General features: G+C 44.0%; 2 protein-coding genes across 3 annotated transcripts; both read left to right on the plus strand.

Moving 5' to 3' along the window:
* The first annotated feature begins 2947 nt into the window (after positions 1-2947).
* On the plus strand, positions 2948-30550 carry RHEB (Ras homolog, mTORC1 binding). 2 transcript variants are annotated; one of them, XM_083406816.1, is made up of 8 exons: positions 2948-3648; positions 18098-18169; positions 19046-19113; positions 21767-21849; positions 25860-25916; positions 26026-26073; positions 27875-27956; positions 30057-30550. In XM_083406816.1, exons 1-8 carry the CDS (start codon positions 3597-3599, stop codon positions 30147-30149), a joined length of 555 nt encoding a protein of 184 aa, XP_083262942.1. In that variant the 5' UTR covers positions 2948-3596; the 3' UTR covers positions 30150-30550. The 2 variants fall into 2 exon arrangements, with proteins under 2 accessions (XP_083262942.1, XP_083262941.1); XM_083406815.1 differs by having other exon boundaries at positions 3035-3323.
* A 138-nt stretch (positions 30551-30688) lies between these two features.
* Positions 30689-44786, plus strand: CRYGN (crystallin gamma N). Its single transcript, XM_083406819.1, has 5 exons — positions 30689-32602; positions 32964-33583; positions 34147-34395; positions 37996-38141; positions 44107-44786. Exons 2-5 carry the CDS (start codon positions 33563-33565, stop codon positions 44240-44242), a joined length of 552 nt encoding a protein of 183 aa, XP_083262945.1. The 5' UTR covers positions 30689-32602; positions 32964-33562; the 3' UTR covers positions 44243-44786.
* The last annotated feature ends 5700 nt before the right edge of the window (positions 44787-50486 follow it).

Consider the following 50486-nt stretch of genomic DNA (forward strand, 5'->3'; position numbering starts at 1 on the left):
AGCATCTTTAAATCAAATAACACTTTATAAGCTGAGAGATACATTGTATATACTAATAATATACTCTTTCTTCAAGTGTGAATCCTTATGGAGCCAAAATGGCACAAGGCACTAGGGAAGTACAGTGGTGCCCCGCAAGACGAATGCCTCGCAAGACGGAAAACCCGCTAGACGAAAGGGTTTTCCGTTTTGGAGGTGCTTCGCAAAACGAATTTCCTATGGGCTTGCTTCGCAAGACGGAAATGTCTTGCGAGTTCCTGCGGGGTTTTTTTTCCTCCCCCCCCCTTTTTCCCAAGCCGCTTATCAGCTGATCCGCTAAGCCGCTAATAGCGCTAAGCCGCTAATGGGCTTGCTTCGCAAGACGAAAAAAACCGCAAGACGAAGAGACTCGCAGAACGGATTCTTTTCGTCTTGCGAGGCACCACTGTATCAGCAAGCTAGGGAGAACTCAAAGGTTTGCAGAAACAGAAAAACAGGAGGGGTTATGAAATACTGTATTTTTCGCTCTATAACACGCACTCGACCATAACACGCACGTAGCTTTCAGAGGAGGAAAATCCGTAGGCATGCCACTCGTAGGCATTCCCTCCATAACACGTACAGACATTTCCCCTTACTTTTTAGGACGAAAAAAGTGAGTGTTATGGTGCAAAAAATACAGTAATATTATCTGAGAGGAGTGAATGGCTAGAACACAAAATATTATTTTATTTGTAGAACTACTTTTCGTTTAAAAATGGCAAAGTTTACAAAGGAAATCAACAAACACAATTAATAGATGGGCAGGGTACAAGTAATAAATTATTTATCATCATCATCAGAGCTATTTCTCTAGAAAAAGAGGTGCCAGAACTCACCATGAAATCCACCCTAGTTCTCTTATAATGGCAATGGCAGCCATCTCAGAGGTGCTGGAACTGAATTACGGCAAGGTCCTGTCTGAAATAAAAGCCCTGATTTTTTAAATTATTATTACAGTATATAGAACAGAAAATATCAAAATTCATGAAATGGGATTCCCCTCACTCAAGATGCACATAAATTCTACTGAAACATCTGAAAACTACCAGTATACATTCACCCATATATGCAAGCATGCTCTCAACAATTACTTGTCCCAACAATCTCCAGAGTACATATACAAAGACTCTACTATAACACTGTCTGCCTTCTTGGGTAACTCTTATTCATCTTTTCTATGGGAAACCCAAACTTCGCTGCACCATCTGAGATGAGCCTAATCCTCAGTACCCAGAGGGAGAAGTTAAAAAAAAAATTCATTGCATTTATGACCCAGTGGTTCTCAAACTTTTTTCTCTAGGCTATACTTTCAAAATAAACATTTGCTCACGTTGCACTGATTTTTTTTTATTGATAAATACATCCGAAAACAAAAAAGAACTCACAGCTATATTCTACAAATAAAAAATATTTTGATGATATAGGCGGTAACCATTTTGCTTGGGGGTTTCATTCCTGGCCCTCAGGTGTGTCAGGAAAGTGTGCATAAGCCTGTTACTCCCTCATTCTGACCTCCAAAAGGACCCACTTGTCAGCAGTTGTGCATCAATTGGACATCTACAAAATGGTTGCTGCATGTATGCTATACCATACTGCACTGAAATGTTTAAATGTTTCTTTGTTTAAATGTTTCTTTGATGGTCCTTGAATCTTTCTGCCACACTGCCATCCTTTTCTGCCACACCAGTGTGGTATCACCACACCCTTACAAGAACCACTGCTGTGAACCACTACACCACACTGGCCCCATAAAAGTTACTCTATGCTAGTTACACATATACTTGGGAGAAGCAAGTGAGTTGGAGAATAGGAGATAGGAAGCACACCCAACACCATGTTGTCAACCAGCACACACACACACACACACACAAAACCCCTGGGGAGCCTGCATGCTTTGGAACCTATAATGTAGGGGCAAAAACCTATAACGCCTCTTAACCCAGTCCTTCACAAAGAGCAGAATTTTAACCATGTAAGTTGTAATACAGTGAGTAATGTGCATATAATTTATCTGTGTGAGCGCATACATTAGCATTATTAGTCACTGATAAAAGCAGCCAGTGTGGCGCAGTATAGTTGTAGCAGACTTGACCGATGGCTGAAATCGCTGCACTTGACCGTGAACCTCGACCAAATCGCAACCCTCTTAGTTTGCAGCGTGCTGTGAGGGGGAAACGGGAAAACTCAACTCTGCCGTTCCCTTCCTGGATGGGAAGATTTTATTTTGAAATCTTTTAAGATAATATTTTAGTTTTCTATTAATTATGTTGTCTGTATGCCCTATATTTGACGTTCTTCAGATTGTTTTATTTATGCTTTACTGATTTAATATGCTGTAAATCGCTTGGAGATTTTTCTTAAAAATATAAAGCGGTATAGAAATTAAATAACTAAATAAAAATACTTTAGCCCCCCCTGATCCAGACACGTGGTAAAGCCATTCAAGGAATCAAACCCAATCAGTGTAAATATCGTAGCACTCGTGATTCAGGTACTGTACACACAAATCCCTGGCGGCAGACGGGATAGTAAGATACGTCAATGCATTTTTTTAAGCTTTCCCAGTGCAAATGGAGGGAGCTCAATCTGTCCCGTGCGCTGATTTGGGGGCCAAAGCGTGCGCCACCATTTCACTAGAACCCTTCTTCGGCAGACAACACTAAAACCACCGGCGGCCTCTCGCCAGCTGCCCGCTAGTTAAGGGGACATTTTGACAATGGGCCCAGCACGCACGTACTCAAGCACGCACGCGCGGCTCTTTTCCTCACGCAGGCCGCTCCGCTATCTCCTGCCAATCACCGGAGAGACAACCCCCACGACTCCACACTCCCACACCTTGCATTCGGATTTGGCCAATAGCAGCGAGTCATCAGCGGGACCCAATCAGCAGCCCCGTTGGCGCGCAAAGCCGCCGTCACCCCGCCCTCCGCCAAACAACAAAAAATAGCCGATACTGTATATCCAACCAACGCCTGCCCCTCCTGAGGAGGTGAAAAGGAGTGGGCGGGGTCGGGAGAGCCAGAGCCAGAGCAGAGCCAGAGCCAGAGCCAAACAACCAGGCGGGGCAACCTCCTTGAGGGAAGGATGACGCAGCGAAATTTCCAGCGCGAGCTCGGCTCGGCCGTTTGCCCGCCTGCCAGTCCAACGGTGAACCTCTCCCTCGCCCGTGACGCAAGCGCGCACGACGGCGGCCGTACGTGGGCGAGCGAATGCTGAGGCGAAGATGCGCGCACGCGCGAGCGGTGGGGGGGGTGAAGGGGGAGGAAGCGGAGGAGGAGACGGCCGAGGAAGGCGGTTGTCACGTGAGTGAAGCGGGCGCCGTCGCATCGCCGTGCCTCTCAGTTAGTCAGCGAGTCCCGCGCGGTCCGTCTCTTCCCCTCACCCCTCCCTCCGCCGCCTTGCATGCCGCGCGCTGCCGCCCCCTGCCGCCTCTACCTGTCCCCAGCCGGCCCCACCTAAGGCCTCGGCCGCCCGCCTCCGCCTCCTCGTCAGGAGCAGCGCCTCCCGTTCTCCCTCTCGTCCCGCCCGCCCGTGGCCGGAGCCCTTGATGTGGTTCGGGGCCCGGCGGGGAAAAGATGCCGCCGTCCAAGTCCCGTAAGATCGCCATCCTGGGCTACAGGAGCGTCGGTGAGTCACTGCCTGAGGCGGGTGGAGGGTGCGGGGAGCGGGCCCCGAGGGGCTCCTCCAGACCGGGGCGCTTCTCTCAAGCCCCCCACGCGGGCGCGCCGGCCTCCGCCTTCCGCCCTCGGCCCAAGTTGAGGCTCCGCAGGCGGACGTGCGCGCCGCTCCCGCCTCGTGGCTTGGCGGCCGAAAGGGGGCAGCCCGCCTTCGAAGCCGGTGGCAGGTGAGGAGGACGACGACGACGACCCGCCTTGGGCCTGTCAGCCGTTTTCCGGGCGGGCTGCTGCCCTGCCTGCTTTCGGTGCTGGGAAGCGTGTGGCGGTGGCCTCGCGCGCGTGTCTGTGTGCATTTCCCCGTAACTTAGCCTCGCCGGGCTCCCCACGCAGCGCACCCGGGGCAGATGCCTCGCAACTCCCGGGGCCGTTTTCTCCGGAGAGGCTCCGAGCGGCCGTTTTGCATTTCCCGCGTCTGCAGAGGCGACTTGTTAATCTTCCGCGGTCTGGCTCGCGGGGAACACCGTTCCCGCTCCAGGCTGACGTGAAATCTTTTTACCAACCCACCCCCCTTCCTCGTGCAAAGCGTGGTTACGGGTAATGATGGTTTCCGGGGCAGCTCCCAGATGTCCACTCCCATCCACTGCGCCTGGCACCGCATACCCAAGATCGCGCTTTCGCAATAATGATTTTGTAGCTGCCGCTACAGTGAGTGACAATCTCTTCTTGCCGCTCCACACATTTGGTCTTTGAGAGCGTTCGCTTCCGGTGACCCACCGCGTTAAGAAAATTGGGCTCTTGTGGTTTTTTTCCTCCACCCCTCCCCAAAGTTGGAAACTGGTATGAGTTGGTTGAAATGAGTTGGTGGAAATAATTTGCAGATTCGGTTCTGCAAATTATCCTGGTCTGAAGATGACAGTGTGGCTAAAGCGTTAGTGCAAGTTAACCAATTTGAGTTTTGTTTCCTCAAACTACATTGCTATGTGGGTCAGTTATTGTGGATTTATTGCATGTTAACAATGTGTTGGATACTGTACAGGAAGAGAAGTGATGCATTACTAAAACCATTCACCAATTTTCTTGGTCTGATCCCGTGAGGAAGATAACTATGGCTTTGTCTCGTCTCTTGGACATACTTTATAGACCTGCTTAGCTTCTGCACCAAAGGACTTTCATAGGGAGTAAAACTCATTCAAGCAGAATTCCCCAGAAAGCTGGTAGTGGTTTGAAACTAATCACAGGTGCAATTTCTACATATAAAAGACATTAACTTCAGTTCACTCTTTGTAAATCATTTTACTTTTTTGCTTAAAGTAGTTTAGATTAGGGGGTCTCAGGATTTGCCAAATAAGTCTCCCAAAATCATTGGCCAGGTTTTTCAAATGTAATATTAGAAAGTAATTATTGTGGAGTAATTGAAAATGAAGTTATAATTTACTTAGGACATGTAGTGGAGGTGCAGGGGAATGTCTCTGAAAGAAGCTTCCTCCCTTTCCTAGCAGTTGCCTCCTTAAGGAGGCCCAAATCAACTTCAGGGATTAGGCAAACTTCTTTTATTTTGCTTGCTCAAACATTTAGCAGCTTGTCTGGTTTCTGACTGTTTCCTCCAGGTGTGATGATGGGACAGGTAAACACATAGTAAAGGGTGTGACTGTATGTGTGTGTTTTTTATTGGCTACTGTACAGCAAGTGCTAGAGTATATTAAATAGTATGTATTTGATTCTGTTAGAAAGCTCAGTGGACACCTGGTCTTTGTCAGGTAAATGGGGTCACTTTCAAAATACATTTGAGGGCAAAGAGCATGTGACCACTTCTACAGCTGACAAAGCTGCATTGGGGACTCATCACATCTTTTATGGTGCACACCTACAAAACAAAGTGTTAATTACATGGGCACTTGAACACAGGTGTTTTCACGTGTGTATCATTGTACAAATAACATTTGTCTGGAAGCTGAGATTGGCAACAGCTTCCCATTGAGTGCACATTTGGCAGCAAACCTGGGTTTGCCACCTTGTCATACACAAAAAAACCCTTGAGTGTTTAGTAAAGGTCTTCTGTTACATGAGTAAGTCAGCAGTGCAGTTTGCTACCCAGCTGCTTGCTTGAAACATGTAGCAAGTGCTTTGGGATGCTCCTCTTTCCATCCACTTACTGCTCACCAATCTAAACAGCACTACCATAGGTCATTTAAAGCTGGAATCTAACCCTTTTTTAACACTGTGCTCTCTGCTTTTGCCCCTAAAGGTCCACGGACTTTTAAATGCTGAAATGATGGCATTCTTTAGATATTTTGTTCTGTTGTAAACAAAAGTAATGTTAGAGAGCAAGGTGGGTGGAAAAAGGGCTTCAAAGTCCAAGTATATAAACAAACTGGGTAGCAGCATCCACAGTGTAAACCAGCTGAGTGTTAAGTCATAGTGTGTAAAATAAGTTATTTCCACCACAAGATGGGAGGAGTCCAAAGTTGAGGAGCTGTTCATGTTCACTTTCACAGTACACTTTCTGGGTGTTTAATCTTTATTTAAGTTTTATTGTATAATGTAGATAAGAGAAATGTTTAAATAGGCAGGTTCTTATATTCCAGCTTTATTTCTCGTAATGACTGCCATAATGCTTGGAAATGTGATGCTGAAACATACTTTGGTTTATAGGGCCTTTTTTGTTGTAGGAGAGCTTGAATGATGCAGTGGTTAGAGCAGGGGCAGTCAACCTTTTTATACCTACTGCCCACTAATGCATCTTTCTTGATGGTAAAATTTCCTTACTGCCCACCAGTGCTCAATGGAAGGAGGATTCAGCTTGTGCTGTAGAACCCCCTACTGCCCACCTAGAATCCTGAAACACCTATTAGTGGGTGGTAGGGACCAGGTTGACAATCCCTGGGTTGACGTAGAACCAAGGTTCAAATCCCCATTCCATCATGAAGCTCACTGGGTAACCTTGGCCCAGTCACTACCTCTCTTCCTAACCTACCTGAGTGGTGTTGTGGGGATTAAATGAGGAGGAGGAGAACCATGTACCTTTGAGCTCCTTGGGAGAAAAGGGTGGAGTATAAATTAAATAAGTGAAATTTATTTAAGGAAAAATATACTGAGGTCAGGTTTTCATATCTACTCAGTGAAGCAGGCATTTTTACTAGGTTCAGTGAAGCAAACACACTTTCAGCTCTGGCAGAAAGTACAGGTGGTTTAGCTAATATCAGACCCTTGTTTTGAAGAGGGATCTTTAAAATGAGATGTTCAATCCAGAACCTTAACTCCATGTTAAAATAGTTTCCAAGTACAGTACAACCTTACAGTTGTACAGTTCTCATCTGCTGTATCTTTCTTCATATACTTTGGGGAAGAATGGTTGTCAAGTTAGTGTCATAGAATTGTTACCATAGCAATTCCTTTTCCCTCCCCTCTCCTCCTTTATTGGGAACGAAGAGGAAATCAAGGCAATGCAACAGAACAAAGCAGATGTAACATTGACATGCTTTTCCGGTTCTGTAAAATTTACAGTGACTTTGGTTTCAGAACCCTTCAGATGCTTTCTCAGTGTGAAAAAGGCATACCTCAAGGCTTTCTTCATGCCTGGATCAAGTTCCAGTTGTTGTAATTCCATTTCTTTCCCTGGCACAAAGATTATAGAGAGGCCTGAATAGAAGAACAAAAATGTAGCTTGTTCATACAATGTGACCAAGGAAACAATCAGCATCAGTCTGTAATTGAATGCAAGAATTTGCCCTACATGTGTGGACTTTACAAGCTGGTATGGCAAAGATAATTCAGGTGTAAGGTAGCCTCTTTGTATAAGGCTCAAGCTAGCAAGGGTATAAGGCAAAGAAAGTACCTGGTGAACAAAGTAATTAGATTAGGAAAGTAAAGGTAGACTTTCTAATCCATTAAATCATTTGGATTGCCTGAAAATAGCTATCCTACAATATTTGTTTGCTTACTGATCTGAAAATGGCCCACAGAACTCTCTGAAGGAGGCCTACTCCTTTTGAAACCTTTGTACACATACAGTGAAGTACACAGGACAGAGTCTGACCATTGGCCATCCAGCTCAGTACACTGACTGACAGTGGCTTTACAGTGTTTCAGACAGGAAGTTCCTTCTATAAAAGCGGGAAAGATGAGCTGGGGCTCTTCTAGCGTTCAAAATTTTATCTGGGGAGAGGCAGGTGCAGAAGGGCTCTATGGAGGATCCATATCTTAGCCCAGGGGTCAGCAACCTTTTCCAGCCGTGGACCTTCCTTCAGACCATGTGGTGGGCTGGACTATATTGGGGCGAGAATGAACCAATTCCTATGCCCCACAAATAACCCAGAGATGCATTTTACATAAAAGGACACATTCTACTCATGTAAAAACACGCTGATTCCCAGACCATCTGCGGGCCGGATCTGGCCCACGGGCCTTAGGTTGCCTACCCCTGTCTTAGTCTTATAAACACTGATATGCAAGCGGCAACCATTTTAGATTCATTCAGTTGACGTGTGATTGCCATCGCGTGGGTCCTTTTGGACCTGGAAGAGGGCAGAACGTGCTTATACATGCTCCACCAACACACACGGGGGCCAAGAACACAACCCCCATGTGAAATGGTCACCACCTGTACCTTAAGGTATTAGTGCTAGGTTTTTTAAAAAGAAAGAAAGAAAAGACTGGTTTGTGCTAGTGTAGTGTTGCATTCTATGCCTTTAGTGTGTGTTTCTTTTCTTAGTTATGGGTGCTTAAATATTAGGCACATTTTCAAACATGGATGGGGGAATGATCATAATGCACAAGGACAATCTGCAATTAAAAGTTGCCAAATATTTAATCACATCACTGAAACAGCTGCTGAAATGCAGTTTTACACAGTTCTTTGGTCGTTGTCTTCACTATTTGCTGAATCCAGATCTTGTTCTTAAGCAGGATAACTGCTCCTGAGTAGTAGTCTGAAATGCCAGCTTTAATTAAAAGCTTCATTTTATTCCTGCCTGTCTAGTGGCAAATCTTACTGCAATGCACTTGTTAATGGTAGCAGTAAACTCTAGAGGCAGCATGTTTGACTGTAATATCAAGCCACTGAAAGGGTTGTTTAAGGACACTGTGCTAGAATTAACTCCTGAGTTGCCTGGTTTGCATTTCTGAGCTTTTTTTCTCATCTCACTCTCAACAATACTTAAAACAGTCAAGCTGCTAACATATTTACATAGGATACCTTGTTCAGTCACCAACTCCTTTTAACACTTCCTGTATTTATATAAATATCAGTTTCCTAAATGCAATGCATAGTCTACAAATATAGACACTGATGTAATTGAATCTTAGGTCTCTGTGCTGTGGAAGCCTCAAATATTTTTGGCTCGTACTATGAAGCTATTTGACACCGTCAAATGGAACTTAGCTCTGACCTTCCAGTTTTGTGTATTTGAATAATGTGCACTTTCTAAGGCTGATTTGCAATAACTTACTTGGCATACCTTTGCAGTAAATCCCGACAAAATTGATTTCTTTTTCAGAGCTACCTTAAACATTGGAAGTCAAATAGCCTCAGCTTCTTTGCATAATAAAATTCATCTTTTTCATAATATAACTGCATGTATGTGAATGCTTGGCCTTAGCTGATGAATAAATAGTACCTTGCCTGAAATGCTGTTTGCTGCATTTCCCTTGTGAGGTAAAACACGGCTGTTATTTAGATTATAAATCAAGTGATGCAACTTCGAACTTAAAATTCTGTTAGTATTCAAAATGAGCAAAGAGGCTCCCAGTTTAGAGCCTGTTTTCAGTGCTTGCTCTTGCTTTGGGGACCACATTAAGCAGGGCTATTGATGTGTTTGCATTGATAACTCTTGCCAAAGGAAAGCATGCCTAATTTTTCAAGACACTGCTGGTCCTACAGGGATATGGTGAGAGGGTTTCCCCACCGCTCATTTACGTCAGTTTCTGTCCTCATCTGTGCTCAAATGGCTTGGATTAAGTAACCGTTTAAGGTGGTGCAGGTGGGAGGCCGCACTAAAAATAGAATGTCTGAGATAGATAGTTGAATTATATTGAAATTAGACACATACACACCTGCCCACTTAACTTTGTGTGTCAAATGCAGGATCAGCACATCTCAGTATTCAGTCTGAGACTGTTGGTCTCAAGGAAGAGGGTGTCTCATAGTTTGGGGGCAGGTACTGAACATTTATGTAACCTTTTCATTATAATATGGTGCTCAGATGATATTGTACTGTTTGACGCATTGATCTTAAAGGCTGTGGATGGGAGAGAAAGCTATCTTGGAGGTGTGCTAGGCCTACTTTGAGATACCCTCTGGGATCACAAATAATTGGCTTTCTTACTAGCCATCCATTACTTTTAATGAAGAGCTGGAGTCAGTCAGTCTGTGGAAGGCAGGTTCCCTGCCCCTGCCATAGAAGAAGTGTGTGGGCTATAAGGGGCAGTCTTCAGATTGTCTCTAATGTAACTTGGGGGTTGTGCTATGGTCTCTCACAGGCCAGTCCAACTTCCCATACCAAGGGGGTCACCAGAATACTTCAGCACAGAATCCATGGGCAACACACTTCATTAAATTTCCACATTGTACATTAACGTGTTTGAATTATTTAATAGCACAATTAAGATAAAGTCTTCTCTGCCACTAATCATCAGAGAGTAGTTCCAAATTGTTAAAATGTAATAATCAAGCCTTTCTGAAATTTGCTTATAAGTGTCAATGCTGTAGTATAATATGCAAATGAAGTTATAAGACGTATTCATCATTCCAGTTGCGGATTACAAGCAATAATTATTTAGGGTCTACACTTGCACAGGCTTCCCTGCTCTATAGGACATCAAGCACTTTTCCCAGACCAGAAGACCCCATTGAACTCTGCCTGTGAATGTTCAGTAAACCCTGCCTGCACCTTAGTAAATTGTTCTCTAAGACCATGAGGACTAGAAACTTCTTATAAAAAAGGAGGGGGACATTCTGAATTCTAACTTGTGGCCAGTATTCTAGACTTTCCTCTCTTTGCCCATTTTACTGTACTGCCACTTCCCTTTGAGTTGCATGCAAGGAACATGAAAAATATAGCTCATGTTGGCAGACTGATGATAGAAGACCAGTGTACTTCCTTCATTATCTTGTAGTGGATTTTAACTGACAGAAGGAGGTTTGCTGGAAGCAAAACTGTCTTAGGGTATAAATCTTGATGGAGATATGGATAATCTTGTTATGTTGTCCAGTGTGGTGGCTCTTCAAACTGAAGAGCAGTTATTTTGGAAACAAGAATAGAGAAGTTTGGGGGGCGGGGAATTATACTTAATAAGAAATTGTTTGGCCCGTGGGGAGGGGAGGGTTAAATTTGAAAGTAGGTTTAACATAATAGTTTTTCATGAGATTGTATGATAGCATTAAGACTAGAAGTGGCAAAAATAAAACTAAGCTTGAAGTATTCAGTGCTTATTTTCAATATTTCAATTTTATATGATGTGTAATGACTTAGCAGTGGACCCAGAGCTACCTTAAACCCCCAGTCCCTAGGCCTAATTAAGTCAGGCAGTATGAGGTCTGTGAGGCTGTTTTCTCAAAATCCACACCCATCTGCCCCATGTCACATATGACATCAGGGGTGGGGCAGGTAAAAATATGGCTGAAAAGCAGCAGTTGGGAGCTTATAAGGTATTCTCCTGATTGCTCCCTGGCAGTGAGCCCCACTGGGAGACAGGATATTTGATTTTGGGAATTCCCTAGTGCACCCAATGAGGCTTGCTCTCTATACCAGTCAGCCGAATGGCAGTTATCATGAGCCCCTTTGAAGGTACAATGTAAGTACCAGTCAGTTGATCAGCCCCTTTGAAGTTGTCACTGCCCACCATCATTATTTTATTATTTATATGCCGCCCATGTGACTGGGTTGCCCCAGCCAGTCTGGGCGGCTCCCAACAAAATCTTAAAATCACGATAAAACATCAACCATTAAAAACTTCCCTGTACAGGGTTGCCTTCAGATGTCTTCTAAAGTCATATAGTTATTTATGTAGAGAGTTATTTATGTATATAGTTATTTATGTATAGTTATTTATATAGAGAGTGTTCCACAGGGCGGGTGCCACTATTGAGAAGGCCCTCAGAGCTGGACCTCAGTGTCTGGGCTGGATGATGGGAGTGGAGACGCTCCTTCAGGTATACAAAATCAAGACTGTTTAGAGCTTTAAAGGTCAGCAGCAACACTTTGAATTGTGCCTGGAAACGTACTGGAAGCCAATGCCGATCCTTTCAGAGTGGAGTTAGGTCGTGGTGGCCACTCCCTGTCACCAGTCTAGGTGCCACATTCTGGATTAATTGTAGTTTCTGAGTCATCTTGAAACGTAGCCCCACATAGAGTGCATTGCAGTAGTCCAAGTGGGAGATAACCAGAGTATGTACCACTCTGGCAAAACAGTGCACAGGCAGGTACGGTCTCAGCTGGACACAGAATTAATAATGTGAGGTAAGTGATAGGTGGGCAGCCCTGCCTACCTGCTGGAGTTGACCTGTGGAGGAGGTATAGATTCGGCCTACTGACCAGATTGAGTCTCCTACCCTGGTCTTTGGCAAGCTGCAAAGTAGCAAACTTGCTTCTCTTGTCACAGCTTCCTCTATTACCATACCATTGGAGGTGCCTGTCCCACCACTTTAAATCTGTTGAGCGCAGTTGGGATAGCTCTGTGCTCTTTTTGGCTTCTGCAAATTTATTATTATTATTATTATTAATAATAGTTTAAGCTTCATTAACAAGAAAAGGGATGCTACAGAATGTTAGCATTTTAAAGGCGCTTAAGATTAATTTATGAAATTCAGTTCTGTGTATTTATTAATCCAAGAGTTATTTATGGAGAAGGGAGATAACGGGAAAAGGCAGTTCACTGAGAACCTAGACAATTATAGACCACTAAGCACAACATCAGAATAGTTAGCACTTTGAAGTAGATTTCAAAACAACCACTGAAGTTTAGAAATATCCCATCTGGAACTTCTATCAGTGCATGGGAGAGAGCGCAGGAGGACAGTGCCAGAATTTCCTCCCTCATGGCTACGCTGCTTGCTACAAGTGGGAAGGATGGTCTTGAGGAAAAAGCAGAGCCATGTTAAATTTGGCCCTCAGGGAAGTGTAAAGAAGAACAACACCCAAAGGGCACCTTCTCTCTCTCCCCCTCCTTGTCTGCCACAGCCACAATATACAGAAAAACACTTCAAACCGAGGCATTATTGAGTCTATCCAAAAAATTTCTTTTTAGAATTACGTTGTTTATAAATAGCGCATATGCTATCCATATCTCTGAAAATGATCTAAGCCTACTCTGTTGATGCTTTCTGTTGAATCCTACCTTGAAGCCTTAGCTTTTGTAACTTCAAAACTCTTTTCAAGTCCACCAGCAGCTGAATCAGAAGAGAGACTTGAATACATGTTTTATAGGAAGGGGTGTAAGTACTTCTGCTTACAACTCCAAAATAATAAAGACAAAAATATGGACTCAGTTGCTTCCTTCTTTCCACCAGTTTTTAACAAGAACAGTTTTTGATGTGGTTTTTTTAAAAAAAATTAAAGATTTTCATGGTTTACAAAAGTATGTGCATTGTCTCTTTTTCAGGTTGTGTTTTCTACAGATTGATTACGTTTGTTGGGAGACATTAGTGTTGTGTACAGTATAAGGTTGGGGAAGAAAAGGGGGCAGAGAGGGGGATGGGGTGGTTAAACTTACATTCTTTTACTTAGTGTATGTGCGGGGTTTTGTGTCAGCATCACTTGGAAAGGTTCTCTTTCTAGTCACTTGTTATATTTCCTTGATAGAGAGGTAGAAGGGGGATGGGGCATGTTTCGTGGTTTTAGCTGGCTGCAGTGAGATTTGTTTGCTGGGGAGGGGCGGGATTGTTGGGTGAAGCTAGCCATATTGATTCGTCCGCTGTCGGTGGATTCTTGAACAACAACGAAAAAGTGTTGAAAATAACTTGGCCAGTTACTTTAACCCTCCTGGACTCCCCTAAATGCTATAAAGGGTGAGCCACTGACAGTGTTAGAACCTGACATATGAAAGCTAGGAGCTAAATGGCACCTTAAACCTAGGTTCCGGGTGCAACAACAGAATATCTAGGCACACTTTTTTTTTAACAATGCAGAGCTGAAAATGAATGAACTGCAGCTAAAATATTATGTTCACATGGTCTAGTCCTTCCCCCGCCCACCCCTCTAATATTCTTAAGAGGGTCTCTTCTCCAGTTTTCAGAGAGTAGCTGGAAGTGGGGAGGCAGAAAAATGTCCTCCTTTCCTTCCACTCTGCAGTTTTAATCTGAAATCTTAGGCACAGTAATGCACCCAGACCTCAGAAACTGCTCACACTAAGGAAATTCCCTTTCACAAAATGCGCCTAGAACAGCGGGAGTTTCGAACGCTGGTTGCTGAATATGGATTTAAAGCGACTTTGAGAGTTGTTGCGGTTTTGATTCACAGATGGCAGCCTAACATGAAGAAGACAAGCCACGCCAACAGTCTTGGTACAGGCAGACATTTTAGACTTGCACATAACAGTGTTCTTTCCCTCTTCCCACTCAAACCTGAAAGTAGTCAGGAGCTATTGTGCTTTATCCTGTCTGACTGCAATTTTGCAATATATTCCAGTGCCATTTGGCCAGCCCTGAACTATAGCCAAGCATGCTGCTTGCCTGCCCACACTTGGTTGGCAAGGAGCCCGGAAGCTTGAACGTTGCATAACTGGCAACTTCTTAAATGATGAACATTTTTTCATCTTAATTTAGTCTGCTTGCTGCTGAATAGGTAATTGAACTTGTGTTGTCACATATTATAATTCATTATTCCCATCTCTGCTCTAGTGGGGTTATTTTGGGGTTTTTAAAAAGGGCTTCACACTTTTTACCAATGTGATTGGCAGAATGTTTTGGTCTTGGATTTTTGCTATCCCTATGTCATCCATAGAATGCCGCCCCCGGCCTTGTGCTATCTGGATTTCTGCTGGTTTGCTTTCAAATGTTCCCTCACTATGTACTACAACGCCTGTGAATGAAAAATTGGATTCGGTTCAAATGGGCGAAAGCAACATTTGAAAACATTTTATAATTAGACCAGTGGGAATTTTGCTGTGTCCATCAAATGGAATATTTCTGCCAAGCTGATACGTGAAATCAGTTTACAGCACAAGGTTTTCTGTAGACATCTTGAAGTAATAGTCAGGACATAGGAATCTCCCTTATACTGAGTCACGTCTTTATAGATCAGTGTTTTCTGTTTTGTCCACGGCTATACAGGATTTCAGGGGTCTCAGGCGTGCCAGGAGATGCCAGGGATTGAACCTGGGACCTTCTGCATGTAAGGCAAGTGTTTAACCCCACTGAGCTTATAGCCCTTCTTTTGCAACAGAAACGCATATCTAGAATTACCAGACTGGTGGGAAAGCAAGCATGTTCCCTCTTCCATGTGACAGCCCTTAAGATACTTGAAGATGGCTATCATATCTCCCCTCAGTCTCCTCTTTTCCAGGCTAAACATACCCAGCTCCTTCAAGCACTCCTTGTAAGTTTCCAGACCCTTAATCAACTTGGTTGCCCTCTCTGCACAAATTCCAGCTTGTCAGCATCCTTCTTAAATTGTGGTGCCTAGCATTGGACATAGTATTCCAGGTGTGGTCTAACCAAGGCAGAATAGAGTGGTACTATTACTTCCCTTGATCTCTGGACACTATACTTCTGTTGATACAGCCTAGAATAGTGTTCGCTTTTTTTGCTTCTGCATCACACTGTTGATTCAGGTTAAGCTTGTGATCCACCAAGACCCCTAGATCCTTTTCACATATACTGCTAGTAAGCCAGGTGTCCCCCCACCCTATATTTGTGCGTCTGGTTCTTCCTGCCATGTGAGAAGTTGTTGGTTTCATTTTTAATTCAGATGACCTGTTTACTAGCTAGAAATGCTTATGAAATGCAACTACAATGTGGTGTGTAGTTTTAAAAAAAAAACAAGCCTGGGCCCCAAAGTATCCACCATGCCTTGTGATCTTTGCTTTAGGATTATGTTGCCTGCCGTTGGCAAACACATCAGACAGGTGCTAGCAACTATTTCATGTAGACAGGGGTCACTGCAGTGCAGAAAAAGGCACAGCTATATCTCAAAAAGAAAGTTTTTCCAAGGACCTGAAGGATGGCAGGTTTCTTAACGTTTTGCTTAGCACTGGCTCCCCAGTGCTTCACGTTGCAGTATCTTAAAATCCATAATTAACAGTGTGGGGCACAGCATAAAGTAAAGCCTTTGGGATGATGTGGGGAACCTTTATGGCCAATTGGGCCCAGATCTTTAACCCATAGTGATAGAGGGAGATGGGAAGCAAGTGCATTCAATCCTGCTTTTGTCAGGTTTTTTTACTTATGGTATCGGATGTGGGACAGGCGGGCATAGTTTGGGGGAAATGGCCTCGTGAGCCAAATAGGGTGACCTGGTGGGTCAACTTTGTGCTGCGGGGCAGAGATTTCCTACCCCTACTTTCGGTGTGACGTGACCTTCATCTGAATACGTGGGAATTCAGACTTAACAGTATCTTTATCGGGAAGAAGCAGGCCTGAATTAGTTCTGTTCCAGGATCCATGTAGCATTGGGCACAGCCGTCAGCTCACGAAGGAGGCTGTGTACGGGTAAAGCTTTTTAATCAACTCCAGACTCCTAATTCAATATATTTATTAAACATTGCAATACAATAGAGTAAGATATATCAGAAACTGCATAAAAGGAAAATACTAATTTCCCAACTAATCCTTCCTCTAATGCGGTCTCTCCATCCCTCCTAATCCCTTTTCCTTTTCTTTTGCATCTTCTAGGAGGTTGTAAGCCTGAGGGCAGAGTCTGGCTCACCATTGACATTTGTAAACCACTCTGGAAGCCTTTTTTCAGCCGAAGAGTGGGATAAAAATGCATTAAATAAATAAATAGATTAGTTCAATGACTTATAAAAAATATTAGCATCCTTGTTCCATGCAGGCAGATTCACAGGATCTGTTGAAGTCAAAGTAAACAGTGAAGAGAGTTCCCTCAAGCAATGGAGACAGACATGCCCAGATCAGCCTATTAAGTATGTTGTGTGCCAGGAGGGGCACAGAGGTGGGTATCCTGGCAAACGAATTGCTATCCACCCTGCGGCCAAGAACACACACATATGGGTATACCTGCGATCCTTCTCTGTGCCCCCTCCATGGGAGGTCTGGAGAGTGACAACACTAGAACAGACCTTTTCATTGGTGGCTGGTGGAAGGATCTCCATGTGGAGGCATGTCTGGTAACCTCTTTCCTTTTATTTTTTTATTTTTTAGGTGTTAGGCAAAGCCTTTCATTTTTATCCAGGCTTTTGGTCCTTAGTTTGAAACGTTCCACATATTTGTTGCCCCCTTGTTACAATCAGTTTGTTTTGGCTCACTTTTGTGAGGAATGTGACTAATAAATATAATAATAGTACTTTCCATTCATGGGCATGTGGGGAGGGAAAGTGTCTACTGGGAAGGTTCGGGATGGGAGTAGGTTAGAAACATCCTTGTTTGCAATACCTATGTATGTCACAGGCTTTGCCCTCATGGAAGATGTCAGGGTGGTGGGTTTTGTGTGTGGGTTTTTATGCAAACATAATATTCCTAAAGAGACAAGAGGATTGGAACATTGACTTTTGTCACAGTTAAGGGGTGGGATGTATGATCACCTTATGTGCAAATCATTCTGGTTTCACGTGGAACAATGAGAGTATCTATTTTAAGTTATTCTAATGGTAATAAGTGGTACGTGGAAATAAGATGGCTGCCTGGCACAGGCATATATATGTTCATATGTTCACCATATGAAACACCTTCTTTTTTAGACAGATTGACATCTTTAGAACTCAGTGTTGAAAGTTTGAAAGAAGCTTGGAGCAATGCTTCAGTATTTAACAGGCCGTGGTTATATTTTCACCCCTATACATATTTCCCATAGCACTTGTGAAAACCTGCATTGGATATATGTGAGGCAGGGCTGTTAATTCCAATGCCTATTGATATTTTTGCTGCTTTACAGCAGAAGTGACAGCATGACCAAATGGGATGGCAGTAACCTCTCTAGGGTGTGCAAAAGATGCTAACTTCCTTGGGTTTTAGGGTAATGGAAGTGTTTGTAGCAGCTGCAAATAATGGGAGCGACTAACAAGCCAAGCCATAATGTGTAGATCCTAGCAGAGGAAAATGTAAAGAACAGTTTGTGATATGCCATGATGCGCTACAGTTCAAAGGGAGAAAAAGTCATCAATCAATTGAAACACAGATATGGCATAGGAGGAGGGAGTCAGACACTGTCTCTCACGCAGTGTAGTCAGGATACCTAAACAGCTCTTTAAAACAAAACAATTTTTTTTGCAAAACTTCTGTGTTTGGTGACAGAATGTCGTTAACTGCATGTGCAGCACTGTTAGCTTTTACCTTGTTTTCTTCACAGGGAAATCATCGTTGACGATTCAGTTTGTGGAAGGCCAGTTCGTTGATTCATATGATCCTACCATAGAGAACAGTAAGTGACTGAACTATTTCTCTGAACATGCAAGGGGAGCTGATTTGCCTCAATCCATTTCGCCCACACATGCACTTTTCCTCCAAAGAGCTTGAAGCAGTTTATGCTTCATTGATTTATTATTTAATCTGAAGTTGGATGTTTAACGGAGGCAGAACTTCATGAAGTTCTGTTTTCTATAGAGAAGCTAGGGTGTAAACCAGTCGGTCTTTTTAAATTTGTGCACATACTATGGCTTGTGTTTAGAACTCACATATGCAGAGAAGGAATAGAAGCAACACTTCTCTGCAGCCTTTTGGGAAATGAGACCTATGAGCTTGAAATTATGTTGGATCTAAAGTTAATATAGCTGCTAGCCTTTAAGGCTAGTCTTTCTAGTTCAGCTCTGCAGGAATATATGCAGTGCTTTTTTTCAGGATGTACTCAAGGGTACGCAGTACTAGCACCTTGTTGTTGTTTGTAAAAAGTTTAACACTCACTGTAACAACTTCATGGTGAGTAACAACACCTATTTTTCTAGGGGGGGGGGGAGCACTGAATATATGTGTATGAAATAAGTTTCACAGCCTTAATCTAAGACTGAAGGTCATGGTGTATTTCACTCAAACCATGATCTATAAGTCAAGGTTTGTTTTTGACTTGCAAATCATGATTTGTGTTTGGGTGAAACCAACCACAGCCTCTGGTTCAGACATAATGGTAAGCCATAGAACACATTCTTTTTAATCCATTAAGAATAGTTAACTGTGATGTGCAAATTTGGCCAATGAAACCCAGGTTATTTTTATTCTACTAAAGAGTAAAATGGCCAGTTTGAACTGAAGTGATAGACTTTTTCTGTGAAGCACTGAACTGCCCCTTTTCTCATTTGTCCAGCATTCACAAAGCTGATTACAGTAAATGGGCAGGAATATCATCTTCAAGTAGTTGACACAGCTGGCCAAGTAAGTGATGTTTGTTTCCCTGATAGTATTTCCAGTGTTGATATCCTAAAATTGGTACAGTGCCTTAAAAGACTTAGGAAAGAATGCTATGGCGCTTTTAATTATTTTCAAGTAGAAATTAGATCTGGTTATAGGATTGTATGAAATCTTCGAAGAAGCAGATCCTAAGTACATTTTCATAACCAACTCAGTTACTCTTGCTTAAAAAACAGAAAGATCATAGTTGCAGTCAATCTAAAATTGTCATATGAATTTGCCATTTATAGAGGGAATTCAAGTGAAGGAGAGAAATATGTGATCATTGATTTGGATTTAATCTCAAGTGTGCTGATAAGACAGTAGATTATATCCTTTTTGCACAAAGTATTTCTCACAATCCTTCATGACATAAGTAGGGTTGCCATACATTCTCTTTTTCCAGGACATGTCCTCCTTTTCAGGGGTAAAATTTCTGTCCTGGCAGATTTTTCAAATTTGCCAAAATGTCTTGCTTCCTCTCTTTCTCCTTCTACATAAAAAGATGCTGTTTCGCTTTATTGCTTTTCCTGGGCTTTTTAATTAATTATTTTATATGCCTACCACCACTACCACCTTGTGCACGTCCCAAAGAGGGAGAGGCATATGTATGTATGTATGTATGTATGTATGTATCACACACACACCCATTTTGCATGCACAAATTTGGCCACGTCCCTTCCCAGTGCCCTCTGATGTCGCTCCAGCACATGCCCCACCCATAGCACGCTCCAGTGCTCACCTGCTCCCGCACCCCCTCCTCCCTGCCCTAGGCGCCGGCAAATGTATCCTCTTTTTTGCTCTTCAAAACATGCCAACCCTAGACATAAGGCAAGTAGGAGGAAGGAAACTACTAAACCTCAAAAGACGCAAAGCAGGAACTTCTCTTTCCCTGTAGAGAAAACTATTTTGTAGCCTTGAGCATTGGGCTTATTCCTGTGCATAAATAGGCTGCTGTGAGTTTTCAAAATGTAGCATATGTCTTTGTGCATGGGACCTGCTGAGAGTTGAACATCTCCTTTTGCTCAAATATACTATAGCACATTTGCAAAATGCCACTGCTTAACCGAAGGTACAATAATTTCTTGGTATCTTCCAGTCTGGCAGTATTTGACCTTGAGCAGGATTAGGCTCTTCCCCAACCATCGTCCCAACTGTAACCTTGGAAACCAAGGGCATCTAAATGTTTCTCTATTTTTAAAGCCACAGAAAAACTCATGGAAGCCATATCGAGTCACATCAAGGGGTAACAGAGCCTCAAATGGCTGCATATTTGGTTTCCAGGCTACCTTCCCTATCCGAAGCAAAATACTTCCCCTGCATAGACTTAAGCCTTCCAAAGGGATAGTTCAGTTGTAGCATATTTATATTTTCAATGTGCAAGGTTCATCGCGGCAGCCCATAAAATGAAGTAAAGATGAGCAGGAACATAGAATAATAGAATTGTATAGTTGAAAAGGGTCATCTAGTCCAACCCCCCTGTAATGCAGGAATCCTGCCCACAGCCACCCCAAACCACCAACCTTCTGGTTAACAGCAAGACCCACTGACCCACTGTGCCACTGGGGGCTCATGTATTAATGGTGTTATGTGCCAAGCACTAAATGCGTGAAATGACAAATCCACAACATACTCATCAAAATAATAAAATTGCACAAGTTGTTTATTTCATCATTTTAACTTAATCAAGTTCATGGGAGAAAGATTCCCATTTCACCTCTTCCCTAGCAGCCCCTCTGGACCTCATCTCACATTGTACAGGAGAAATTCCTGACCCTTCAGGCAGACACTTGTGGGAGCATAGGTGGTTCGAGGAGGGAGAAGTGAATGGGAAACTTTCTCTCTGTGAACATCCTAAAGTCACAGAAAAGATGGGGGAAATTGTGTTTACTTTTGTGTACTTAGAATTGTATTTTAATTAGTAAAATAAAAATCTTTAAACAGAACCTTGTTTTGAATTTGTCAGCTTGCCTTGTCATTAAGAAAGTTCCTTCTTCCAGGCAAGTCAAAGTTACCTTAAATTCTGAAGGAGCAATGAGAGATCGATGTAGTGTTCACATCTGTGGAAGCTAAAATGGAATTTGATCAGTCCTTTGTTGATAACCTACTATTTGCAGTACTTCATAGTCGAAAGATCATTTGGCATCTTAAACAGTATTGAGCAACAGTATTGAGCATGTTCTAAGTTATTTACTTCCAATTTCCCAACAGATACAATACTGATAGGTTTAAATGCCAAAATTGTCTGTCTTGACACAGTGTGTCAAAGTTGATGGACAGCTTCCCATAGGACTGCTTAGTAATTGTAAGTTACCAGTTCTCACATTCAGTGCCGTTCTTGTAAATGCATAGTGAGCGCATGAGTGCATCATGCCTGTGAAATGTCAGCTTTCCTGTTTGGTGCCTTCCATTTTCAGCGGTGGCACTGCTCCTGTAGACCTTTGTAGAGGAATTGTAATCCTTCAGCTATGCAAAGAATTCACTAGAATGCAAGACAGCAGTGAAAGGAAGTCACGTTCATGCACAGCATTTTAACAATGCAAGGATTAAATGCGCTTAATCCTAACTCAGTTCTTCAAGCTTACTAATGAGCTTGTGTGGCAGCAAAACATTAACGTGCAGCTTTATCTTCCAACAGGATGAATACTCAATATTTCCTCAGACGTACTCCATAGACATTAATGGATACATTCTTGTTTACTCAGTCACATCAATAAAAAGGTAAGACATGCCTCCAATTCCTGCTATCAAGGCAGTTTCTTAATTTTGAGCTGTTTCAGACTTTGGCTGCTTTAGTCTCCCTACTTTGCTTGAAAATGTGGTGCAAACACAACCAAGAAATATTTTGCAGGACATGGATTGAGTGCCATAAAAACATACTGAGTTTTTATTTATTAGCTTTCAAAGTAGTATTGGCTCTCACTGACATTCTGGGAACCATAAAGTGCAAGCTAAATTGAGAAGTACTATAAAAGGGCAGCATCCATTTGCTCTTCATGAAACAAAATTGTAAGACCTAGAAGAAAAAACAGAATAGTATTTCAGGCAGTTGTGGTCCTTACCTCTGCCTTTGTCATCAAGTCAGCTAACAAGTGATACATTCCACTGATGCTCTTTCATAAACAGTAGGCTTTGTGCTCAGAAATATACGTTGACTGTTGAATATGTATAAAAATTCCTCAAAAATCTATATTGCCATATAAAACAGTTTTATTTTACTTACTTTCTTAGACAATTAATTTTGTTCTCAAGTGTGCAACAATGGTACCTGCCAGTATTGTTTTGCTGCCTTCTCTGCAAATGCACACTTGTATGCTTGGTGTATAGGTATCCAAAGTTGTGGTAACCAAGCTGCAACCTACTAATGTGCATGTGTCAAGCATTCTGGTATCGTAAGAACAGATCCATTGAAATTGATGGGCAAAACTAACTTGGGTCGATAGATTTCAATGGGCGAACCCTGAGTAGAATTTCGTGTTCATCTGTTGAAATGAATATTGCAAAGCCTTAGAACTGAACTTGCACACAACTCAGTGGGTATCAAAAGTGAGGTCTGTGAATTTGTCCCTAGGCTGAATCTTCCACTCATTTGATATTAGCCCTTCTGCCTTCCTGAAAGAGAAACCTTGGCACCATTTCAAGGCCATTAGTGCTTGATAACCTAAAGCCTATTACTGTGGGTAAAGGATTGCTAATGGGATATAGAGCCTTTCACGTTGAGTTCGCTCACTTACGATGTTGCTTTGTGGCATTACCAACCTTCAGCTGCCTGGTAGCCTATGAAAAATGAGAGTGCAACCTTGATCCATTTGCAGTATGCTCTGAGGACTCAGACAGATCTCCTTATTGGGGCAGTGTATGTGGACACACTGTACAGGATAGCAGAAGGCAAGAGTTTATTGGACTTTGTAACCTTGGCTCTTGAAGTCAGTATTGAGGCATTCTTTTGCTTTGGAAATTTCCATTCTTTGAGCTCTGCTTTCTGTGATGGGCTCAATTATCACTTTCTCATATGTGTGTGTTCTTGGCCGCAGGGTGGGTAGCAATTCGTTTGCTTTTCTTTCTTTCTTTTAATAGAGAATTTTAAAATAGGCTTCTTGTTAAGCCTGTTTGCAGTCTTAATAAAAATGTTGATGTTTTAATTTAAGTTTCCAAATTAATATTCTGCAAACCTTGTGGTACTGTTCTCTCACACAGGCATAAGTGTAGGTGATTTCTAACTTCCTTTTGAGAGCAGCAGACTGAAGAAAATATTGTTAGGAGACAACAGCTGTTGGGGACTCGCCATAATGAATAGGAGGAGGGTCATGGTGACCACATGCTATGCCAAGCCATGTGGTTAGTTTTAACCGTAACACTTCACCTCCTCCCTTAGTTCAGCTGCTAAAGAAGTCCCAGGTCAGCTGGCTTGGAGTTGCCTCTGAACAAAGTCCTTGTGGTGTACTTCTCTCCAAACAAACCGCAATGCGAAGCCTGACTTCCCAGTCATGGTTTGTCTAGAGGAAAGCAAACCACAAGTGCTGATACAGACACAATGCAAAGCCAGCCACTCCGTGGTTTGCTTCCCTGCTCAATTAAGGGAGAAGCGAAGTGAGATCTGTGTGCACAAGCACACACACGTTTTGCTTAAAATGAGTTCCACAGCTTGATTTAGTGTCACTTGTGACTGTGGCCTCTGTGAGCTTCATACCCATTATGGCGAGCCTCCAAGGGCATGGTCATATATCTCAGCATTGTTGTGATCTCTTGCCCTTTAAGAATATTTTATTCACCGGTCTGCTGTTCTACACCTTAAGCTATCAGACATAAATTGGACTTGTGTTCTGCTCCCACATGATAGGGCCATAAGCCATACACGAGGGAAGAGCGCTTGGGTCTTGAGCTACTCCCTAACTTGCCGATTACCCAGTTGCCAGCGCATTACTATGCACTGCATTCCAGGAGCCTCAAGTAGATTGGGAAGGCACTGCATTGTATCCTTATTCTGCACAGGATATTTGCTAACCTTCACTTCCAGCTGTGGCCCCACTGTTCAACAGTGGTATTTGCTGCCAAGGAGTGTGGGGAAGTCTCCTTCTTTGGAGGTCTTTAAGCAGAGGCTTGACAACCATATGTCAGGAGTGCTCTGATGGTGTTTCCTGCTTGGCAGGGGGTTGGACTCGATGGCCCTTGTGGTCTCTTCCAACTCTATGATTCTATGAAAGTTATTTCAGAGAACAACCTCCCCCCAAAACACACACACAAACTTCAGGAGTAGCTGGAATGGGGCATGAGGGATGTAGTCAGTAGAGAGGCCTAAAAAAACCAAAACCTGATGTGCTCATGTAAGCCCACTTACAGCCCTCTGGATCCTACCTTGTTTTCCTGGAGTTAACTGTATTATCACACACAAAGAATAAACACTGGGACAACTTCTGCATTTACTTCTCTTGTAAATTCCTGATAACTGTCAATACTGGAGAGTATGCTTAAGCTGTACCTCTGCAGTAATTTCGCTTCTGTTTTTGAGGAACATGAGAGTTGCAAATATATTTCCACTCTAATGTCTCACATGTCTCCGAGGTGATCTCTTATTTCCTTCTTATGTGTAAAGTTGTTTCATGGGGGTGAATGAGGCCAAGCCTTGGCAGGTTTTGGTACTGGTGAGCTCTGCAAATCCTAAACACCTTGCAATGCAAGCCGTAGGAAGGGAACGTGAGTGGTTGTGTGTCGCAGTCTACACTGAAATGTAAAGCAAACCCAGCAAGTTCAGGCTGTGCCTGAAGCACAACACAGACCAGCTGAGTAGAGAAGGTGAAAGCCGTGGGGTAGTTGGTTGAAGTTGCTGGAGTTTCCTCATCCCCAGTGTTAGATGCAGATAGCGGGCAAGGGCCTGGGGAACTAGTGGTGTAAATCTTGCAGTCCGTACATAAAACGTAGGGTGATATGAGCTTGGTCTGCTGGTAGGAGGTGAAAGGAGCAGGGTGAATGCCGAACCTTGTGCATCTCCCTTTTCAGTCAGCAAATTTTTTTTAGATTGTACTGTGCTGTGTTGGAATTCTGCCATTGGTGTTTTATGGATTGTCTTCCATTTACATGAGCGATCAAACTGTCACAATGACAGTTCTGGCTTTCTCCAATTCTGTTTACTTTTCTGTGCCAAAATGAAGTCCTGACCTCATTGACCCAGTTGTCCTTCATGGTCAAGGTCACACTGCGGTGGAAACTTCTGCATGCACTCCCACTGCAGTTGTGCAATTCTCCCTTCCTTTCAGTGAGGCTTGCACAGCGCATGTTCCCAGGGGATTGTGCAACCAGCCTACACAGAACATAAACTGCTTTGGAAGTGACCTGGTATATAACGGTATCAGGTTCGTGTTATGTTTTGGGAACAGCCTCTTTAACCCTGGGTTTGTGACTTAAAATAATTATGGTGCTTGATGCTCAACTTTATCACCTTTTACTGTTTAAAAGAAATCAAATTCATACACAGCTCAAGTAATGTCTCGCTTGCCATGTATAAGCCAGGGTGCAGGTTTTAATTTCTCATTTTTTAATTGTGTAAACATGATGAGATACCATTGGCATTGGGGCTTCACTTAGGTTTTCCAGACAAATAGAATTCCCAGTAGTTAAATGAAGTAGTGTTTGCTTGTGGCTTTGATCTTTGTAGAATTATTTGTGGGCGGGATAGAAATGCCAGAGGGTGCAACGTTGGAGGGCGTGTATGATGTCATCCTTTTATTTTTCAGTTTTGAAGTGATTAAAGTTATCCATGGCAAGTTATTGGATATGGTGGGAAAAGTCCAGTAAGTAGTAACACTCTCATTTCATTCCATGTTTCATTTTGCTGTCGTATTACTCTGCAGACATCAGCTCCTGCTCTGAAAGTGATTTGTGTTGTTTTTAATCCCATAGGATCCCCATTATGTTGGTTGGAAATAAAAAGGACCTGCACATGGAACGGTATGGAATATTTCTCTTGAGATGCGTTAAGGCAACCCTGCTAAGATTAAAATGTTGTGGTGCATTGTATCCAGTCATACTCTGAGTAGGCCCGTTGAAATTAATAGACGTTACCGGCCTTGATTCATTACTTATTCATTTCAGTGGATCTAACCTCTGCAGAACCGAGAAGAATATGCTTCTCTGAGCATAACAGTCTGCAGATAGCTGTAGCAGTCCTATGCCTTGAAATGTGCTTGTAATTTACTACCTTTCCTTCTGATACATCACCTCAGATACCACAGCTTGCCTCATTCCAATTCCTATTCCTGGCTTTTATTTGATAAATTCAACTAAGGTTGGAATGTTGGTCAGTTGATGACCTACTTATCTGCAGAAGCGTTATGTAGGAAGCCAAGAATGAACTATATTTGTCACACTTGTGCCCTGCTGTTCCTCCAAAGAGCTCTGGTCATCCTACTTGGGTTGGTACCTGAGTATTGCTTTCAGGTTTTAGAGTTGCAATTATTTTTAAAACGTAGCATTTTGGCCAGGTCAGGTTCAGGTAAAGTTGCCTGAGGGTAACCTGTTGCCCGGATATTTGTCCGCCGATCCTCTGGTGGATCTTACTACTGTCGGGGCAAAGTTGATTTTTAATTTCACTACTGTCAAATTCCCATAATCTTTACCAGTCCCCTTTTTCTGATTGGTAAAAATTCACCTGCCATCATAATCACTTACACATTTATGGTGACACAGAAACTCAGAATTGTGGTAATATGGCTATACTCCTTCAAGCAGCTTGTGGCTCAGCTGTGGAACTCACTGCCTGAGGAGGCAGTGATGACCACAAGCCTGGATGGCTTTAAAAGAGAACTGGACAAACTAGTGAAGGCTATGGTGATCACAGTGGCTGTGCTCTGCCAATCACAGTTGGAGATCCTATGCTTCTGAATACCACTTGCTGGAACCAGCAGAGGGGGGGAGTGTTCTTGCGCCCGAATCCTGCTTGCTGGTTTCCCATGGGTGCCTGGCTGGCCACTGTGGGAGCAGGATGCTGGGCTACGTATGCCCTAGACCTGATCCAGTAGGCTCTTCTACGTTATTAATAGACAGAATTATTGCTGCCACTACTAAAATTTTACTCTTAGAAGAGAGATGGTCCAAATAATACCCTATTACCTAGATGATCACCCATGGGACGTTGCTTAGCCTGTAAATGTGCACGGCCTTAACTTAGTTGTTTTTAAAAGTTACTGTACCCAAAATAATACACAACGTAGTGCTTGTGAAGTTGCTGTTAGAGATGTGCCTGTGTTGTTGATTCCAAACCCAGTGGCGTAGCATGGGTTGTCAGCACCCGGGGCAAGGCAAGTAATTTGCGCCCCCTAACCCGTGGATTTTAGCACTGATTTTAGCACTGCGAGTGCGAGCGCCCCCCCCCCAGATGTTGCACCCGGTGTGGCCGGCCCCCCCTGCACCCCCCACGCTACGCCACTGTCCAAACCTGTGTGATCAGCAGGGCTTTAATGTTATTGTGTGATCTGATCAAGCTTTGGCTTTCATTATGTACCTTCCAACAATACACTCGGCTCCCCTTCCTTCGAAACTAGGTGTCACCTGCTTCTTGCTCTAATTGAAAATTGATGTGAAACCTTCTCCATGAAACACTGATAATCCGAACTGTAAACATATCGTATCTGGATCTATTAGATGAGTTCTCCTAAATCTTACATATAATACAGTACGACGAGCAGTCAGATGGTTAGAACTTTAATTTAGAGGGCTCTTACTATAAATAACTTTCCTTTCCTTTTTTCAGGGTGATCAGCTATGAAGAAGGGAAAGCTTTAGCAGAATCCTGGAATGCAGCTTTCTTGGAATCTTCTGCTAAAGAAAACCAGGTAGCCAATTTGCTTCTAAAGGGTTGAAGTTGAAATAGGAATTGCTGCTTAATTATGAATGTGTTTCCAGGTAAATGGGAGAAGAGCTGCCCAAGTCAGCTTTTTACAGCTTGCTGATGACCATTTGCATAGTGGCAAAGTCATCACTTGGGCGTTTGCATCCCATTGACTGTTCCTGATCTGGAGATTACTGTGATATGTCACCATATGATGAAATCTTCAGGCAACAAGACTATCATGTAAATATTACAGTCATCAGAAGATTAATGCAGTCACATCAATGCAGCCACTTAAAACTACAAACAAACAAGATTAGTTATGGGCGATGCAAACTGGGAACCTTGTTAAAACATGTATTTTCCATAGACTTCGTTGCATGACTGCATCAATTTATCCTTAAGCTGCAGAGGTAGGGTGAACTCTTGCTTTGCCACCACAGATTAAGAGCTCCCTAATTTTGTAAGATGAAAGGATCCGCTAAAAAGAGCACTGGCAGTTTTAGACTTGAGCTTGAGTTAAAGCAGCATATCATATATTCCTTGTTAAAATGGGAGCTGAATTACTGTTTCAGAATATCGGGGAGGGTATCTGAATGTTTCAATAAAATTGCATTCCTGTCTACCTTCAGGAGCAAAGAAACAGCATGTAGAGGTGAAACTTCTGTAGAGCAAGCTATTTGGGATTCTGCAAAAAATCTAATTGCAGAGGAAATATATTAGGTTAATTGACCACTTGTGGACAATTTGTGCCTGGGAAACATTATACTGACAAATACCCTTTTCATTTGATTTTGGATTTTAAATGTCACATGAGATACAGTACATATCTGGCATTATATGAGGCAATGTTCAATTAACTGTCATATTGCACTTTTAAGATGCTTAAGGGACTGCTTGAATCCACTGGAGCAAATTTGGAAGCAAGCCCAGTTCAGAATTGTACCTTGTTGGCAAATGATTCTTGATGAACAGAAAAAAACAGAAAGACGAGCATTGGATTCTCCAAGTGTGCCAACTCAAAAATGCCGAGATAGTTTCACACAAATGATTTGCAGCATTCTCATTACCAAAACATCTACTTCTTCATACTATATTTTCCCTGCAACTATTACTTCTGCAGGCAAAAATTCTTAACAAGTTTCAGTACAAGAGGAAAAGAGCTTTTAACACGAAAAAATGAAACATCAATAGCAACTAGGTGATAAGAGATTATATATATATATTTAATAAAGATACTGAAGGGCAACATTTTGGTTCAGGGGACGGTTTTTCCTAATCAGTCCTTATATATTTTGGTGCCTTTCTGTGCTACCTTCTAGCTCAGAATAATGGAAGTACCTTCTGAAAAGCATCTATTTCTCCAAACCAAAATGCGGCTCCTGGAGCTTAATTGAGTCAACTGCCTCTTAGCATCTGTTGACATTGCCCTCTAGTTTCTCAGAAACATTTCCCTGGCCTTCATAGCTCCCAGCTCTGTAACTCTCTTCACATAACTATTGGGTTATGAATTCAGGCTCAGGTCCCTGAAATAGCCTCGTAGCCTTCTGAGATGAGACTGCTAATCTTTCCGCTCCCAGTGCTCAGGGCAGGTAACAATACTTACAGTGCAAAACAAGTAGGTATGAAACCAAATGACTATTATATTTCACTGGTCTCATGCCAGGCCTAACAAAGAGGTCTTCGTTACACCTTGGAAAGCCACCCGATTCACACTTTGGCTTGAAACTTCAGCAGCCTGGTGGTCTGCAGTGATCTTCGCACACATTGTGCAAGGTACACAAGGCCCATTCTGAGCGATTTTGGCTCAAGAGGCACTTCACATGTTGAGCATCACTTGCATATTACGAGAATAAGGAAGGCTTGCAGGTCAGAGTTCAGCAATGAGAGTTGGGTGAGGAAGTTAGGCAGTCCTGATTTTTTGCGTTGCTTTTATTGCATCGTGTCCCATGCATATCCATCTCAGGCATGCTAGCAATGCTGAGCTACAGCATGTCGTCACCTTTCCTCTTCTCATCCTTGTTTGCTATTCTAAAACAGTTACAGTGGCTGCTGTGCTTTCTAGTGCTTCAGGCTCTTAATAGCCCCTCTGCCTTCTTTCCAGACTGCTGTTGACGTCTTCAGAAGGATAATTTTGGAGGCAGAGAAAATTGACGGGGCATCTTCACAAGGGAAGTCTTCATGCTCAGTGATGTGATTGCCCACCGAAGGCTGAACGCTGGGAATATGTTCTACCTTAAGAAGCAAACTGCCTGTTCCCCCTCACAGCGAAACTACGCTTTTTCTTCTTCTGTTAACCTGAACAATATAAAGTCAGTTGGAGACTTTTCCTTCAGATTATGTTAAACTCTGACTCCTGTGCAAAAAAAAAAAAGGCTTCACTTCCATTTTCAAATTTTAAGCAATCATATTTTCAATTTATATATTGTATTTCTTAATATTATGACCAAGAATTTTACTGGCATTAATTTTTCAATGTAGTTGGGTTAGAATAATCATCCAGATGATGCATATTGTTACACTACTATTAACTAGGCTTGAATATCGGTGTTTCTTTGTGTTAAATGTATACTTGTAAATAAAATAGCTGCAAACCTTTGTGTGCCCACTGCTTAACAGGTTCTTTACATTTTTTTCCCATGCCATTTCTGAAAAATACCTAGTTCAGTATGCCGCCAAATGTTTGACGGAATGCTTAAACAGAACATTTTCAAAGGTCAGTTACAGGAAAAGATTGCATTTTTTGAATTTAACATATTTGGTTGTACTTTCCAGGTTTTGAAGAAGAATTATGGCTTGTTCTTGCACTTTGAGCAGTATATTACCTCCCACTGGCCATAATTATGGTATATTTACTGCTCCAGTAACGGGTGAACTGAATGCATATTATCTTTTTGAACGCAATCTTGTGAACCAGGTTTCCCCGCCCCCCTTGACAGTATATTTCCTCACTTTCCTGCCAGTACGATCCAGTTTCATCCTCTTTACTCATTTGATGTGGGCCTAAAGCTTTCATTCCACAATAAGATGTCACAGCACTCCTTGTCATCCAAAAATAGTACACAAAAAAATGGAAAGCTGTGAATATACTAGGTGGCCAAGCTGATGTGTAGTAAAATGTTCAACATCTCAACAGGTTAGGGTACTTCAGTTGGGTTGCTGCTCTCTATGCTATTCTGAAAAGTGTCTTGACCATTGCATGAATTTTAGGGTGTACTAATTTAATAATGAAAGCAAAGGCCATAAGAACTTGAGGACCCTGCTGGTCAGAGGAGAGGCATGTTTCATCCAGCATTCTGTTTCCAAATGCATTTGGGAGGGTCACAAGTAGGACGCGAGGTCAATAGCCCTCTGCCACAGTTGAGGATCCTTAGTGAGTGATACTCCACAGCAGCCAATCATAAACCTTTCCGTCAGCTGCCCAAATTTCATATTGGGCGTCCATTGAAACATGCTAGGGGTCCCCCTTTTCAAATGGCATAGTTCAGTTCTGATCTGAGAACAAGGGTTCTGCAGTAGGTAGAATTGGATTGGGTGAATGAGCGCAAATCCTTGCTTCGTCATGCGTCCTGTTGGTGACCAATCACAGCTTCAGCCGCCTTGTACCTGAAGGGTTGATTGTGAAGACAAAATGGTAATACCGGTAAAATAACGAGCTCACGATGGAAGCACGCTGCATGGTGCATTGTATTTCTCCATCCAGCAAGCTTTGCCAAGATCCAAGCAATGAAAGCAGTCTGGCACCTGGGGGCCTAGTACAAGCATTGGAGGGCTAGATTTCAAGTCTGCCATTGCCATTAATTCCCTCTTGAGGCTTGGGACCTCCCATTGGCCCAATTTCCCCAACTGTGAAAAAGGAATGATTATCATTAGCTCCTTCCCCAGGGGTAATATGATTTAATTAGTTTTGTCTCTAGAGCGCTTTGAATGTATAAAATGTTCCTGCTAATAAATTGCGTGCTGGTACAAAAATAGCACTTGCTGAGCCAGTTTGATCTCATTCCATATCTGCTGGTTTATATAGGAATTAACTATAGTACTGCAGGGCGTTTATAAGCCATATAGAATTGGGGGGGGGGGTGTACATATGCAATGTGGAAATTATTTTGAAGCTTGGCAATAGAAATGTATTTTCAGGGCTTGGCTTAACATGAAATTGGTTCCAGTAATGAGATCTTCTGATGAAGCAGGACAGCATGATATGGTAGCAAGAAGGTTCTGCTCTGAACATATCCATTCTGTGCTTTAATACACCATAGGGGCTTGTATTCTGCGAGGAAAATGTGAGTACAACACAGCTAGCCTCTGCAGAGCCACAGAGGAATTTGCTTCTTGGAAACACTTGCTGGAAGCCTCTAGTTGAGAGCTGAAGATCCCATTTCCCCTAAAGAAGGGCAAGTCCGCGTTTGTATGTTGGCTGTTGCTGCAGTCTGGTTCAGATGTAATTCTAAACATCCTTCAGGCCTGTGTTTTGTGTATTTATGTATTTAGTGTTTTTATCTTGCATTTTTATGTTGTGAACTGCCCTGTGATATTTGGATGAAGGACGGTATGCAAATTCTCATAAGAATAGGGCAGCTTCCTGTGTTCCTACACTTTACATAAAGTGTATTTCATAACCAGGATCTTGGGTTCCTTTACTTGTATTTTGTACAGTGGTGCCCCGCAAGACGAATGCCTCGCAAGACGGAAAACCCGCAAGACAAAAGGGTTTTCCGTTTTCAGAGGCGCTTCGCAAGACGAATTTCCCTATGGGCTTGCTTCGCAAGACGAAAATTGACGAAAATTTTCGAGTTTTTTCCCCGCTGCAAAACCCCTTTTTCTGAAGCGCTAAGCTGCTAAAAGCCTTTTAGCAGCAAAACCGCTAATCCCTTAAGCCTTAAAAAGCCGTTTTTAGCCCTTAAACTGCCAATAGCGCTAATAGCGCTAAACCGCTAATGGGCTTGCTTTGCAAGACGAAAAAACCGCAAGATGAAAAGACTCACGGAACGGATTCTTTTCGTCTTGCGAGGCACCACTGTATCTGAGAATCCAGCTAAAAAGGCTCCCAGAGTGGCTTATATACAATTAAAACAAGGCAGTCCTTGCTTGCAATCTTTAAAAAAGAGAGAGAGAAGGAAAAGGGGGCAAGGAAGGAAGAGGAAAAAGAGACGTGAAGCTTTAGATAACTTCCTGTTAAAACAGATCATGCTGGACTAGACAGACCAATTTCTAAGGCATCTTCTGAAAACTCACTCTATGGGCTCCAGGAGGAGAGGCTTTCGTGTGCGGTGTTAAAAGGGAAAGCAGACGAAAATCGGCTTGTTACCTAGTCTAATAAATAAAGCTTCTCTCTAAAAGGAACTGTAAATGTTCGATGCTCATTGCTCAAATCCCCCAACGAGTGATTCTTTTGTTAAATTGTCTGGATTAAATTAAAACTCCCGTATCAGCAGAGAGAGAGGTATGCCGTTCTTGCCAGCTAAGCACGAACCATCCCCAGTGTGCATTGTTTGGCAGGCCTTACAAACCCAACCTGGTCTCCCTGCTGCTGATATATAGTAGAGCTTCCCGTGGCTCTGAAAATCCCATTTGGGAGTCTGCCTCTGCGTTAGCAGTTGCCAGTGAAACATGTCTCAGTATTCAGGAAAAGTAAGTACCGTGTTTCTTTTTGTAACTTTGCTTATGTATGAGATCAGAGGCTTTTTTTAAAAAGGGGGGGGGGGAGGAGATGAGCTGGAAAAATAAAAGCTTTGGATGCCAACAGGAGACAGGATGGCTTAATGGAGCTATGCTTTCCAAAACATTGTGGGGCTGTGTTGCCTTGCAGGATGGGGCCACACAAGCTGGGGTGGTCTGAGATTAAGGGGCGTTCCTTAAAACGCAAGGAATCTGGCAACTCCAGAGAAGGAAAAGCATATGAGAGCGAGAGGATAAAGAGGATTGGGAAATACAATGGAGTGTGTCTTAATTAATCTAAATACACAATTTGAAAAAATGATGTTTATAAAAGAAAAGAAAACCCCAAGAGGTTGCATTGTTAGCCACACACAGTGTTGTAAGCTGTAATGTCTCATTAAAAGAATACTTCCAGCTTTCAATGAATGCAAAATTAAATCCGTCTGGCAGCAGATTCCATCTGCTTGGAATACCGGTGGGTCGTGGGGCCGCGCAATGGCCGTAGCTCAATCCTTGGAACGTCCTCTTTCCTCTAGATCACGTTCTATGAAGGCAAATGCTTCACAGGCCGGAAGCTGGAGGTTAGCGGGCCCTGCGACAACTTCCAGGAGCGGGGCTTCATGAACAGAGTCAATTCCATCTGTGTGCAGAGCGGAGCTTGGATCTGTTTCAGCCTCGCAGACTTCCGAGGCCAGCAGTACATCCTGGAGCATGGCGAATACCCTGGCTTCCACCGCTGGAACGGGCACAACGACCGAATGGGATCCTGCAAGCCAGTTGGGATGGTTAGTGCTCCTTTTTTGTTGTTGATGAGTGACAGGACAGGTCCTGTTTATCACAGGGAGTCTCTGTTTCCAGGTGTCTGTCACTCTTGCCTTGGGGAGGATGTCTGGGATGTCTTCAGCATCCTTGTATGTTTTAACAACCTGCCGGAATGGTCATAATTTATTACTTTTCATAAAAAAATTATGCACCTCTTGATAGATGAAAAACCTCAAAGTAGTTTACAAAGTATAAAACAATAAAATTACCAGTAAAAATAGTAAACAACAGCAACTATTTAAAACATTTTTTTAAAAAAATTGCAATAAACTAAACACAGTTTAAAATACGCATTCCACATGCCTGGGCAGGCTTGTCTGTTCCAGGGGATTAAACACTGCCTTCGTAAAAGGTAAAGGGACCCCTGACCATTAGGTCCAGTCGTGACCGACTCTAGGGTTGTGGCGCTCATCTCGCTAACTTGCCGAGGGAGCTGGTGTACAGCTTCCGGGTCATGTGGCCAGCATGACTAAGCCTCTTCTGGCGAACCAGTGCAGCGCACAGAAACGCCGTTTACCTTCCTGCCGGAGCGGTACCTATTTATCTACTTGCACTTTAACATGCTTTCAAACTGCAAGGTTGGCAGGAGCAGGGACCGAGCAACGGGAGCTCACCCCGTCGCGGGGATTTGAACCGCCGACCTTCTGAGCGGCAAGTCCTAGGCTCTGTGGTTTAACCCACAGCGCCACCCGCGTCAGCCCAGGTCTTTGTGCCATCATCGTGATCAAGCAAGACAAAGAACAAGGACATTGTATCTCCTGGACCTTGGCATCCTTCTGGGTTAGGCGTTGGTGCCTCTGTCTCCCAGTGCTTCTGTTCCTACTTGTAGGAGTCCCTTGCTCCTTGCTCAGCCCCATGGCTTCTAGACTGTGAGGTCCTCCGGGGTTCCATTGTGTTCCCAGTTGCTGTTTTAACATCTTTATGAAGTCATTGGGGGAAGTTATCCAGGGATTTGGAGCAAGGCACAATCAATATGCTGGTGATACCCCAGTCTTCAGTGATGATGCCCGACATCTGAAGATCACAGAGTGGTCTATCTCACCTGAATCAGGAGAGGCTGTTGAAGTACTTGACCAGTGTTTGGAATGAGTATTGGGATGGTTGAGGTCCAATAAATTGAAGCTGAAGCCCAACAAGATGGTGGTTCTGTGGGTTGGTGGTTGAAGGACCAAGTTCATTGCTTGGGGCTGCTCATCAGTTCTAAGCTGCCCCTGAGGAGGAGTGGCAAGGCAACTATTTTCTGTTGTCTAAGCCTCTGTTATCTTCTTCAAACTCCAGTTGGTTCGCTAGGCCCCACACCAGCTGCCTGTGCATTACCAGGCTCGAATAAACTTACTAATATTGGTGCATAAAACCCTGAATGACCTGGAACCCAAGTATCTGAAGGAATACCCCACCCAATCATTAAGATCCACTAGATATGTCTTACTTCAGTCTCTTGGCAATAACTTGGGGTGGTGATGCATACTCCAGAGTAGACCCATTGTACTTAATGGGCAGGACTATCTTATGCCTATGAAGTGGCTCTAATCTAAGTTGGAAACAACCAATAGAACTCAATGGGACTTCTTTTAGACATGTACTGGATTGTGCTGTTAATGGGTTAGCTCTCCTGCTGCCCTTTTTTGTAAGGCATTCTGCAACTTGCTAGCTGAAGAGTAAAAAAAAAAATATTTTTAATACAATAAGACACACACCACAGGAATGGAGCCCACCCTCAAAGTACTTTCAACAATTTTTAACTACTATTTCCTGTCTTCAGCCTAAATTTGCATTGCAGTGGAAGGTGTGTGTATTTGTGTACTTGTGCATCTGTATGTACAAGACGGGGAACGGGAGAAACTCTTCTTTGGGGTTTTTTTTTGGGCTGCCATCAGATGTTTCAGGCATATCTGAGATTCCACCGCCAAAAGAATGCCACAAGCTTTCCTCTACCTCAGCCAAGTCTTCTCATACATGATTCCATTTATAAATATATTATATGTCCTCTGTCTGCTGGTTCTTTTTCTTTTTCTCTAAAAAGAACTTTATACCTGTCTGCAGACTTCCTCACAAATACCTACCAAACCTACCGGCGGGAGGGGAGCGAGATTCCCAAAGCGATTTACCTCACTTCACCTTCCAAGAATTGCATAGACAGGATACTTGAGACTGAAGCGGGCGGCGTGTGTGTGTGTGTGTGTGTGTGTGTTTCTTTCTTTTTCTTGCTTAACAAAGTCACAACTATCCTGTATAAATAACCACAGACTTGACTAGGAACAAGGAAAATGTGATTATTATTTTGTTTGTTTGTTTTAAGGGAAACAGTCTCAAATAGATGTGTGTTTTGGAATTTCCTCCTCATAGTTCCGTTCCTGGTGGGGTTCTTAATTCATTTCCCATGTATGGATGTCTGGTTCTCTTGCAAATGTCAAAAGTGGCATTCTTGTGGCCTTGTTTTCTTGACCTTGTGCGTGGTCGTTTCGTGGTTTGTATTTCTTCCGGTGCAGGTTTTATGCTAAAGGGCACTTGAGGATGGTCTGAAACTCACTCTCTCTCTCCCCCATCTCAGCTGAAGTTTGAACACTTTCATAGTCTGGCATTAAATTACTCACTGAAAACAATAATAATAAGAAAAGTAGTAACTTCCTGGAGAACTTAGCATGACCACATCTTTACAGGCATGTTGCTCATATTGTAAAGTGACGGATCCTTCTCTCCCACCTCCATTTCATTCTCACAACAATCCTGCAAAATAGGCTCCTCTGAGGGAGAGAATTCCCTAGCGAGGTTCATGGCTCAGAACCGATTTGAACCCGAGTCTCTCTAGCTGAAGACACATTTCTTTATCTTGGCTTTTGACACCGGAGATGTGTATTTTAGAACCCACCTTATTCCTGAATTTTAAAGTTGCTTCAAACTTTTTTAAAAAATATTAATATTGTGGTTTAATTGTCGTAGCCCACCCTGGGGCCTGAAGGTAAAGGGTGCGTAATAAATTGTAAACATCGTCCTATCCCAACCTGACACTCTAACCACTACACTGCACTACTTCTGTATTTAGGACCCAAATCACTGGCATATTTTGTATATAGTATGGGGGAGGGGGACAACGTGTTGCTTGTTTAAATAAATGTTTTAATACATTTTTATTGATATATATTTTTATGTCTGCTGCTAACCACCTTCTTGAGATCTTGCTATGTTTTCGAAAAGTGGAATACCAATTTTTAAATCAGTAGACAAAATAAATATGAAAGTGATGAAACAGTCGCTGGCCGGCGAGTGCTGATGCTGAACCCATTTTCCACCTGTGGCTTTTTGCTGGCTACAGAATTCACTGGCCGGCCTGGGGCACATTTCTGTCTTTCACCTGTGGGTCAAAATGAAAAAAAAACACAAACCTCTCTGTTGCCTGGAGCTCCTTAGAAGACGAGAAGGGTGCAAATGTTATTTTTCTAAATACATTTTTACTCATATTTCGCAACACCAAGCTCTTTAGTATGAATTTGGAAAAGCGAGGTGACTCTGGGTTTTGCCGCTGCTGTTTCATGAAGCTAACTTTGGCCTGCCTTTGCCAACAGCATGGCGAGAATTACCGGATCGAAGTATTCGAGGGCAGGCACTTTAGTGGTCGCAGCCAGGAGTTCACCGAAGATTGCTCTTGCCTGCATAGGCAAGGCTGGGCCAAAAACTGGATCAACGCCATCAAAGTCTATGGGGATGGAGCGTAAGTAACTCACGGGTGTCAAAATAATACAAGGGCAACCTGCAATAAAGGGTTGCCACATGTAATCCTCCTTTTAGCCCTCTTCAGAGTACTCCATTCCATTCTTCTTCCAGCTGCCACCATTTTCCCATTCCCTGCACACTGAGCATACTCAGCCCCCATCTTGCTGTTTTTATTTTGGGGGTGAGTCATTTGCCTCTCTGGGTTCCCCTGAGCATGTTGTTTCCTCATCTCTCTGTGTCTGTGTGTGTGCATGTACGGTGCCATTTCCACTACGTAACTAGCACTTGGATAATTCAGATTGCTATTGATGTACAGTGGTGCCTCGCAAGACGAAAAGAATCCGTTCCGCAAGTCTCTTCGTCTTGCGGTTTTTTTCGTCTTGCGAAGCAAGCCCATTAGCGGATTAGCGCTATTAGCGGTTTAGCGGCTATTAAAGGCTTAAGGGATTAGCGGATTAGCTGCTAAAAGGCTATTAGCGGCTTAGATCAGCTGATAAGCGGCTTAGATCAGCTGTTAAGCGGCTTAGCGATCAGCTGTTAAGCGGCTTAGCGATCAGCTGTTAAGCGGCTTAGCGATCAGCTGTTAAGCGGCTTAGCGAACAGCTGTTAAGCGGCTTAGGGGCTTGGGAAAAAGGGGGGGAGGGGGGAAAAAACCCCAGGAATCGCAAGACATTTTCGTCTTGCGAAGCAAGCCCATAGCAAATTTGTTTTGCGAAGCACCTCCAAAACGGAAAACCCTTTCGTCTAGCGGGTTTTCCGTCTTGCGAGGCATTTGTCTTGCGGGGCACCACTGTAGTTGCTAGAATGGTCAGTCTGGATGAAACTGGATCCCTTCTGAACCTGCAACTGCATCTGTGAGGATAGAGTACATAAGAGGAAACTTGCCAAACAAGTTCCTTTGTCAAGGTTTGTCAATGCCAGTTCCTTTGACTGGCCAGTTAACTACCCATCATCTGCATCTCGAAAAGGTGAGCTCTGCTGCCATAGAAACAAATGGGCGGGCCTTTCGCTATCCACCTCACCTGCCCAATAGATGAGAGAACAAAGCCAGAGTTGTGTATGTGAGCTGAAAGCTGGGGAGAGAGAGAGATGTCTTGCTTTGTGCTGGACTTTGGGTCTCTTCTGGAAACCGACAGGGGAAGCAAGATCTGTTGGGGTCAGGGCTGGCCCACCCTTGTGGCAAGATGAGGCGACTGCCTCAGGTGGCAGAATCCACAGGGGCAGCAGATCCAAGAAATGCATTGCCCACCGCTGCTGCCAGACTCCATCTCCCATCAGCCCCTGACAACCAGCATGGCTAAAGGTCAGCAATGATGGGAGTTGCTCCATCCACATCTGGAAGGAGATAGGCGGCTCACCACCCTGAGATAGATGATGACAGCTCTGACTCTGCAGTTCCATCCCAGAATAGTCACTCGCAGATATAGGCCCCTGTTGCTTTCTGTAGCTTTTACCAGTCCCTACCCTTCTTCACCCACTGGGACGTGGGTGGTGCTGTGGGTAAAACCTCAGCGCCTAGGGCTTGCCGATCGCATGGTCGGCGGTTCGAATCCCCGCGGCGGGGTGCGCTCCCATCGTTCGGTCCCAGCGCCTGCCAACCTAGCAGTTCTAAAGCACCCCCGGGTGCAAGTAGATAAATAGGGACCACTTACTAGCGGGAAGGTAAACGGCGTTCCGTATGCTGCGCTGGCTCGCCAGATGCAGCTTGTCACGCTGGCCACGTGACCCGGAAGTGTCTGCAGACAGCGCTGGCTCTTGGCCTATAGAGTGAGATGAGCGCACAACCCTAGACTCTGGCAAGACTGGCCCGTACGGGCAGGGGTACCTTTACCTTACCCTTCTTCAGTCACCCCCCCCCCCAGGTTAAACCTACTAAGTGGTTTTCTCGTCTCTTGTATGTTCCAGAGTTGGGTCTAGGACTTAATATCCACTAACTCTACACCTGATGTCAGATGTGAGGCAGGAAAAGATGTGGCTGGTTGAAAAAATGGGGTTTGCAAGCACTGCTGATCAGTCAGCATAAACAACACAGAGCCAGATGGAACAATTGTCTGTGTCACTATAAGGCAGCTTCCATCTGCTTTCTTCAAAAAAGCCATGTACAGTTATTGATTATTATTATTATTATTTTTGCATATCTACAGGGTACCCCTTTTAAAAGAGACCCAAACCCAGCTCTCTGCTCCCCTGACATTCCACCAACCCTGGGCTTGGGTCTATGTGTGGAGTCCTTACTGTAGTAATAATAAATAATTGCAGGTTAGCAATATCCAATCCAGCAGTTCCGTCATAAATGTTCATCTGAGGCAAAAAAAAAAATTGCATGTGGCACGAGAGGATCAGCTTAACAAGCCTCTTTATTCTGGAAAAGATTAGCACCAATTATATCTTCCCCGCTATAGTTCCTTCTCGCATTCTTGCTTTCTGATCCTTTGCTCTAGAAGTGCCAAACTGGGAGAGGCCAACAGGATTGCTGTCCCTCCCTCTGTCCCAAAAACATTTCCCCTGAAAACCGGCGATCACGCAGGGTTGTATTTCCATCATCGCTCTGACCAGGAACAAATGTTCTCTTGAGGGGGTGGGGAAAAACAAAAATCATCGTGTGTGTCTCACCCTTTCACCAGTGATGGAGTTGTTGTGTTATGGTGTCATTGGCTCGTTCTCTCTCTCTCTCTCCTCCCCCACTATCTCTCTGACCTCATGGTACCATGCGCTTCCTTTGGACAAACAAACACAGTCGGAAGGCACGACTTGGATGTGCGTGCCTGGGAGAGAGCTGGAGCCCTCTGTCCGAGCCAGAGAGTGCTTGGCTTGTGTGAGGCACAGCTGGAGTTCTGGTTCATGCTGCTTCGTGCTTCCGTGCCAAGGGATCATCACTTAGGAGGGCAAAAAGCAGAACTTCAAAGGCAGCCTACCCCAACCTGGTGCTCTGACAGATGCTACGGGCTACGGTCTGGAGTTGGGAGGGTATTGGTCCCTGTGGCTAGGTGGGGACGCAGGATGGCGACAACCGTTCTGGGCTCTCTGGCTGAAATGCCCAAAGTGCTTGCCAGATGTTCTCTGTGGCCAGGGAGGAGCCTTTTCTTCAAGGCTTGGCAACTGCAAGGCTGTTGTTGTTTGTTTTATTTTAAAGGACCCTCTGTTTGAAACCCTGGAGAGCTGATAGATAAGAGAAGCAATAGTGGCTTAGATCAGGGGTCGGCAACCTAGGGCCCACGGGCCAGAAGCGGCCCACGGAGGCCGTTTAACCAGCCCCCGAGCCGCCCCCGAGCTGAGCCGCCCGCTCGTCGAGTTCCTGTGCACTGCACTGCACAGGGACTCACTTCCGTGGCTCCGGAAATTGCTTATAGAATGATAGAATCATAGAGTTGGAAGAGACCACAAGGGCCATCGAGTCCAACCCCCTGCCAAGCAGGAAACACCATCAGAGCACTCCTGACATATGGTTGTCAAGCCTCTGCTTAAAGACCTCCAAAGAAGGAGACTCCACCACACTCCTTGGCAGCAAATTCCACTGTCGAACAGCTCTTACTGTCAGGAAGTTCTTCCTAATGTTTAGGTGGAATCTTCTTTCTTGTAGTTTGGATCCATTGCTCCGTGTCCGCTTCTCTGGAGCAGCAGAAAACAACCTTTCTCCCTCCTCTATGTGACATCCTTTTATATATTTGAACATGGCTATCATATCCCCCCTTAACCTCCTCTTCTCCAGGCTAAACATGCCCAGCTCCCTTAGCCGTTCCTCATAAGGCATCGTTTCCAGGCCTTTGACCATTTTGGTTGCCCTCCTCTGGACACGTTCCAGTTTGTCAGTGTCCTTCTTGAACTGTGGTGCCCAGAACTGGACACAGTACTCCAGGTGAGGTCTGACCAGAGCAGAATACAGTGGCACTATTACTTCCCTTGATCTAGATGCTATACTCCTATTGATGCAGCCCAGAATTGCATTGGCTTTTTTAGCTGCCGCGTCACACTGTTGGCTCATGTCAAGTTTGTGGTCAACCAAGACTCCTAGATCCTTTTCACATGTACTGCTCTCGAGCCAGGTGTCACCCATCTTGTATTTGTGCCTCTCATGTATATGTGCATGCCTAGACGCTGGAAATTGCTTCGGTGCAGGCATGATTTTCAGCATCTGGGCATGCGCAGAAGCGACTTCTGACGCCACAGACATGCGCAGACGTGATTTCCGGCATTGCGCTGTGCTGCCCCGGCCCACAGAGGATCTCTGCAGGAGTGATCTGGCCCATGTCTGGTAAGCCTTGCCGACCCCTGGATTAGATGGAGGAAGAGTCTGGCCTAGAGCAAGGCAGCTTCCTAAATCCCTAACAGCCATGCAGGTGAAAGTCCTGTGGCACCTTGAAGAAGTAACAGATTTATTACAGCATCAGCTTTCATGAAATAAAGTCCACCTCGTCAGATGCATGAAGTGTTATCCTCAGTTGACGGATATATAGTCGTACTTTGGAAGTCGAACGGAATCCATTCCAGAAGTCTGTTTGACTTCCAAAATGTTTGAAAACCAAATTGTGGCTTCTGATTGGCAGCAGGAAGCTCTTGCAGCCAATCAGAAGCTGCAGAAGCACCGCCAGATGTTTGGGTTCCAAAAGAACGTTTGCAAACCGGAACAACCACTTCCGGGTTTGCGGAGTTGGGGAGCCAAAATGTCCGAGTTCCAGGGCGTTTGACAACCAAGGTATGTCTCTATTGTTACAAAAGTTGGGCACCATCCCCAATCTCTGCCGAGCCGTGGCAAGATTCCAGGGGGTTCCAGGTGCTCACCTAGGATCTGTGTTCCTTTGAGAATCAAAACACAGTGGAGACTGTCGTAGCTTTAAGAAATAGGATTTATTCACATTTATATTACATGGAAATACAGGACGGTCCCCTATTATACAGGATGGGTGGCAACCCTAGTCATGACCCCAGAATTCAGCAGGGAGTCAAGGAACAACTGAACCTCTACATTGCCAGATTCCACAGCACCCAGGGTCTATAAAACCAGAGGCAAACCCTCCCAGGTGCTTTCCTTTGGGCCTGAGGAACCAAGTGCCTCCCACAGTACTCTGAAAGTCCAGTGGCACAGGAGGTGCACCAGGTGGGCAGGGCAGAGAGTACAGAAGTGCCTGTCTGTAGCTCAGAGGGTTGGCCTGGGAGAGATGGGCAGCAGGCAGAGGCTCAAAAGGTTTAGCTTTGCTTCCAGCCTTTCTTAGAGCAAATTGCTCACTAGGCGCTATCCTTGGTGCTGAGACAACCACCTGCCTTGAGCGATGGGTTCTTCTGCACAACTAGAATAGGGCATATGTGGTGGGGCATGTACCCCAGTGCTCATATAGAACTTCTGGCCAGAAATTATGTGGACTGGTCTCTTAAATCCTGTGTCTCTTATTAGATGTATTTATGAAAAAGAGGATATCTTAAAGCATATTTTCTGCATCCTTTTCATATTAACGTTCTCAGTATTAAGAACTTTGGGGGTTTGCTGAGCGAGTAAATTTGATTGATGTCTAGGTCAATGAACTTATAACAAAACATATTACAAATCAGTCTCTCCAAAACACCCAAACACAATTAAATAATCAACAGAGATCTAAAATAAACACATTAAATACAAACATATGTGCAAGATAAACATTAAACAAATGGGAGTTGTGCATACTAACACATTTGTTAAAATGTATTTATAAGGTGAATAAACGGTGATCAGTTGTTTTAAAAACGCCATCTCCCAGACATACATATGTTGGGTTTAATGTCTTCATCACTGCTGCTTTCTAAACCTTTGGTTAACCAACCATTCAGAAAAGGAGCAAGTCCATCTCCACCTCAGAGCCACCAGAATTTTAGCTGTGATCAACTTTTAACGTCAAATGCCAACTGTTTGGAGGAAACCAATATGGCGCCACAACCATCTCTGAATGTGGCTTGGAGTGTTTTGACTAGAAAACATTTTGTTTCTGTTTCAGATGGGTGTTGTATGAGGAACCTAACTATCGTGGCCAGATGTATGTGGTCGAGAGAGGTGACTACAGCAGCTGCAATGAGTGGCAAGCTGCCTGTGCAAATATCCAGTCAATCAGAAGGGTTGTCAACTATTTTTAGCTAACTGCCTGGTGAAAACGGAGGGTCCGGACCCTTCCCTCCTGGTCTCTAGAAATGTGAAATAATAAAGACTTGAAATCTGATGTGCCTCTTTTGCATTCCTCCACATGCCCAGCCAGGTCACTGGCTTAAGCAGTCTAGGGCCTGACAGCGCACTGTATGGGTAGCCGACATGGACCAGCCAATTGAGGTAGGGAGGTGATTCTGTCTGGGGAGAATAAGTTGCCATTGTTCATGGAATGGTGCATTCTGAAGGCTCACAATATACAGATACAGAGATGGGTAAGGAGGTTGCTACTTGAGCTCTAATGATGTAAATATAATTTTACGGGGTTTGACGACCCTTAACAGGGGCACGGAAAGCTGCTTTTTGTCACATAAGACCGTTTAGACATCCTCTTTCTAAATGTAAAGGTGAGCACATGCCCTCTGAGAAAAGCAAGATGAAAAAGGAAATCGACTCGGGATGGACGACGTGGGCTTCTGAAATCGAGAGCACGGCTGCATCGTCGGGAATGGGAGCAAGTCAAAATGGCAGGGAAGTCTAGCTGATAATAATAATAATAATAATAATAATAATAATAATAATAATAATAGAAACCTGGTGCTGGTATTGGTGGGTTGGGGTGTGGAGACTTGCAAGGTGCTGGGGCAACTACCAGAGGAAGCCACCTGTTGATACTGACCCTGGTATGAGGTCTCAAAGGAGCATAGGAGACATTCAACATTAGGTGACCACGCTCCTAAAGGCATTGCACGATATTCTCTGCAAGATCATCCATTGGCTGTTTAGACCAGGGGTGAAGAACCTCAGGCATGGGATTGAATGTGGCCCTCCAGGCCCCTTTCCCTGGCCCTTGGATTTCTGCCCAGGCAGTACCCCTCAATGACCCCCACTTTACACTCCAAGAGCTTCTGCTGGGCTGGGATGTGTCCTTCCATTCCTATATTGGAGACAGAGAGGATAGAGAGACCCGTGTGTTGGCATGTGAAGAAACGAACCTACTGTGCAAAGGCGAAATGGGCAGGACTTCAGGGATGGGCCTTAGTAATATGCCACCCTGTTATGAGGCCATTTGATGCCCCCTACCGGGCGTTGGGAAGGCGCCTTTTTCGGCTGTGCACTCCTGCAGCCGTACCGTTCACACTGCCCTAAATCCACTTCCGAGGACTTTCTCTGCCTGCTTTTGTCTCTGATCCCATTCACCACTGGCATGCGGCCCTTGAAAGGTCGTTCAGAAGGGAATGTGGCCCTCGGGCTGGAAAAGTTCCCCCACTGCCGGTTTAGACTCATCTGCATGATGGATGCCCACAAATGCTGGCGGCGGCGGCGCTGCTATAAGCCACTCTTGCTAATCTCCTGGAGAGTCTGATGAATTAGCTACTTTGATCTGTCACTTTTACGGGGATCTTATCTGGCTTGCCAGTTCTAGAGGGCAGATGGGCAGCTAGCTCTTGGCAAATGGAGGTTCTGCTCCTACACACACACACACACACACCCCACTGCCCTGGACTTCACCCTGTCTGTGAGCACAGAGAAGAGGGAGGTGTCTGTTGTTCGTGACAGTCCAGCCTCAAATCAGCAGAACTTGCAGGGTTTCTTTGCAACGCCATGCTGCTGCTGCTGCTCATTAATGCTGCTTTTGAACTGCAGCAAAGTGCAGGCTGACAGGAACGCAAGGAAATGAGAAGCAGGGAGCGATGTCTGTAAGATCAAGGAAATCTGCCGTGCTCTGGCAGCAGCCATGAACTGCGCTTGGAGAGTTCACAGAAAGTTGAGGTGGTGAAGACTATGTTTAAAAATTTGACAGACACCCAAATTACTGCATTCTGTCTTCACAACAACCCTGTGAGGTAGGCCAGTGTGAGAGAGCGTGTGTACTAGTGTCCCAAAGCCATCACGGACATTAATGGCTGGTCAAAGTCCACAACACATTTCATAGAATCATAGAATCATAGAGTTGGAAGAGACCACCGGGGCCATCGAGTCCAACCCCCTGCCAAGCAGGAAACACCATCAGAGCACTCCTGACATATGGTTGTCAAGCCTCTGCTTAAAGACCTCCAAAGAAGGAGACTCCACCACACTCCTTGGCAGCAAATTCCACTGTCGAACAGCTCTTACTGTCAGGAAGTTCTTCCTAATGTTTAGGTGGAATCTTCTTTCTTGTAGTTTGGATCCATTGCTCCGTGTCCGCTTCTCTGGAGCAGCAGAAAACAACCTTTCTCCCTCCTCTAGGTGACATCCTTTTATATATTTGAACATGGCTATCATATCCCCCCTTCACCTCCTCTTCTCCAGGCTAAACATGCCCAGCTCCCTCATTTCATCCAGTTGGCTGTATAGATGCAGAGGGGTTTGGGTGCAGAAGGAAGACTCCAGACCTCGAAAGGGGCAGGAAGCCAAGGAAGAGTTCCCCTGTCAGACATCAAGAACACAGAGCCTCTGAGCATATTCTATCCACATGATAAGGCACATTATGCCATGTAAGCAGTCATAAAGGTAAAGGGACCCCTGACCATTAGGTCCAGTCGTGGCCGACTCTGGGGTTGTGGCACTCATCTTGCTTTATTGGCCGAGGGAGCCAGCATACAGCTTCTGGGTCATGTGGCCAGCATGACTAAGCCGCTTCTGGCAAAACCAGAGCAGCGCACGGAAACGCCGTTTACCTTCCTGCCACAGCGGTATTTATCTACTTGCACTTTGATGTGCTTTCGAATTGCTAGGTTGGTAGGAGCAGGGACCGAGCAATGGGAGCTCACCCCATCGTGGGGATTCAAACCGCCGACCTTCTGATCGGCAAGTCCTAGGCTCTGTGGTTTAACCCACAGTGCCACCCGTGTCCCATAAACAGTCAGTCTTCCCCAAATAATAATGATCTACACACAGAGCTGCAAATTCCAGCACTCTGAAGAAACTACACCTCCAATTACATCAAGGATGGAGCGTTTATGACCCTCCAGGTGTTTTATAACTAGAACCCCAGTTACCTCTGACCATTAGCCATCTTCTACTGAAACCTCTTGTCTTTCTCTACTTTCCCCCTTGCAAAGCTAGCCATGGCTAAGGGAGTTGTCTCCCAAGCAATGTCAGAAAATTTCTATGTCCTCGTCTAGAAAGAAATCACCCCCCTTTAATAAGTGACCAAGGCAAAGAGGTTGCCTTGGGGTAGGGGAAGAAAATGACTCATGCCACCCTGATTGGGCTGCAACATGCAAGATTCAGGCACCGATGCTCTGTGCCCGATTCCGCACTCTCCTAAAATTATTTTCCACTTGCAAACTGCATTCCGTTCAGGGCCAGCGTAGCTCACTAGTCTCCTTTTTTTTGATTGCTCAAAGTGCCATTAAATATTTCTGTTTAGAACTGTACATTCTGGCTCCAGCATGACCTCTTGCCTTGCTAATCTGTCAGCAATTCACAGCTTGGGCTTTTTCGCAGACGTGATTTCAATAGAACAGTGACCTATTTCTTATTATTCCGTCTTTTTGAGGAGGTTGTCATTTGGGACTAGGAACGGAGAGCAATAAAGTGGGAGAGAAAGCCAGTGATTTAAAACGGGAAGAACTCGCTCCGTGCTTGAAATAATAATCATAATAATCATCAGCTGACTCTTGCAAAATGCGGGTGTTTAACAGGACGGAAGGCATCCATGCTGAATGCATTCTGTAATGAATCCCTTTCCTCCACTGCGGCTAACCTTAGGTTGACTCTGCCCTGCAAGTGAACTCGTGCCTGCTGTCCTCAGCTTGCATAGCACAAGGAGAAATGCTGAGCTGAAGTTCTGGGTGCCATGTGGGCAGGATATCTTTCTCAGTGGTTCCTATAGGCACTTTCCAGCTCAGTCTCTTCTTCTGGGCCCAGCCTACCAATACCAGCTGTTGGGCAGATCTACCCTCTGAACACCAGCACCGCTGCAACTTATCTGGATATTGCAGTGCGACAGTGAGATTGCACTAATGTATAAGACAAATAATAAATGTTGGAAATGTAAAGAAAAAGAAGGAACATTTTATCACATGTGGTGGGCATGTAAGAAAGTAAAGAACTTCTGGGAAATGATATATAATGAGATGAAAAAGATGTTGAAATATACATTCTTTAAAAAATCTGGAAGCATTTTTACTTGGAATTATAGGCCAAGACATTAATAGACAAGATGCCAAACTGTTCTTATATGCAACAACAGCGGCAAGAGTATTGTTAGCCCAGAAATGGAAGCAAGAAGAAATTCTGATGAAAGAAGAATGGCAGACAAAATTAATGGACTATGCAGAATTGGACAAAATGACAGGAAGGATTCGAAACCTGCGGGACCAGAGATTTACAGAAGATTGGAAGAAGTATATGAATTGTTTGAAGAGCAACTGTAATTAACAAATTACGCTAGTAGGACTACAAGAAGTTTTGTAAGGAGAATATACGAAGTGTTACAAAGTAGAAAAAGAGATATTGGTTATGAGTTTGAAATGCAATAGGGAAAATAAGAAATGCATACTAAGAGATTAGATTGGAAAATTTTCAGACAGGACTGATGGAAGTCAAAAAATTGAATAAGATGTAAAAGTATGTTTAATTACTGTTGAAAATGATATTTTTAAAAACTAATAAAAATTATATATATATATATATATATATATATATATATATATATATATATATTGCACTGGAAGAGCCATTCTGATGCCACCACCAGTATGTCCCTGCAGCCCCAAGCTTGCAACCACCCCGCCCCCACCCACCCCATCCTGGTAAGCAGGTGTCAGGAGGTTGGTTCTGCCTAATCATTGGCATACCCCTCAAATGTCCCGAAAAAACTGGGATGTTCCATTTTCCCTTGCGAGAGCATGGCGGCCATTTTGGGCACCATGACCTCACACAATTTCAACATGAGATTGTGGCCCCCCAATGCTTTTTCAGAGCTGCAATCTTGCACAGCACCAGAAAGCACACATTTTGGGGTGCTCTGAAAGCATAGCCCTGAAAAGAGTGTATCTTTTGAGCTCCATGATCTTGCGTGGGTAACGTGACAAGAGAAGAGATTCTGACTAAACATCAGGAAGAACTTTCTGATGGTAAGAGGTGTTCGACAGTGGAACAGACACCCTCGGGAAGTGGCAGATTCTCCTTCCTTGGAGTTTTCTAAGCAGAGGTTGGATAGCTTTCTGTCATGGATGCTTTAGAGTAGCTGGGGAAGCTCAACCAGATGAGTGGGGTATAAATAACTAAATTATAATTATTAATATTATTATTATTTCATTGAAATTCCTGCATGGGGTATTTTCCAACTCTACAGTTCTATGGTTCTATTATTTTATGGGCCGCTGTGCCACCGCCCTCAGTCAGCCCCCAATCATCACAGACTAAGGCCTTTATGCCGGAATCCATTGGAACCACGGTCAGTTTCTAGTGGATTCCCAGCAGAATTCCATCTCAAGTGCCAGTGAGAGGCGAAAACTCAAAAGTGCTGTGGAATTCCATTTGAGTTAAAATTCAGCAATGGCATCACTTGCCTTAAAAGCACAAGGAGCAAACCGCCTCCGGTTGAGTGCAAAGGTTTCCTCTTAAAAATCAATTTCTTTGAGATTTGGGAAGTACAGTAGCATTGTTGTTGTTGTTTGCAATTGCATCTCAAGCATTTAGTACAACTGTGCAATCTCACAAATTAACAATAAAGGGAAACCAATTGAGAATGTCATCTGTGTCTGTTGAACATTAATTTACATTAATTTGGATAAAACAGGGGAGATAGGAGCAAGGAAATGTGCTCTTCTTTATCATTCCAGGTACTACTTAGCATCAATCAGCTAGTTTCGTACACATTTGAAGAGGCGCCACATAGAAAGAAGCCTCGCAATGACTGTAGTGCTGGTTCCTAAAGTCATTGCCAGCTGCGCAGCATAGAGTTCTCTTTTCCACCTTGCTTCCTGAGCCCCCAGCTTCCTTCAGGAATAATTTTGCTTGCTGTCCAGGGTACAAACATGTTCTAAAGGCAAATCCGCACATCCATATCCCTCATGTTCTGATTTCAGAAAGGTGAAAGCAAAAAACAGAACTCTTTTAGAAGCCGGTTGTAACCTAGTCTGGTCCTGTTTATACTGCAACACTTGAAATGGTTTGACTGTGTGACTGGAGTTTCCAGCATCGCAATTTCTCCGAAATGTAACTAAGCAGGGAGCAGAATGTGCTGAGACTCGCACAGTGGGACATGGTTATCTTGGCCAGCGGGATGAAACAAAAACA

This window comes from Podarcis tiliguerta (assembly GCF_965153285.1).
Source record: "Podarcis tiliguerta genome assembly, chromosome: 12".
Taxonomy (NCBI): domain Eukaryota; kingdom Metazoa; phylum Chordata; class Lepidosauria; order Squamata; family Lacertidae; genus Podarcis; species Podarcis tiliguerta.

Coding starts and splice junctions, on each gene's coding strand:
- RHEB (XM_083406815.1), top strand. CDS start 3,245: ATGCGCGCACGCGCGAGCGGTGGGGGGGGTGAAGGGGGAGGAAGCGGA. Junction 21,850..25,859: donor TCAGTCACATCAATAAAAAG/GTAAGACATGCC, acceptor TTTATTTTTCAG/TTTTGAAGTGATTAAAGTTA. Junction 25,917..26,025: donor GATATGGTGGGAAAAGTCCA/GTAAGTAGTAAC, acceptor TTAATCCCATAG/GATCCCCATTATGTTGGTTG.
- CRYGN (XM_083406819.1), top strand. CDS start 33,563: ATGTCTCAGTATTCAGGAAAA. Junction 34,396..37,995: donor CCTGCAAGCCAGTTGGGATG/GTTAGTGCTCCT, acceptor CTTTGCCAACAG/CATGGCGAGAATTACCGGAT. Junction 38,142..44,106: donor AAAGTCTATGGGGATGGAGC/GTAAGTAACTCA, acceptor TTTCTGTTTCAG/ATGGGTGTTGTATGAGGAAC.